Below are 52666 nucleotides of genomic sequence, written 5' to 3'. Positions count from 1 at the left end.
TGACCCGCGGAGAGAGTGGATATTTGTATGTTTGCCATGTGTGCTTTAGATAACAACTAGCATTGGGTGTTTCAACTAGTGTATTTGTGAATTTAATAGCATTAAGATTTACCTTCAATGAAAAACATCTCAAAATTCCTATTTGGTTTTTGTGCATTTTCTTTAAAAATGTATTTCAGATATGATTTAGTGTTAACCTTGCTAAGAGTCCTAGCTGTTCAGAAAATACACATTTACTTTGGTCACATTTGAACTGCTGCCATAACTTTATTTGAGTGTAACTGTCTGCTGCCCCCTGCTTAAATTCTGGAATGGGAGAGTGGTTTGTTTTTTTACCCCGTTCTTCTTTAAAAACCATTCTTAAATAAACTTTAAAGTAAAAGACCAAGAAGACTGCTGTACTCAAGCCCATTAGTGGCTATCTCTTTAAAAAAAACCACAACAACATTCTTTTTGAAGCACAAATGGTATAACAGATCTTCAGTTTTTCCCCTTAGTTTAATTTTTTTCTAAAACTGACATAAGCTCACAGAGCAAGAGAATAAAAATCATGCATTGTTGAACCCCCAAAAAATAAAGTCAATTTTATTCAAAATTAATATTGGCTTCCTAGCCCCCACACTACTATGACCCAGTTCTACCTTACAAATCCAGCTAGACGGAATACACGTTGGTAAGAGCACTGGACATATGGAATTCATGACAGATAAAACCCTCAGGAATAGTAGTGGGAGTAGTGATATGAGGATTGGGGGATGGTAGGGGCAGGAGGGAGGGGGAGAAGGGGAACCCATCACAAGGTTGGATATATAGCCCATCCCTCAGGGGGATGAATAACAGAAATGTGGGTGAAAGGAGACAACAGGCAGTGTAAGACAAATAACTAGATAGATAGATAGATAGATAGATAGATAGATAGATAGATAGATAGATCAAGGATTCATGCAGGTGGGGAAGAGGAGCTATATACCAAAGGCTCAATCTGAAAGAAAATGTTTTGGAAATGTTAATGTACACATAGTGCTTAATTCAATTGAATGATGGATTGTCATAAGATTTGTAAGATTCCCCCCAATAAAATGATTAATAAAATAATAAAATGAGTTGTGTGAGTGAACTAAGAAGGGAGCATAACAGATCAGCAACAGGAGCAAAGCCAAGCCACAAAGCCCCTGAAGAGCCCCCAAAATAGACTTCAGGCTAGGAGGGGCAGTTCCCAGAACCCACTGGGACCAGTGGGGAGATAGTCATAAAGGTCAGTGAACAGATCTGGAATTCAGTAATGTATTTATTCAATCTTGTTTTTTTAATTTTCTCTCACTGTTGTTTTGCTTAGCTATATAAGATAGGCATGGAAGCAAGCCCAAGGAGAAAGCAACGGGACTGATGGTTCCAGAGGGACTTGAGGGGAGGAGGAGGGGAGGGAAGGGAGTGGTGAGCAGACAATGCCATAGACAGGGGAACAACTAGGGAATTAAAAGCAACAATGAGGTGGGTGTAGAGATCCCAGTGGTGTTGGAGCAGCAGCAATCTAGCTGAGAGGAATTACTATGAGGCAGAAGAAGGGCAAGCATGGTGGTGGAGCATGAGGAAGGTAAAAAGAAACAGGAATGATCTAGGAGGCAAAGCTATGGATAGAGGTATAAGCATAGATGTGTACATATGTAAATATATTCATTGAAATAGAGGTATTGGCCTATGTACATATATGGGAATACATTGAGAAAGTAGATGGACTTTGAGCCTCTGCTCAAACCCTCCCTCAATGCAAGAACACTTTGTTATAACAACCTGGCATTCTGTGATACTCACCCACCTTGCACAATTGCTGAAGACAAAACAGGTGCATAAGAAAATGTATTCAAAAAAAGCTGATGATGCCCAGTTATCAAAAGATATAGCATCTGGGGTCTAAATGGGCGACCATCTAACAGAAGCAACAAGTCCACATGGAAGAAGCATGCCAGCCTGTGTGATCATGAGGTGTTGGCGGGATCTGGTAACAGGCATCAGAAAACCCAAAATAAACAAAAACACATGTTGTTGAGAAAGGAGGCTTGGAGCAGAAACCCAAAACCCATCTGAAGACAGTAGGACATCCCCTCACAGAAAGGTCACAAGGAAGGAATGAGTCAATCAGGGCTCATTATAGCACCCATGAAACACAACATTCCTCTGGTCCTTGAGGCTTTCTTACCCCCCACTATCATGACCCCAGTCCTGCCTTTCAGTTCTAGCTAGACCAAAGCATGTACACTGGTACAGATACAAGCTCGTGACACATGGAATCCAGTCAGAGAAACACCTCAGGAACAGAAACAGGAGTAGCGATACAAGGAGGGTAGGGGAGAGGTGGGGGAGGAGACAAAAAATCAGAAACCAATCACAATGATGGAAGCATAATTGCAACTCCCCATCCAACCCCCGGGATGAACAACAGAAATGTGGGTGAATAGAGACAGTGTACAATATGAAAATAATAATAAACATAATTTATCAAGGGGTCATGAGGGGGTGGAGGGAAAAAAGAGCTGATAGCAAGGGCTCACATAGGAAGTAAATGTTTAGAAAATGATGATGGCAGCATATATACAAAACAATTGATGTATGGAATGTTAGAGCTGTAAGGACATCCCCCCCCAATAAAATGATTTTTAAAAAATAGAAGAAAGTAACTGTTTAGAAAATGATGGCAACATGTACAAATGTACTCGATACAATTGATATATGGATTGTTATAAAAGCTGTAAGAATCCCCAATAAAATGATCTTTAAGAAAACGAAAACAAAATGTTCATTAAAAGTTTTTTAAATGAAAAATAAATAAAATGAATTGTGTAAGAACAAAAAATCCTATCATTGTGTGCTCACCTCCCCAATACGATTACTGAAGACATATGGGTGCATAAGCAAATGTGGTGAAGAACGCTGATAGTGCCTGACTATCAAAAGATATAGCATCTGGGGTCTTACAGGCTTGAGAGTAAACAAGCGGCCATCTAGCTCAGAAGCAACAAAGCCCACATGGAAGAAGCACACCAGCCTGCGTGATCACAAGGTGTCGAAGGGATCAGGTATCAGGCATTATCAGAACAGAAATTCACATCATCGTGAATGAAGGGGAGTGCAGAGTGGAAACCCAAAGCCCATCTGGATATCCCCTTAGTAGGCAACTGGATATCCCCTTACAGAAGGGTCTGGGGAGGAGACGAGCCAGTCATGGTGCAGTGTAGCAACGATAAAACATACAACTTTCCTCTAGTTCCTAAATGCTTCCTCCCCCACACCACTATCATGATCCCAATTCTACCTTACAGATCTGTCTAGACCAGAGGATGTACACTGGTACAGATAGGAACTAGAAACAGGGAATCCAGGGCAGATGATCCTTTCAGGACCAATGGTGACTGGCGATACCGGGAGGGTGGGGTGGAAAGGGGGAACCAATTACAAGGACCTTCATATAACCTCTTCTCTGGGGGACAGACAACAGAAAAGTGGGTGAAGGGAGACGTCGGACTATAAGATATGACAAAATAATTTATAAATTATCAAGGGTTCATGAGGGAGGGGGGAACAGGGAGGGAGGGGCAAAAATGAGGACTTGATGCCAGGGACTTAAGTGGAGAGCAAATGTTTTGAGAATGATGAGGGCAATGAATGTACAAATGTGCTTTACACAACTGATGTATGTATGGATGGTGATGAGTTGTATGTTTCCCTAATAAAATGATTTGTTAAAAATTACCTTCAATTCTAGTGCTCCCTGCTCTGCCCACCTTCACTGCTTCCTCCTGAAATTCCTTCACCCTCCCCATCTTCCCCCACGCCACACCCCCTGCAAACCCTTGTATCAGTTTTCTCTGCATCCACTCCTGTGCTTCACAAACTGGGAAACCAGACAGAAACAATGAGGGACAAAATCGAAATGAAGTGGTAAGGATAAAACAATAGTAATATAAAGATAAAAATACAGAGTAAGAAAAAGGACCACCATCAATATTTTAAAATCCAGGGAATTTTTGTCATGGAACAAGAATAGATCCTTGCGCCTAGAACAAATTCAGTTTGGGTCTAGAGTAGTGGTTCTCAACCTGTTGAATGACCCTTTCACAGGGGCTGCCTGATTCATAACAGTAGCAAAATTACAGATCTGAAGTAACAACGAAGATAATTTTATGGCTGGGGGTAACCACAACATGAACTGTATTAAAAGGATTGTGGCATTAGGAAGGTTGAGAACCGCTGAGATAGATGTCTGCAGATGTGCAGATGAATTTTGGGCTCCCACTGTCCTCCACAGCCTTCCACAAATTGGGTGTTCACAATTTTAGCTCCAATACTTTTCCCTTCATATTTGAGTTTTGTTATTGTCATCTTTGGATCACACAGGTTGGTGTGGTTCTTCCATGTGGGTTTAGTTGACTCCTGGCTTATATGATTGCTTGTTTGAATACGAGCCTTTAAGACCCCAGATACTATTCCAATTCATAGCCAGGCACCATCAGTGTTCTTCACCACACTTTGCTGTAGCACCCTTCAGTGATCATTTCGTGGAGGTGAGTATCAAGCAGGGCCATGTTATCAAAAGTAACTTCTTGGATTGAGGATGGAGTTAAGTGGAGGCCCAGATCCATCTGCTTGTCCCTGGTACATGCGCGACTCAGGTTTACTGTGGCGGTCATATAACAAATTAAAAACCCCATGAGACCAGTTAGCAGACAACAAAAGACAGACAAAAACAAGCAAACTAAAGGCAGGAAAACAAAATCTTGTCAATCACCCCCTTGGGGTATAAGTCGATTGCACTTGTAACATCAGTTTTTCCAATGACATCACTGGTCACTAGGTATGATAAGTCTATAAAAATACAGTTCCCCTGTGAGCTTCAACCTATGAGTTGTTGCCCTACAGTGGTTCTCAAACTCAACCGTTTAATACAGTTACTCCTGTTGTGATGACCCCCAACCATAAAATTATTTCCGTTGCTATGTAACTAATTTTCCTAGTTATGAACCGGGCGACCCCTGTGAAAGGGTCGTTCGACCCCCAAAGGGGTTGCAACCCACAGGTTGAGAACCACTGCCCTACACAGCTGTGTTAGGTAGCAGGATAGGGATAGTGGGGGTTGTCTCTCCCATGCCTGCACAAGGTCGCTACAGGAGGTTGGGAAGGAATCAGGCAAGCAGTAGCCACCTATGAAGACTTTAACTGGGCATGCTTAAAGTCAGGCCATAAGCCAGAGGGGCCTTACACCTAGGTGGCCAAAACTAGGCTCAGGCTCATGACCCCACACAAGTGGACTTAATTCAGCCAATGGGGTCTACCAATACCGTCAACCACGCCTCCCCAGCAAGAGTCTTTAAATATCCTGGCCCTGAGCAGGCTGCTCTCTTTACTCTGCATCTGGTTAGAGGTGATGCATCCTGGGTGGGCCCCCTCAGCGCCTGCTCCCGGCCAGAGGCCGGTTGGAAAGGACTCTCCTTTCCTTTACCCTGCTCCTGCACCCTCTCTGCTGTGCCACGGGCTCTGATCTCAGTTCACTACGTGAGGGCACGCGGTCCCATGATGGTAAGCTTCCCTGAAATAACGTGTACTCCTTTGAGACTGTAAAACCTGAAACTTCTCTCGTCCTTTATAAAAACCCACTTGCATTACAAACCAGGCTTCAGGGTGAATTCTTTCTCAGTGAAGTACCGAACTGAGGTATTCCCCACCCGAGAAACCTAACAATTGTACTGTTTACCCAAGGCGTTGAGGTCGGTGCTAGGGGAAGACTTCCTGGATCAGATCTTCCAAGTTCAAATCCTTACCCAACAGCTCAAACCCTGTCATGTTGCTGCATTGAGGTGCTAAATATATGGTGATTCTGGAGCCCTTCCCTGTGGACGCCCACCACACTGGAGGTTGCCCCCAAAGTCCATTGACTGCCACTTCCACAGGTCCAGCAGGGCTGCTCTGTTTGCCCTCCCATCCAAGTGCCAGCCCACCGGTGGAGGCAGCTTTGAGACAAGACTCAGTTCATTTTGCTGGGCCTCTGTTAAATCCTGGTGTAGTCACTGGGTTATGCCATGCTGCCCTCAAGGTCAGCATCCAAGGTCATCGTGGTGTTTAGCCCACTGAAGCTTGGGTAGAAACGTATTTGTCGTGCCTACCCAAGCGCATAACATCTGGACCATTGCCTCCTAGGTTCCTTATTAGTTTTTTAGGTTACTTTGTAATCTATTGATTTCTTCCCAGAGTTAAAATAAATCTTTCATATCTTGAAATTGACTTGACATCTTCATTCGGAACTGTTAGTAGCAAGGAGCACACTCCAAACTCAGGCCTGTGAGCCAGGGAGGTGGTACACCTGGATGGGCCCAAACTAGGCCAGGTGGGCTTAATTCAGCCAATGGGATCAACCAGTACTGTTGACCAGCCTCCCAGCTGAAGACCCTAAAGGCTGGAACCAGAGACCACGGCCCTTTTATTCCTTGGCTGTGCTGCTCTCTCTGGCCTCAGGCCATCACATGTGGGTGTGCAGTCCCATGAGGGCGCCCGTATTCAGTGACTTTCAAACCTGAAACTTCTGCCGTCCTTTATAAAAACTCACTTGGATCGCAAACCAGGCTTCAGCGTGAATTCTTTCTCGTGTGAAGTCAAGAACCAGGTATTGCCCACTCAAGAAACCTAATCGAACTTTGTAACTACACTATCTTTTCCTACTGTATACTTTTTAAATTGTCTTCATCTGCATAGCTTAGGGACTGGGGCATCCATTACGCATGCTCAGAGGTTTGAGCTTCTGGCCCTGAAGGGGTGGTACACCTGGATTGGCCCCTCTAAGCCAGGTGAATTTGATTCGGCCAACAGCGTCCTTGAAAAGCCAGAGGTTTTGCTCTGGGCTCTCTCCCAGCGGCTGCTACACGATGGAGCGCAGCCGGGCTGTGGTCCAGAGCTGCCAGGCCACAGTCCTGCAACTGTGCAGTGGACTCTGCCTGACTTGTGTTCCTGAAACTGCAACTATTCTCTATAAACCCGCTGGGATCACAAACCAGGCTTCGGCGTGAATTCTTTATCACACTGAGCCAAGGACCGAGGTACAACTCTCCCCCGAGTGAGCTAACAGTTCCCTCTTTTCAGGCTAGTGGGTTCGCTTTAATTCAGATGCTTGAATATCGGAGCTGATTTCTGGGCTGCGGTGTCATGTATGCTAATCTCAGATTGTTGTTGGCCATTGTTTTTTATCCAAAAGCTCTGTTTAATATTTCTTGAAATTTGGCTTTTTTTTACAAATGTCTTCAATTTCTGTTTGTCTAGAGATAGCCACATTTCATTATTGACTTTGAGGGACAGTGTTTTTTAGTATATACGTCTTGGTTAACAGGTGTTTTTTCTTTCAAAGTTTTATTTATATCATCTCATTACCTGATTGCCTGCATGGTTTGTGCAAGAAATCAGAACCTTGTTTTATTGGGCTCCTTTGTAGGTAATTTTCATTTTTCAGGATTTTTTCTTTGTCTTTGGTATTGAAAACTTTGATTATGGTATGTCTTGATCTTTTGAGGTCTGACCTGTTTGGGGTTTGTTGAGCTTCTTGACTGCACATCTTCTCATCTGTCAGCTATTGGGGGTATTTTCTTCAAGCAGCCTATTTACAGCTCTTTCTGTAATTAAAAAATGTTGTCTCTGGAATTCCATTCACATATAAGTTACTAGTTACTTTGCTGGATAGTGTCCCACATAATTCTTTTAAAATTTAATTTATTTTGCTCTTTTCAGATTGTTCCTTTCAGAGTAGTAGTTAGAGATTGCGGGGGGGGGGGGGGCACTAGAACTGATTGTGATGATGTAGATACAGCTCTTGTAAGCGATTTAACCATGGAAGCATATGATATGTGAATACTATATCAAGAAAACTAAAAAGACTAAACAAAAACTAAAGAAAACAAACCTGACCAAAGGTTTCCGTGCATTAAGGAGAAAGAGTTGTTGCTTAGGGGCACTGAGTGTATGTTAATGGTGGTGGATGATTTGGGAAAGAATTTCAGTAACGGTTGTACTACACGGAGAGCATAATCACTGGCACTCAGTGATACATGTAGAAGTTGTTGAACGGGAGAATGTTGTGTTGTGTATATTTTTGCCACAATTAGAAAAAAAAGTACATGCTTAACGACGAGTATGAGAGAAGAAAATGTTCTAGAATTGAGAGTGGTCATTTGTACGCTTCTTGATATAATTATTGAGGTGCGTGGCATGTGGATGAAGCGCTCACAAAACTGTTTCATAAAAGGTTTGGATTCCAGTTCACCAGTTCTGTCTCCATTGATTCAACTCTGCTCCTTCACCCTTTGAATGCATTGTCCCTCCCTGACATTTTAGTTAATCTTCTAGATTTCTATTTGCTGGTTTCTAATTTTTGTTCATTTTCCTGACTTCTTCTGAAGTTTATTTTTCTCAGTTTTGCCAGTTAGCTTTCATCCTTTTTCTCAACCCATTGAAGATACCGCACATATCAGCCAGGGCACCTAGTTTTACCACAGAAACTGATTAAAAATATGCCGGCAAACTTCTGCTTATTCAAGAGTACATATGGTAAATCTTCTCTGTGGTTCCTTCGTAGATAATGGTGATGTCACTTCTGCCTCGGGAAGGTTTTCTGCCCCTTGAGCTCCACTGCCTTGTGTCTTCATGGGACTGTCTCTGAGCGTTGCGGTGTTACTGTGTTTCTGTTGAATTGGTCAGCGTTGGTTGGGGTGTTCTTAGGTGCTCACCACCTTCTCCTTAGCGGATCCGTGCTCACATCTCTGCCCCGTCTGTGTGGCTCCGTTGAGGGCAAGTGGCTGACATCTCTCCTTGATCACACGGTATCAGCATGAGTGGTGGTCCTTGCTTTGTGGGTGAGGCGACCGGAGGTGCAACCTCATCAATAAAGAAAATTAAAAGAGGGAACCATAGAGAAAAGAAAAAAAGTTTTTTTGTTTTCTTAAGAAAAAGTTTTAAAGAAAATAATTAGTTAAAAGAGATAAAGGAAAGGAAGATAACATTAAGAGAAGGGAAAGGCACTGGAGGGTAAAGACAATGATAAAGATTAAGGGGGAAAGAAAGGGAGAGTGGGGATGTGACAGAAAGGAGGAGGAAGACCTGAAAAGGGAAAACAGAAATGGGCCCAAGGAAAAAGAGAACAGAGAAAGGAAGAAGAAAACCGTGGGGTGGAGGGTGGAGGCCCGTTTCTCTGATATGGGTTGGTGTCCAATGCCAGTCAAAGATGTCAAGGGGGCATGGCACCTTATTTTAGAAGAAGGACCTCGTAGCCTAGAGTGTGTCTTAGGTCAGGAGCCTGGATCTTGTAAAACTCTCAGGGCAACTTGGGATGCCTGTACCTGGAAGGAGTCCCTGCTTACCGTGGTGAGTGCAGGTAGGGTGCCCATGTGGCACTGTGCTCACCCAAACACATGGATGACATGCAACCAGCACCCGGTTAACTAGGGTGCATGCTTCTGATCTCTGGCAGAGCCGGCTGTGCAGTGGGGTGCCACCACCTGCTGGGTAGTTGAAGGTAGGGGCTGGCCACGCTGTTAGTTACTGGGAGAGTGAGAGAGAAGGGGAGGGCCACCCTTGTCGAATCACCAGTGTGGTGGCTTATGCTGGCCTGGGTGAGCAGAACTGACGATCAGGTCGCTGTCCTGCTCCAGGGCTGTGCACTGAAGTCCCACATGGCTGTCCGTCGCCCTTTCCTGCTACTTTCGAGAGTATCAGTCCACTGCTCTCCCTCTGCAGCTCCGGCTCCAGATTCTCATTCCGGGGGGTTGCATTTGCTCTCTGTGTCTGTGTTAGACTGGGTTTTCTAGAGAAACAAAGCCAGTGACATTCATATATGTATAAGGAAGAGCTTTATATGAAGGAAGAAATTTATGTCAAGGAAGCAACTTAGCCCAGCCTACCAAAAGTCCCCGAAACCTGTGCCTCAGGCAGTAAAAGCAGGAAGCTGGGGAGTCACGGCCAGTGGGTGCTGTTGCATGGACCCAAGGTCAGCAGGAACATGGCAGGAGAGCGACAGCCCCAAAGTCAGCAGCCACATGGGCTAGCGGCCCTAGAAGCCAGATGCAGGGTCCAAGCAAGTAGGAAAGAGATGAGGGGCAAAGGGACCAGTTCTCTGCAGCGTCTCTTATAAAAAGGTCACATTCAGAAGGAGGTGTCCTCTGGCTATGAGCTGACTGACGGGGGTACTCCGTCCACATCTTCTTACAGGGGAGACAAGTTGGCACAAAACCTAACTACCACAGGGTCTTCGTTGGAAAGGGTGCTAATGAAGGGCTCGGTCACAATTCGGGTCTGTTTGGGTACATCCTCCTCCTCCTTTGGCTAGCATAGAGGGACAAGGACACTCACGCCAGTGACTTTCAGAGTTCTGTGTGGCTTTCCAGCTGCACTCTCAGAGGGGCCACAGATGTGCCTCTTGGCATCCCCTGAAAGGTTTGTAGGAGCTCCTAGTAGGCCCCAGGCACACCAAGCCCTGCTTCCCTAGGTGCGTGACCCCTCGCCTTGGTCTGGCCACCTCATTGAACTTGTCTACGTCTTTGCATCAGATACCCTATCCCTGAGCCCTGGAGGGTTCTCCGAGCGCCCTCGTCTCCTCTCGGTAACTTGCGGAAACGAGTGAATAGCTGTTCATACCAAACTGCCTGGAGCCTGACTGATGGATGCTCCTGGCAGTGCTTTGGATTGTGTTTAATTGGATACTGGACATTGTGAATTCTACCTTGTTGGTTGATGGGTTTGGTTATTCCTTTAAATAGTTTGGAATGTAGTCTGGCACAGAGTGAAGTTACTTGAACTGAGGATCCTTTAGAACAGTGGTTCTCAACCTTCCTGATGCCACGACCCTTTTTAAAAAATCATTTTATTGGCACAAAAACAAGACAGAGCAAAACCAAGCAACAAAAGAAAACAAAACAGCAACAACAAAAAGCCAATGACAAAACAAACAAAAAAACACAACAACAAAGAAAAGCTTGTAGTTAGCTCAAGGACTGTTTGTTGGCCTTTAGGAGTGTTTTCCAGATGAGTCTGTTGGGGCGCCAAGACCTGGTCCCAAAGTCTATTTTTGGCATTCCCTGGGGACTTGGTTGCTCTGTTCCCCTTGCTGTTCTGTTGCATGCCCTTAGTGTTTTGCTGCGGTGTGGTGGGATCTGGTGTGGGGGGGATCAGATTGGGCGCAATTCCTACACTGTCTCTCCAGTGTTATCCCCTGTAATTTCTGTGACCCTTTAATACAGTTCCTCATGTTGTGGTGACCCACCAACCATAAAATTATTTTTGTTGTTACTTCATCACTGTAGTTTTGCTACTGTTATGAATTGGGGAACCCGTGTGAAAGGGTTGTTGAACCCCCAAAGGGGTCGTGACCCACAGGTTGAGAACCACTGCTCTAGAAGCTATCCTCCCAGCTCTGTTGGGTGAACTCAGCTGCCCTTAGTCATTACTGGGGAGACTGCCCACAACGCTGAGTCGGGGGCAGAGGTTCTTTTTCTGTGGCTGTGGAGTCGCCATGAGCCCTGGGAGATGCTTGTGCCAGCCCTGGAGGGGCCCTTGTGAGTCCCAAGGGTGCTTTTGAGAGCCCTGAGGGGTCCTTGCTTGAACTCCAGGAGTGCCCCTGTGAACTCTGGGAGAGGGTTCATGCTTGTGTCTCGGTGTCCCCCTGGGATCCCTGAGGGAGGCTCCTTGTTTGATCCACAGGGATGGCCCTGGGGTCCCTGTGTTCTGGCCTCTCGTTTTGGGTGGCTCTGCCCTTGTCTCCTTGGTAACTCCTGTACAGCCCAGTTCTCCACGGGAGACTCACGGCCCTCTTTACCTCCCTCCCAATTTCCAGCCAGATGGGTCCTGTTAGCGCTCCTACCTGTGCCACCCTCAGGTGTGCAGTTGTGGGTGTAACTCTTCTCAGGTCCCTCCTCGGGGCAGTGCCACGCTGTGACTGGACCCCCGCGTGCCCTGGCTTTGGTCCACTCTGCTGCCCATTCAGAGGTCTGTGTTACGCAGTCAGACAGCAGAGCATTCGGCACTCAGCTATTGCCCTAACCATGGGCGTCAAACACCCCAGCCACTCTGTAGAGCAGCGGCTCGCAACCCCTTTGGGGGTCGGATGACCCTTTCACAGTGGTCGCCTATGACCATCAGAAAACACATACTTCCAATGGTCTTAGGAACTGAGACACCACTCCTCTATCATCTCCAGGCGGGTCCGCCCTCATGCAGATACGCCCACATATGAGTACCCGCTGGGAAGACCGTTACCCATGCTACACCATGCTTCCAGACAAAATCTCATTGATGTGTCATTAGAAATAAATATTTCACAATATATATTTACATATTGTCCTTGTGATTCATCACTATGCTTTAATTATGTTCTATTTGTAACAATGAAAATACATTCTGCATGTCAGATATTTTCATGACGATTCATAACAGTAGCAAAATGACAGTGATGAAGTAGCAATGAATATCATGTTATGGTTGGGGGCCACCACCACATGAGGACCTGTGTGCAAGGGTCATGGCATGAGGAAGGCTGGGAACCACTGCTTTAGAAGAAAGATGAAGTATCTGACCCATAAAGATTGGAGCCGATAAGGCCTCCTGGGCAGATCTACCCTGTCCGATAGGCTGCTCCGAGCAAAGTCAACTCAGCGGCAGGGTCGGGAAGGGCTACGTGGTTGTAGGTGCGTGGATGAGTGTTAAGAGCGTGATGACGTTTCTGGAAGCTAGGGGTGCTAGTGAAAGCAGTCTGATGTCATCAACTTCCCCTTTTCTCTTTTCTTGACCAGTATGGCGAGAATAGGACCAAGCAGGATGCCACCCGTTATGAGGAGGACGTGGGGGCAGCCTGGCTCTGAGCCCCTGCGTGGCTGTGTCATTGGTGGTCAGCTGAGGCACTTCTAGGGGTCAGGTGAAGAGGAAGCCAAGGAAGACCTTGATGGACAATACCACCTTCTGGCCCCAGAGTCCAGGTCAGCAGAGGACAGGTCTGACAAGGCCACTTACCACTGACCCCTCTGGCTCTGAGTCCACAGAGGACGAGGACGGAAGGAGCGGAACAGGACCGACGTTCTGCACTGGGTCCCGCTGTGGGGGACGGCTGCAGCACACAGGGTAAGTGGCCCAGGCTTCTTGGGGAGTGACTGTGGGGCAGGCCTGGTCTGACCCCTCAGTTCTGACGGAAGCCCCTGACACCACTGAGCTCCCCCACCCCCAGTGAGCACCGGAGACAGCAGTGTCCATGTGAAACCGACGGTAGTGCCCAAGGTGGCCCGGTGGCCAGGCCCAGGCAGTGACTCCCATGCAGGTCTGGCCAGAATCCAGAATGCACACATGGCCCAGTGGGCAGAGTCCCCACAAAGAAAGTGACCTTGGGGCTAGCCACCTGCAGGTCCCCAAGCCCCCAGGAGTGCCGAGGACAGACACGGCTGCTGTGTCTCAGGAACAACAAAGTGGGCTTCCGAGGGAGAATGCCACCTCCTGGCATGTTCACTTTCAGAGCGAAGTGACAAGGACATTGGCCCTTGGCTGGGCACCTCGGCAGGGGGCCCTAGAGGAGGTAGGCAAGCCAGAGGCAGCCTGGCCTGGAAAGGATAGCAAACCAGCAGGTCACAGCTCCACCCCTGGCCGTGGGCAGACCTGGGGCACAGTGAAGCTTCTGTGTAGGGAGCTGGCAAAAGTTCGTGGCAAAATGGGATTTAAAAGATAATGGATTTTCCCCAGAGCTTTTTGAAGCCCTCTTGTATTCAGAAACCCTGGTGGCATAGTGGTTTGGTCAGTGGTTCGAACACACTAGCCATGCCTGGGGAGAAAGACGAGGCTGCCTGTGCCTGTCTTTCAAGATGAATAGCCCCACAAGTGCCCAGGGGCAGCTCTCCTCTGTCCTCTAGGGTGGCTGAGTCTCCACCAACTGTCAGCTCTGTGGAAAGGAAGGGACGACAATGAAGATTTCACAGAAGACTAGAATTCACAGACAAGAAAGTGGATGCTCTAAAGCAGAATCACAGTAGCTGGAATGAAAATGCAAGTAAGTAGCTTTTCATACCGGATTAGAGGCAGCTGGAGAAAGGGTTAGAGGCTTAGAGGAGCACTGTGTTTAGGATCATGAGCGCACGTCTCGCAGACCCTGTGTCTTGTGTGCACCCCCAGCCTGGGATACGGCGGGGGGGGGGGGGCTGCCAGGAAGGCTCTGTGCTTGGCAGAGATGCCTGCAGCTTTAGGAGGAGGTGTGGGACACCCGTGGACACTGGTGAAGGGGCGCACCAGCACTTAGGAGGCCGTTTTCAGGCCCTGGGCAGTAGGATTTTGTGAGGAGGGTCTTTCAGGGCCTCCGTGCACCCTTGGGAGCCCAAATCTCACGTGTCCCCCATCTAGAATGCCCGAGACTTCGTTTCATCTGCTCCTCTCCCAGCAGCAGTGTGCAGAGGAGGAATTTTAGGGGTGGGGAGCAGGGCCAGCCAAAATAACAGGCAGAGGCCTCACTCAGTGCTCGCCGCTTCGTGGGCAGAGCTCTCAGGGGTTGGATTGAGTTTGGAATGAGGGATCTGCTCCGAGTCTGTAGCTCAGGCGCATGTTACGCTGAGGAATTTTCCATCCTGGTTAATGGTTTCATGAGGCCAAGTCACGGGCTAGCTCCAGCACACTGAACTGGATGCTGACTGACAGGTCCCTCCTGGCCAGGCCAGGTCAACTCAAAGACATGGCCTTTTGCCTGGAGAGGCCCTGTCTGTGGGGTAGGAAGCCCCGGCCCCTTTGGGGTTTTGGCTAGAGTGTCCTCTATGCCTCAGAGCGGCAATTTGGGGAGCAGGAGGGGCTGCTGGATTGCTCCCTGCTCTGCTAATTGGGGTGGGGTGTTTTCCTGAACAAGCTGGGGGTGATTTCTAGTCTCTAGGGGCTCTTGTGGCCCAGAGGGCATGGTGAATGACCTGGGGCCTGCAGGTGGGCAGAGGAGGCCTCTGCAGCCCTGACGAGGCCAGCTTCCAAGCAGCAGGCGCCCAGCCAGCCCCGCCAGGTGCGCCCTGGCCTTTGTCAGAAGGACGAGGAGGAACTGGTGACACATTGTGAGCAGGGCAACAGTTTGATTTCATAAATTCTTGTGGTGTCTCATGGGAATTTGGCTTTCTGGAAGCAGGGGCACTGGGGGTCCCAGTGGGAGCTGCCCAGTGGAAACTCGGCGTTGGTGACTACAGGCAGTGATGCCCCAGGGCTTGCCTTCCTGCCTCACTTCAGTCCCAGGACCCCAGACCTCGCACCTGCCTCCTCTGCTCCTGCCAGCCAAGCCAGAGGGTACCACGTGGCTGTCCACGTACTCGTCCCAGAGGCCCCACGCTGCCCAAGGGTCTAACAATCCACTTAGTAACGAGCCAAGTCACAAACGCTTGGTACGAATTTCTCTCGCAGTCACTCTGCAGGCACTTGTGAAAAATGTTGCACACATACTGAAGGTTACAGACATGAGTTCCTCCCTAAGTAACCACTGGCCAACAGGGTGCCTGTCGGGGCACTGCCTGGTTCTCAGTCCTCGGAGTCAGATTGGTCCCAGCCCGGGTGGGCTCCACCACCTTGATTCAGAGGGGGCGTTTCAGCAGCTGGTGGAAACCCAGCTCTCTGTGGCGGGATCGAGGAGGTAAGCACAGCACCCACATCACTGTTTCCCGTAAAGCTACACTACATGCATCACCCCCACCCCCCCTCGTATGGGTGCACGGTCAGGGTCCACAGCACCCAGTTTGGGGCGATGCTGAATGTGACGCAGGCACCCTGCTAGAGACAGAGACAGTTCTGTGAGGGCTCCTGAGGTCATCCGTCCCGCCCCTCCCTATAACCGGGACTCACGGAAGCTTGTTGTTGTCCTTTAACAAAACCCTTCATGGTTGATTTTAAGCCCCTCCCACCCCACCACTGCTGTAAAGGAGAGCAGCAGCCATTTCCCGGTTGACTTTGAACACTGCCGGGTTCCCTTCTCCTCCCCCACCCCTTATCTGCCTCTCCCATGTGGACATGGAGGGGCTCCCCAAACACCCAGCTTCCTGGCCACTTGTGTCACGTAAACGGGTAAATGAAGTCTAGCCATGCTCTCCACTTGCTGGTGGATTGGTTCCGATGCCTGATCCAATACGCAGCAGAAGAAAACACCACCCGGGCCGGGCCCTCCTAGCTAATTTACCACAGACACAAATCTTGATGAGACAGAGCGCTCAGATGTGAAGCTCGTCTCCCACACATCAGCTCGCCTGGGCGGGTACACTTCCCAGGATAGTGCGTCCATCTCTCAGCCTTCCCACAAAGCAGTCCGTGTGCATCGATTCACACTACGTCCAAGTCCAAGGACTGCTCTAGTTTCCTCTGGGGACTCAGCCCTGCTTCCCTCTTGAGGCTCTTTGAGTCTTAGGGACAAAAAGCCGTCTGAAAGGGTGAGGTCAGGCTTGTACTGCAGAGGGGACCAGGTTTCTCCGTGAAATTTGCCTTTGTGCCCTTGTAATGCACGAAGAACAAGCAGGCACATTACCATGATGGGAAGACGGCTCAGTTCAACTTCCCAGTGCGAACTTCAGTTTTTGGAAACCTTTCTCCAAATTAACACCTGTGATTATTCTCTGTCCTTAGAGAAAAATCTGTCAAGATGCCCTTCCTGGGATCCCATAACCTTCGGAGCTAATGAATACCTCTGCCTTGAATTTAAGTGGTCCAACAGGTCTCATTGGAAGCACCTGTTTTGATTGGACCTTTCAAAAAAAGTCTCGAAGGCACCGAACTGAGACCAGGGTATTCCTGAGAGCTTGTCTGCAGCCGTCTACCAAGGGTGCACACGTTTCAACACGTTTTGCTTGTGACAAACTCACGCCCGGCAGACCCCCGTAGCAGTACTTGCTGCCTTACCCTCACATACACGCCCCGTGTGCCAGACCGCTGCTGTGCTGTTGGAAGCTGTGCCGCCAGTATTTTAAGAATGGTGATGGCCACAAGTCCAAGGACCCTCGAGGCTGGCATGCTGAGGGGAGGGGGCAGCCCTGGCCAACCCTATGGGGCCTCCAGTTGTGTTTGTATTCAGGTTGGGGTTTTGACTTGATGGAGTCAATCCACCTACGAGGATTTGGAAGTGGAGATGACAGCTCAGGGACTGATCTGTGACCTTGCTGTATGGGCGATGGGCGCTGGGAACCCGTCAGCAAGTTCTTCTGCATCATGGGGCTTTACAGCCAATGGCCACGGCCCCTCCCACTCGGAGGCCCTGATACCCAGTCCTGCCCTCCCTCTGGGAGGTCCAGCAGCACCCCTTCCATGGGGGATAGCCCCCTGAGCTTGGGAGACTTAGCTAATGTGAGAGAGGCAGCAGCATGGTGGTGGAGAGATTGCAGAAACAGGCCCCAAGCCAGGGAGCACGTAGGCCCGAGAGGCTGGAAGAATTGAGGATGGACCCTGAAATCTTCGGTGTGAAACTGGCCCTGCCCTGTCCACTCCTTGATCGGGACTCCACCTCCAGAGCTGTCAGAGGGGTCTGTGTGGCTCTGAGGTGCCCACTCCGGGCCACCCTAGCACAGGCACCGAGGGAAGGAAGGTCAGGAATATTCCAGAGGGCACGGCTCTGACTGCTCAGTTACCTGGCCTGTCTGTCTCCAGAAGAGGTGGGTCACTGACCGCCACTGCAGGTGAACCACAAGTCCAGGGACCAGCGGCTAGTGAGAGGAGGGTTAGAAGTCCCCAAGTGAGCCACAGGCCTTGACCCCGCCAGGTTCTTGTGACCCTGGATGCTGTGGGAACACATGCATATGTGAAGGTCACAGTGCTGCCCTGTCACTGGCCATGTCCCAGCCAGGGCAGATTTGATTGTCAGGTGCTGTTTTCACAGCAGCAGGGACGCCTGCCAGCACCTCCCACCTCATGAGCTGGCGCAGGTGAGGTCATGGCCACCTGGGTCTTTATAGGGGTGGCACTTGTGCCATTGAGTGTGAGACCCAGGTCCAGTTACCAGCTCTGATCTCAGCCTGAAGCTGCGTCTCAGGTGAGAGGGTCTGCTGTCCCAGGGCAACAGAGCCAGGGCCTGCCTAGAGTGTTAGGGGTGGGGACACAGGGCTCGTCCTGACACGGAGAAACCCCTGCATGCTCTGGTCTGTGTCTGCTGTGGTGAAGGGTCTGGGGGGGGGGGGTGTGGCTCTCTGGGCCTGAGCTCCAGCTGTGGGAGATGAGACAGAGTTGGCTTAATCTTATCCACCCTAGCTGGACATGGGGTGAGGCACACCTGCTGCTGTGGTCCTCATGCCAGTGCACTGGAACTCAGGTGGACAGTGTTCCCCATGCAGGATGAGTGCTCCCTGGCTGCTGGGGGCACTGTGGGCCTTGGCCGGGGTGCTGCAGTGTGCTGAGACAACCCCACACTTGCGGATAGCAGCCTTCAACATCCAGACTTTCGGGGAGACCAAGATGTCCAATGACACCCTCTCCCACTACATTGTGCAGGTGAGTGGGTGGCAGGCATGTCACAAGGAGTCACTGCCTGCAGTAGGTGCAGGGGCACGGCCACGCTGCACATCTTGTCCCAGCCCCTCAGTCAGAAGTGGTGGGGCAGGGCTGTGGCCACTGCAGGGTTCTCAATCACTGCACGGTGGAGTCCCAAGGCCCCGCGTAGTGATGCCCTGCCTGTCCCACTCCAGGTGGTGAGTCGCTATGACCTCGTCCTGGTGCAGGAGGTCAGGGACAGCCACCTGACAGCTGTGGGGAAGCTGCTGGATCTCCTGAATGAGTGAGTGAGGAGGACCCAGGGAGTGAGGAGGGCGAGTTCTCTGGGAGCCTGACAAGGGTGTCTCAACTCCTGCCTGCAGATTCGAGCCGGACAACTACCACTTTGTGGTGAGCGAGCCGCTGGGGCGCAGCACTTATAAGGAGCGTTATCTCTTCTTGTTCCGGTGAGGCTGGGCCGAATGCACCTGCTTGTGGCTGTGCTGAGACCCAGGCGGGGGCAGGGGCGGGCCAACCTCTGCCAAAAGTGATCAATCCTCTTTGCTGCCTGCAGGCCGTCAGAAGTGTCTGTGCTGGACAGCTACCAGTATGACGATGGCTGCGAGCCCTGTGGGAATGACACCTTTGCCCGGGAGCCCACTGTGGTCAGGGTCTCTGTGCCCAACTCAAGTGAGTATCTTCCCTCTTCCGTCCTCCTGCACTGTCCCGCAGCTCCCTGAGGGTCGGTCCCCGTCAGTGTCATGTGTTCCTTCAGAGGCCAGGGAGTTTGCCATCGTCCCTCTGCACTCGGCTCCGCTGGATGCTGTGACTGAGATTGACGCACTCTATGACGTCTACCTGGATGTCCAGAGGAGGTGGGGCCTAGAGGTGAGCCCCAACTACCCTGCAGCCCCGCACCCCCTACTGGCTGACCTGCCCGGGGTAACCAGCCCTACCTACCTTCACAGAATGTCATCCTGATGGGTGACTTCAATGCCGGCTGCAGCTATGTGAGCCCCTTCCAGTGGGGGAGCATCCGCCTGCGCACCAGCCCCATTTTCCAGTGGCTGATCCCTGACTCTGCGGACACCACAGTCAAGTCCACGCATTGTCCCTATGACAGGTGAGCTGGCCTCCAACAGCCAGGACATCCCACAGCAATGTGTGCTGTTGACGGTGGGAAACAGGCACCCAGCACCCACTAGCTCCGGGAGGCCTCCGTCGACACCCTTCCCCCAGTTAACCTAGTAGCCTAAGGGAGGCCACACAGTACTTGTCCTGCTATTTCCCTCAGCATCAGGACCTCATTTCTGGTTGGAGTCTGGTGTTCCCATTCGGCCCCTCGGGTGCCGAAGTGTCGCAATGAACAGTGGGTCACACCTTGTGTTTAGCTTGGCTTCTCTGAGGAGTGGTTCTGTATTCCGTTCCTACAGCAGCTACACCATTCTTCATTGCTACCAACACCCCGTTTTGTTTTTGACCATTGCCATCGGAATGGAGGCAAGATGGGAGTTCATGGTGGTTTTGATTCGCACCTTCCTAATGGCTGGCTGAGGAGTCCTAGTAGCATAGTGGTTCTGCTTTGGGCTAACCTCTTGGTCCGCAGTTCAAAACCACCAGCTGCTCCACGGAAGGCAGATGAGAGTTCTTCTCTCCTTTTTGGCTGTCCAAGTCTTGCCTGAATGACAGCTTTATATGCTTTGTATACTAGATCCAATCTAAGTTCTTTTTACTTTGATAAGCGAAAATGTGTCGTTGAAAAATAAGTCTCCCCCCCCCCCAAAAAAAAGCCTGTAGACCTGAGGCATATGCCCCCTACATTCTGTGAATTTGTAGGTTTGTTTTTTTCCACATTCAGTTCCTTGTGTGAAGCGATGATCCTGCTTTGTGTTTTGAAATTAGAAGTGAGTTGCCCTTCTTTCCACACACAGCCGAGGCTGGCTTGTCGTCTTCACTGTATCAATGTCGGGAATGGTTTTGTACACCAGTTTCTCACCCGATTTCTGGGTATTATACAATAGCAGTGAACAAAAGGAAATGTCCTGAGACCTCTGAAGACTTCAGGGCATTATGAATTGAGCTGCTAACCACAGGGGCTCCTCAGAACAAGGGAGCTTCCTACCCTGCTTTAGAGCGTCCTCACTGCCTTCTCCAAGGCACTGGTGCCTTGTCACCTGCAACTGACGTGTGCTGTACATTGCAGGATTGTGGTTGCGGGAGAAGAGCTGCAGGAAGCTATTGTCCCCAGCTCGGCCCAGCCCTTTAACTTCCAAGCTGCATACGGCCTCAGTGATCAGTTGGTAGGTTGCCTGCCTTTTGTGCTCTCACGGAGGGGCCCAGCACTAGCTGGTGGCTGTCCTGTCACACCCTGTTCATATCCTGACTGCATGTTTCCCCTCAGGCCCAAGCCATCAGTGACCACTATCCTGTTGAGATACAGCTGCTGCGGCCAAACTGATGGATCACTCCCATCCCACAGGACATTTAGACTGAAAAATCACTTTAATGTAGGTAAATAAACTGCTTTGGGCTCTCCACACTGCTTGCCACTTGGCACACACAGGCTGGTCCTCTCTCAGTGCTTCTCCAGGGCCTTGGTGAGGAGCTCGTTCAGGCGGCCCACCATCGGTCTGGGGTCGTCCACAAGGCCTGCTGCGATCATGGCGTTCTCGTAGATCTGCAAAGTGGAGGTGCTCAGTCCCCCGCCCCACCCGGAGCAGGGAAATGGTGCTGTGGGTTGGGCCCCAGCTCACCTGGTCCACGAGCAGCAGGGCCAGGTCGGGCTCGCTTGAACGCAGCTCACTCAGCTTTTTGATTAGTGCATGCCTGCAATACGAGAGGTGCACAGACTAGAACAGACGAAGGAGTAGCTATTGCTAAACCAGGAGCTTCAACCACCACCAAAGGGCCCCCTGAAGTAAACTGCTTATTTTACACCTACGCAAGCTAATAAAACCCAGGGCAGAAACAGACCCCAGGACTTGGCATTTCACATCAGCCAAGCTGGGCCCCGACCCAAATGAAGTCCACGTGCATCAAACAAAGTCAGGTCTTTCCCCTTCCAAGAACAGGAACCACTTCTCTGAGCTAACCAGAATCAAGTAGCCACAATGAAGGCTAAACTGACTACAGTGTCAACCTTTCTCTAGAAACTGGAGTCCTGACGAGGGAGCAGAGCCCACACAACTGTGAGAGCCAAGTGCACACCGTTGGTGGTCCTTGTATAGGACACCTCACCATCTAGAAAGGGGTTGACTACCTGCATCACTGGCCATGAGTCAGTACAGAAGTATTTAAAAGGCCCCAAAAGCAAGGGAATGTGAGAACTCACCTGAAGTTCAAGTTCCACCTTATTATACCAATCCTGACAGGTAGACCTCAATTTGCCCGACAAGGTTTCCAAGAGCATATCGTTGGGTCAGGCCAGCAGGGGGCCTCTTCTGGCATCCACGTAAGGCTGAACAGGTCCTGGTGCGCCCGTTCAGACTTCCCTACAGTGGGCGGGGCCCTGTTTGTGCCTCAAGGACTGCCAGCAGAACCCAAGTCCAGAGCTGTTACCTTGGCAAGCCCACAGGTTATCTTGGTGCTAATCCTCATAGCAACAGCTCACCTGGCCATTTTGTGCCACCCAGGGCCACAGTGGGGACCTACCAGCTCCTCTGAAGGAAAAGAGCTAGAGCAGTGATTCTCTACCTTCCTAATGCCGCGACCCTTGAATACAGTTCACGTTGTGGTGACCCCAACCATAACATTATTTTCATTGCTACTTCATGCATGATTCTGATACTGTAATGAATCGGGTGACTCCCGTGAAAGGGACATTCAACCCCCAAAGGGGTCGTGACCCACACGTTAAGCGCTGCTCTCTAGCCTTGGAACCTGCCCTACATAGGCAGAGTCGGGATGGACTTGGTGGCTGGCTTCATTTCAAGGCCCATAGAGTGGTTAGGGCCTCCAAGCCACAGCAGGACAGAGCCCAAATGGGGCAAAGTTGGGCCCGCCATCAGAATGACTTTACTGATGGATAGGTCGTTCTCCAAGCAGGCTGTGGTGCTGCACAAGCAGACACACTTCATCCCAAAGGGGTGGGGGAGGCCAAGCAAGTGCAGGGATTTGTGGTGATGGGTTAAAAGGCAGAATGAGAGGCCCAAAACGTCTGGAACTCAAAGGTAGAGAACAGTGCCACAGTTTCAGGGTTTGTTGGGAAAGACTTAATTCTCCAAAATGTCATTTAACACTTTTCCAATCTGATTATGGTGAAATCAAGACTTGCAGCCCCTGTCTGGAGCTGAAAATAACTCTAAAGTCAGCCAGTGCTTACCTGCGAAGAGGGATGGAGCGGCAGCGGACATACCTGATGGGCACCACTCTGACCCAGGTCTCCCAACAACCATTCATCCACCTGTTCAGGTTTGAAGTGTCAAAAGTTGCCGAAAGCGAGCACTCACCTAGGGTTGATCTCCAGGGTGGGCTGCAGGAGCTGAGCACGCTCCTCGTGAGTCTTGGCCAGCTGCTGCATGCGCAGGAAGTGCCGGGCAGCCCCCATCTCCAGCACAGTGACCATGGCCGGGTGGGTGTCCAGTCGCAGGGTCACCTGCAATGAGGGCTAGGGTGAAGGCATGCCGCTCCCCCAGACAACTTGACAGAGTAGGTCTCCCATGGGAGAGGCCTTGTGCAGACTGAACTATGCCTCCTCAGGAAGAACCCCCAGTTGCAAACAGGCCCCTTAAGTGTGGACTCGGACTTGAACCAGTCACTTCTGAGACAGAAAAGCTCCAGCTAAGACGAGCACAGAGGACACCCGGGTTCCGAAAGGGCCCTGTTCTAAATGCGCACACAGATGACACAGCAGGAAGGCCGGCCTCGCCTTCCTCTTCCCAGAGGCACCAGGGTCTAACCGGTCAGTACCACTGAAGGCCTCTGGCACTTGTACCACCGTGAACCCGTCAGTGTGGGCTGGAACATACAGAGGAGGGCATGGTCTGACCAGGCTTGCCAGCAGGAACCAGGGAAGCCCCTGCCCTCATCTACACAGCATTGGGCACTGTTTAAGGGTCAGGCAAGCTGTGCTCGGTCTGCCCTGGTACACATGCTGGTAAGGTGCTAAACAAGGGGACCTGTCTGAACGGTTATTTCCTGACACTCCCTGACAAGTCTGCCCGCCTGCTGCTCTCCCACCCTTCAGGACACAGCAGCTCTGCCCCAGGATGCCCCCACCAGGCCTTTGTCTGCTGTGCCCCTAAGATCTCCATGAAGACCCCTCCTGGATAGCCAAGCAACAGTGTCTCCCATCCACGCCCTCACCTTCACGTTGGTGACGCGAGACCCCAGTGCGTTTCTCACCCAGGCCATCAGCTCCTCCGTCTCCTTCTCTGACAGACGCTCGTCCGCTGCAGAGAAGTGAGTCAGCCCAAAGCAGCCCCAACCCCCGGGCCATAACCACTTCCAAAACCAGAGGGACCTGGGCCCAACACTCACACATGTGGTCAGCACCCCCGGGGAAGCTTCAGGACTACCGTCAGGAAACTTGGCCCCGTAACTGGGGGAGTTAATGGAGAGTCCTGGGGTCTACAATTTTCTATGAAGATGTACCCAAATAGCCTCCTGTCTCTTCCCAGCAGGAGGCTACAAATAAACTGCAAGGACCTTGTATTAATAAGCTGGGGCAGGTCAGGGGCGCAGGAAGGACAACACTGACCTGAGGCCCCATCCTCGAACTTCTCCTCCTTATAGTGATCAACCACAATGTCAGTCTCCACGGAGATCAGCTTCTTCTTATCAAATTCCCGCAGGTGGAGCAGGGTGAGCTCATCAAACTGCTCATAGCAGAAGAGCACCTGGGGGCAGTCGGCAGGTCAGGGGCATGTGTGGCACGCTCACTGTCCTGACTTGGAGAGCTCACAGAACTGTCCGTAAACCCTGCCCCGTCCCAGAGAGAAACACTATCGACATCAGACTTGGCACTGGGCCCTGTGGGCTCAGTCTTGGTGCCCCCATTACGAACCTCCGTGTTTTTCTGCTTCATGGCCTCGTAATAGGGCGAGTGCTCAGCTAGGTACCGGTTGGGTGCACACAGGTAATAGATATTGCGGGTGCCGGCCTGCATGCGGCCACCGTAGTCCACCAGGCTGGTCATCTGCCCAGCAGGCAGGGCCGAGGACTCGTAGCGCAGCAGCTTGGCGATGTCCTCCTGCAGGAAGACAGCACGTGACTGCGCTAGCTGTGGGAGGCCAGGACCACATCTGTACCCCGTTCCAAGGACCCGATCCTTTCCAAACACTTGGTCCCAGACCACATGCCACCACCCAACTCCTCTTCACCCTTCTCTTTAACTAAGACTCAAGTCCAGGTGCTCTTGGCCTGGCCTGCTGGTGGCATCACCAAATAATGAAATGCCAGCTCTCAGCCTCTGACCAGGGTTGACCACTCCCCATGGGGCAGTGCAGAGCCCGGCTGTCACCCTTCACCCTCGGGCCCCTGAGTCTGTTCCACACCAGCTATAGCAGTTGTACTTGCTGCCCTGTGAGAAGTAGAAAAGATGGGCATTGGGGGTGGATTTTGAATCCAAACTCAAATGAAAAATTGATGTAGGTCACTGGGAATAAAACTTCCATACAATTCATCAATCCTCCGCTGGGGCTATACCCCACAGTACACAAAACATCCTTGTTCATCGCAGCACTGTTCACAACCGCAAGAAGTTGAAAACCGCCCAAAAGCCTATCAGCAGAAGGACGGGCTAATGGAGCAGAATGCTGTGCACTGCTAACGAAGCATCTCCTGACACAGCCAGACCTGGAGCCCCTTCTACTGAGTGAAGTGAAGCGAGCCAATCCCAAAAGGAGAAACTCAGACCACTACTTGGAAGACAGACGGGTACACCTAAAGGAACAGACTTTGGAGGCTCCCAAGGGAGGGGCGGGAAGGAGGTATAGACTGATGTAGAGGAGGACGGAGGCCCATAGACAGGAGATGAGAAAAGGGGTGTGTGTGTAAGGTAATGTTTGATGTAACACCACTCCCTATATTTAAGGAATGTGGAAAGTAATTTAGTCACTCCTCACATATATCACTAAACATATAAGAACTCACAATGGAAGGAGGATTTATGAATGTAAGGTATTTAATAACGGTAAATCCTCAAATCTCACTGTGCACATGAGATCTAGTGCTGAGAAACGTAAGAAATTATAAAAAAGCTATAAAACTCTTAACTAGTGTACTACGATCTTTGATTTCCACTCAATTTTCTGATAAGAAATTTAATTTTACTACCTCATCAATAGATAGGAATTTTGAAATGTTTATCCATTTCCTAAAAAAAAGATTAACTAAAAAAAATTTTTTAATTTGAATATTGTTAATTAACTGCTGGCAATTTTTTTTTTTTTTTTTAACATTTAGCTACTGGCTATCCCCCAGGCATAGGATGACAGTTTCTACACAGGCCCCTCCCTCGACAGCCCCTTCCTGCGCCAGGGTCTGGGAGCAGAGCACAAAGGGTCAGTGCTGCAGGTGGTAGGACACGAAGAAGCCAAACATTCCGCTTGGTCAAGCCTGGGAGCAGCGCCAGGACCGATGGCAGACAGGTTGAGGGCCAGCCCTACCTTGACCTCCTGGTCAGCACTGGTCACGATGCCCTCCCTCATGAACAGGCCGTAGTCGTCAAAGAACTTGGCATACTTCTCGGGGTCCTTTTTACTCTGTTCCAGGAAGAATTTTATCAGCCTCTGCTGCAGCACATCCCGAAGTTTCCTACAAAATCAACATGCGTGAGTGGGTGACAGGTTTTACCTCACCTGTGACCAGGCACACGAGAAAGCAAGCTGCTTTTGTCAAACTGTAGACGACTTCAAATCAAAAGGACCCCCGGCAAACACAGCGTAGGAGGGGCCGGCAGCACTGAGTGTACCCCCTCTCTGTACCCTGCCTGTGGGAGACAGGCAGGAATGCTAACGACACCTGCTCCTGGAGGTCACTGGCCAAGGTACAACCAGTGACAGGAGCTTGGGAAGTGAGCATGTGTCTGCAAAGCTTCTCGGAGCAGCTCTCGCCACCTACCACAACACAACCAGAGAAGCCCAGGCTCCACAGGAGAGAATGGGATCGAAGGGAGTGGGCCTGGCAAGACAAAGGGCCCATGCTGATCTGGGGAAACGTGCTGCAGTGCTGCTGCACCAGCCCTGCCGGTGCGTGATGGCGGCGGCATTCCCGGGGGAGAGGAGCTTCTGCTGCTGGCTCTATGGGAAGACCCCGTGGGTCAAGATGCTCCTGGCAGCACAACAGAAAACCACAGTCTATCTGGGGGATTATGGCTATTTTTCTCCCCTCAAAATAACTTTTTAAAAAGCTATACTTCAGTGCATTTCCTTAATAATCCAGTAAGGGCACTGCTTTTCTAATTCCCTGTGGTAAGCAAGTCAGGCCTTCAGTCTGGGTAGGGTGTTTGAGAGCCCCTACCATTGACAGGAGACTGGGCCGAGAACCTGGACACTGCCCCCAGATGGGGGACGAGACTGCTCTGGAGCTGGGCTGAACCTTCCAGCCAGACACATGGCATTCCACTAAGGGAGGAAGAAGCAAAAGTGTCTCTCTGCAGACAGCACAACCCTGCACGAAGAAAATCCCAGCGTATTCACAAGAAAGGCCCTACAGAGAAGTAGCTGTAAAGTGACAGGAAGCAGAGCAATATCCTCAAATCAGTTGTGAGTCTATTCATCGGCCACGAGCAACCTGAAAGGTCCTGTTGATAATCACCTGAAGAACAAGATGCCCGGGAGCAGTACATTCAGCACTGCTGAGAGACAGGAAAGGCAGGCAAAGTAAGTGCCCACCACCCATCCGTTAGAGCGCTGGTGGCGTGGTGGGGTTTACATGTCGGATCTGCAGTTTGAATCTACCAGCCACTCCATGGAAGCAAGAGGCGGCTTTCTGCTCACTGCTGTACAGGTCTACTGCTTCAGAAATGGGAAGGGGTAGTTTCGCCGGCCCTACAGGCCACTCTGAATGACAACATAATGGAGGGGAGTAGGACCTGCCCGCCTGTCAGTTTGTCGTCCTATGGTGATGCGTGTGGCTGTGATGCTGTATTCTAAATGCCAACAGGGTCACCTAAGGAAGACAGGTTTCTGGAGAGCTTCCAGAGCCTCACACACTAGTAAGAAAAACCTGGCTCTACCATTTTCTGTCTGTCCCACACTTAAGAATCTTCCCCACAAAGCTGACACCCTAAAAGAACCCGTGGGAGGCATGGGGTTGGGGTCACTGATCAGGGAAAAAGCGAGCTGACTGGCAAACCTGTACGATGACTACTTGGTGAACCCTCGCTGCAGCAGCAGATCCCACCATAATGACCATCTGCAGCCTGGCTCAGGTGGGCAGAGCCTCACAGAAAAGACTGATCCACCCCAGATTGTTCTGACCACAGTAAGCTACTAAGGGACGTATGTGCCTCAGGGTCCCTGGCAGGCCACCCTCTCCAGGTCCCACTGCTGTCCCCCCACCAGCATACCTGATGAGAACACTCTCCTGAAGAAGCTCCCGGCTAAGGTTCAGGGGGATATCCTCACTGTCCACCACACCTAGTGAGACAGGGACTGTCAGGAGCCCAGGCCAGCCTGCTACCACCCACCAGCTGCCCATTCCAAATTATGGTCTTCCCCCTTGGTTCCAGGGACACAGGGGCCTGCACACTGTCTCCCAGGAAACGTATGGACAGCCAGAGCACCCGGGCAACACGCCTGAATTGAAACTGGTGGGCTTCATGATCAGCCTGATATCCAAAGTGATGTCCTGGATTTTATGATAAAAATCACAGGTGTATCATGGAAACTTGCATTTCTGTTAGCAAGTGGAAGGTTTAAACATGGGGCTATTAATACAGGATATAGCGCTGCTACCAGTTCTGCATCCACGCTGACCTGTGTCAGCTTCTGCATTACTGGACTTTCAGTGGCTGCTATTTTGGAAGTAGATCACCAGCTCTTTCTTCCAAGACACATCCCAGTGGGCTTGAACCTCCACACTTGGTTAGTAGCTGAGTGTTAACCACTCAGGGACCCCTATATAAACTACGGTCTCACTCGTGACTGTTTATGTAGAAAACGCCTAGGCAGAGAACTGCTGAACCAGCCTCTAGAGCAGTGGTTCTCGACCTTCCTCATGCCTCGGCCCTTTCATACAGTTCCTCATGTTGTGGTGACCCCCCAACTATAAATTATTTCCACTGCTACTTCGTTAACTGCCATTTTGCTACTGTTATGAATCGGGCAACCCGTTAAAGGGTCGTTTGACCCCCAGAGGGGTCGCAACCCACAGGTCAAGAACTGCTGCTCTAGAGGGCACCCATCCTGACCTCAGCAGACCTCTGAACCCAGGGCCAGCAGGATGCTGCTCAACTACAGCCAGCAGGCCCGGGCTGGCCCTAGCACATACCGCGGACGAAGCGCAGCCACTTGGGCAAGATGTCAGCAGCCTTGGTCTGGATGAGGACTTTGCGGCTGTAGAGGGCGACACTGGCACCCAGCTCCCGACTCACGTCAAACATGGATGGTTTCTGTAGACACAGGTCGCTCAGCCCTGGGCGGGGAGGGCAGTGACCCTGGCCAGCCACCCACACCCAGTAGGACACCTCGCAGGGCCCAGGTTGCTTCTCTGGCGGCGGCAGCCCTCCTGACCCAAGGCCCAAGCTCACTGTGGGTTAGATGTCAGCAGACCACTCCCTCAGGCCAACTCCACCTGAGCTAAGAATGATGTTTACAGTTTTAAAAGAGGTAAGGGAAAAAAATTATCCAAAAACCAACACTGCACAAAACAGTGCCCAAAAGAAACATGGTGTAGTGGTTATGTGTTGGGCTGCAATGTGCATGGTCGGCAGTTTGAAACCACCAGCAGCTCCTTGGGAGATAGACTGGGCTTTTCACACCCATAAGCAGCTCCAGTCTTGGCAACCCACAGCACTGATTCAATGGCCGTGAGAGGAGAACACACTGGTGCCCCCATCCCAAGGTCGGCTGCTAGAAGCCACGGGTTCCTGGCCCAGGAGGATATCGGCATGTCCTCTGAAGCTGCTCCAGAGATAGGGGCAGCATGGCGACCAGCATCTGCACCGGGTCAGGATTTAGACTCTGGCTCAGGAGGCTGGTGAGGCCTGAGACCCTGTTTCTACCACAGAGAAGCTAGTTGCCTGAGCAGCTGTTTCCTACAGTGACATGTTCGAGGGTTCTGACCACTTCACGTCACAGGACCCCGGCGTGCGCACTAGCCCTCAGCTTCTGCTGAGCCCGTGAACCACCCACTGAGGCCCCAGTGCCCAGGCGTCACTCATGGCTGGAAACTGCGTATGATGACAGCGTGGGCCCACCAAAGGAAGACGTGTATGTGTGTGTGTGTACGGAGGTTATGAAGGGCACACGAGGTGCATGCATGTAGAAGACGTGTGTGGGGGTGGGGGTGGAAATGAGGGGTCCTTACAGTCTTGGGTGCATATAAGATGCTGTGCATCTGTACAGGAGGGAGAGGGAAGAGAAGGGGCCCTCACCATCTCTGGCACGTAGAAGATGCTGCGGATGTTGAGGGGTGCATCAGTACGGTAGTGCAGTGTGTAGCGGGGTCTGTCATGGGCCTGGGCCACGTAGCGGTAGAACTCCTCATGCTGTGATTCGTCCACATCCTTGGCCTCCATGGTCCAGATGGCCTGCCATGAGTACCCGAGGGGGACACACTCAAGCACCTCCTCCCATAGGCATTGGGTGCTGACAGCTGCACCCCCAACAGTGGTATAGGCTGGCCCCTGTCAGCATGACCCCGGGGCCCATGCAAGCCAAGCTGTTCCAGCTCCTGTAGCCACCAGGCCAGCCCCCAGGAAGCCACCCTCTGGTGGGGCTCCCGAGAGAAGGGGAAAGTGCCCTAACGCCTGCTGAGCACCTGGCTGGGCTGCTGCCTGGACCCTCAGCTCTCATCCCTCCACAAGGAGCACCGGGCCCTGAAATTCTTGGAGGAAGCCCCTTTCCCACCACCTGGCCCAGATTTCTACCCTGTCAAAGCTCACCTGCAGAGTGTTCATGCGCCTGCCATTGAGGAACAGGGGGAAGCTGACGAAGTTACTGTACTTTGTTACCACATCTGGAAGAGACAGCACAGTGAATGAGGGGCTGTGGAGGTCTCCGAGGTCAGCTCTGGGGAAAGGAATCAAGAAGGGGACCCCAAAACAGGCAAGTCTGTCTCTACCCCATGGTGGTGGGGGGAATGCATGGGAGGGGAAGGATGAGATTTAACAACACAAGTTTATGAACACAGGAATTTATAAATGAAGTTAATCAAGAAGACCACCACCCCTGTGCCTATCCACAGGGACCTCTGGATGTTCCTTCCCTGGCCTGACACACAGAGCCCAAGCCTTTGGGCCATGTATGCTGTTTAAAGCCAGAACCCAATAAAAGACCCACTCACCCACCCAGATCCAGCCCACAGGAACCCTCACCTCGCACTCGGGCCTCGTTGGCGAACTCTCTGCAGTCTGCCTTGAGATGGATGATGATCTTGGTCCCGGGCCTGACTCCGGAAGCCTCGGCGATTTCAAACACTCCTGAGCTGAGTCATAAGAGGGGGAAGGCTGGCTGCCATACACAGGCCTCCATGGTGGCTGAGCCCCAAGTCCCCGAGACAGCTGACAGTGCCCTCATGAAAGTGCCCTGGCCCAGGGGACACCAGCGCACTGTGGGTGCAGCTGTGCTGGGTGGTGGAAAGTGCTCTGGGCCACCCTACGGGACTGAGGGGCAGGCAGCCACATCAGGGAAGGTGTGACTCAGAGCACGTTTGGGGCCTAAAGAAATAAAAACACTTGAATTTGGCTAAGGCATCATTCTCCTTAAATGTGAACAAGAGTGTTTTGGGGAGCCCCCACGTGATCAACATGCCTGTTAGAGAATTAAACTGGCCCAGGCACTCTCTGTCCCATTCTCTATGAGAGCAGGGAGTACAGGGGTTCAAGTGGAACGAGAACACCCACAAAGGACCCAGCCCCAGGAGACCCGACATGTGCAAGGCCAGGGCAGCCTCGAGGCCCACAGGGACAAGGTGAGGGGCAGCATTTGCACGCACTCACCCATCTGAAAGCCACTGGTAGCTGGGGCTGCCTGGCACTGCCGCCTGTGTGAAAACCTCCACCCTGTCGGCCACCATGAAGGCGGAGTAGAAGCCCACGCCAAACTGGCCGATGATCTTGCTGCTGGCCTCGGCCTGGCTCTGCAGTGCGTCCAGGAAGGCCTGAAGTGGACACCAGACTGGTCAGGGTGCCTGCAGCCTGCCCTCATGGCCTCACAGTGAGGAGCTCTGTTAGACGGCTCACGGTGGAGTCACAGGTTCTGGGGCTGGCATGAGGCACTCGGGATGCAACAGAGCAGAACTGAGTGGGGCCTTGTAGACCCCCATAGGCCCCCTCCCGCTCCAGGGCCATCATGAGATTCTGGCAGAGTCATGAATTCTAGAACAGTTCCTGGGGAGAGAGGGATGTGCTCACAACTCCAACCAGCAGAAGAGGACCCCAGGAGATGAAGGCAGACCTGCCCGGCAGCTCACACAGCTACCCACCCAGGGCACTGCCCCACAAGATCACCCCACTGAGCAAGAAAGGGTTGACTCCGAGTGGCAAACTGTGAAGTGAGGGGCTGCTTGGTCCCACTCAGCCTGGAGTCCAGGCCTGCTGGGAACGCACCTGGCCACCCCAGAGAGAGGAGCAGCCAAGAAAAGGAACCGGAGAGGGACCTGGGTGGGAGAGTCCTGTGGTATGTGTTAGGGGGTGCCAGCCCCCCTCCACTAATCACGGGTTCAGTAAGCACATATATTGAAGTCATCGAGAGCATGAGAGATAAAGGAGATGTTGCAATAAGGAGTCAGACACATTTCATAGTAGCATGCTCACCTCAGCCCTACTTGGTGGTCCACGTGGAGAGAGGGGGGAAGGGAAGGAGAGCAAGGGGAAAGGGAGACAGGGGAGAGAAAGGGGGAGAGAGACCAGTTTGAGCCTTCTCTTGCTAACCCAGGTCTATATACCTTGGGGGGGGGGTGCAAGCCCACTAATTACAGGAAGGGCTTATACTATAGGTTATACAGCAATGAGGGGGTGGTCTAGGGACATACCAGCAATAGGAAGAGGAGGGATTGGGGGTATACATGTGACAAGATGGGTGGATCCTAGATTTAGGATGGCAGCTGGGTCTCCATAGGAACCATTAGCAGTAGGGTGTGAACCCACCTACAGGAACCAAGCTAATGGCTGCAAGCTTCAGGGAGAAATAGTCCACTGTCCCCTAGCAGCAGGGAGTAGGCCCACCCCTGTGGTGGGGGACAGCAGTCTGGCAGCTTTCAGGGTGTCTGATTGCCTTTAGGGAGGATGTCTGTAAGCATCTGACCTCCCCCCAGAGTCCTGAGGAGTGGCTGTCCCCCCATGTTTACAGACTGGAAGATGGTGTAGACAGCAAATTACCTCAAATCATCTACATAGTGAATGCAATGCCAGCAAGGTTTTAAAAAATGCTGTAGCTATCAGCAGTCAGTCCACCGCTCACATGGAAAGGCAAAGGAACTAGAACAACCAGCGCCAACTGTGGACTAGAGGGGGAAATGCAGACGTCCCGCGACTAGTTGAAGACGGCCTACAGACAGAAAGGAGGGTTGTGTGGTGGTGGCAGAGGGAGGGGCGGATCTACTAGTGGAAGAGAAGCCCCAGAACAGGCCAGACACCCGGCCCATCGGGCTTTAGACCAAGGTGCCCAACAAGTGAACAGAGTCAGACGGGCACCAGAGGCAGAGGGGAGCTCAGCCACTCTCATGTCACTTCTTGAGTGAGAACAAACTCAGCAGACCAGGGACTTAAAGGTAGAATGCGAAACGACACCACTTCCGGAGAACATTAGGAACGGGACTTCCTGGCAGAGAGTCACTAATACAGTTCATTGTAGAAAAAAAAAAATTGGTTATACAAGTGTTGGTTTCTCATTGTCCTTACATAGCAGCTGGGGCCCCCCAAATCTCCAAACTCACTGCCATCAAATCAGTTCTGATTCACAGTGACTCTAATACGGTCGAGCAGAGCTAAAGACCTTTATGGGAGCAGAAAGCCTCACCTCTCTTCTGAGGAGCGGCTGGTGGTTTTGAACTGCTCACCTTGCAGTTAGCAGGCAAACATGTAACTCACTAAACTACCAGGGCTCATTACAACTACAATGTGCCTTGGGGCCAGCTTCCAGTCCCACTACCTGTCCCTTGTTCCCGCCTCAGCAGGACAGGAGAGGAGACTAAGCTTGGTGGGGAGATGGTTAGTGCTCTGCCACTGAAGATCACGGCCCCCAGGCTTTACTATACCATGTCGCCAATGCCCCTGTGCCGGCAGATGAAATCAAGCACCACTCTCCACTCAGAGGCGGGCACCACCCTAGGGTGCTCTTCGCCAACGAACATGTTCTCTGCCAATGCACCCGGCACGGCCAACTATGTGTGGTCATCAGGCAGGCACAACCTAGGAGCTACCTTTGAAACGTCAGTTCATTTTCATGATCTCACATTTAAACAGCTTCGTGTGGCTGCTCGTGGCTATCCTCGCTGGGAATGCAACATAATCTAATGAGAAACAATAAAAGTGAGTCCAAACCAGTTGGCATAAAGTGCCATGTTAGGTACCACTCCAGCCCACAGAAAAGCATGTGGGCCCCAAGGCAGGGGTCAGGTGCCACTGGCTCATCCTGGGCTCACAGTCAGTGTGGTGAGGACACTTCAGCTACCACAAGTCCCTACCACGGCTTCTTCAAAGTCACACGCTGGGAGGGAGGATAAAACACAAGAGCCCCGTGAGGCATTCTCATGACACCGGCAAGTAGCACGGACCTTGCTTCTGCACCGAGAGCTGGCCCTGGCCCCACAGGAGGAGCTGCCGCACAGCATACTGTAGGAAGTGGGGTGGGAGGTGCTCACCTTTGACCCCGATCTGGCAATTGTTCCCAGGTTGGACACTAGCTCCTCTTGTGTCATCCCGATGCCCGTGTCCTGAAAAGAGAGGCTCTCTAAGTGGCAGGACCAGGGCCCAATGGGTCTCCAGTCAGTGGCCCAGTTGTGCCAGCAAAGCCAGAGGCAGCCGAGCAGTTTTCTTCACTGACAACCATCCTGAGAGGAAAACTTGGTCACTCATACCACCCCCACCAAGAGGATACTCTGAGGGAAGACCGGACAGAGGATGGGAACAGATGGACAGAAGGAGAGGGGCCTCACACACTGCTGTGGGAGAGAGCACTATTAGAAGAGAAACATGCAAAGGCTATCCACCAAGACAAAGTCTACTGATGGTCACCAGGGTGGGTGGGGAAGGGAGCAACAGGAAGTCACAGGGTAGAGGATAGCGAGGGGCTAACTCAGTGACCCAAAACCAGACTCACTGCCACTGAGTCGATTCCAACTCACAGCGATCCTCTGGGACAAGGCAGAACTGTCTTTGGTTTGGTTCTTTATGGAAGCCGAAAGCGGGCTTTATCTTTCTCCCAGGCGGCTCCTGCTGACCTTTCAGCTAGGAGGCCACCAGGGCGCCTTTTCACTTTGTGACAGGAAGACAAGATCCTACTAGAAGGGGATTGGGGGGGTGGATAGATGGGGGGGGACTTGGGGACGTGGGGGGGGGATGGCAACACAAGTTGTTAGGAGAAGGGCTGATAAATTGTCTAAGTTGTAGAATATAAAAACGATGATCTGATATGTAAAGCTCCAGCTAATTCAGAAGTTAAAAAGGGAGGGGGGGTTGTAATTGTAACCGTGCACCAACAAAGAAATGCCCTAAATCCAAGTTGGATGCAGAAGAGGCCAAGGAAAATGCCATATCATTGCCGGTGTCAAGATGGATGTTGGCAGAAAGCAGAGAATGCGAGCAACACGTTTTCCTGCGTTTCAGTGACCATGCAAAAGGCACTCGACCATGTGGATCACAGCAGATCCTATACAACACGAGTGGGAATTTCAGAGCACTTAATTGTGTTTATGTGGAACCCGAACATAGACCAAGAGGCAACTGTCTGAATAAAACAAAGGACTATTGCTTGGTCTTTAATCAGCTCAGGTGCGCTCCAGGGTGGTCTCCATACTCAGTGCTCAATCTGCATGTAAATAAGGGAGAAGGTGGGCGAGATGGAGAAACACTGCATGAAGATCAGAGGACGGCCTGTGACGTCTAGACACTACCACTGTGCCTGCTGAGAGCTAAAGACTTCGGACTGACGGGAAAAATGCAAGACTGCAGCCAGCAGTATGAAACTGCACCTCAACAGGAAGAGAACTCAAAAAGCACCACCCAGATAAATGGAAAACAAAACCAGACAAACCAGAGCAAAGGGTCACACGGAGGACCACAGTGAGCCTGACCTAAGCCATGGCATTTTCAACTTCCACTGTGCATGTGAAAACTGGACGAGGCGCACGGGTGACTGGAGAACTGGTGCTCTGCACTGAACTGTACTGCTCCTGGCGAAGCAGACCAGCAGTACCATGAACTGCGAACAGAACACACGTGTTGGAGGAAGGACAGCCAGAATGCTCACACACTTTGGATTTGTTGTCCCTGGAGAAGGACTTGTGCTTTGTCAAGGCCCTGGACAAGATGGACCGACACAGTGGCTGCAGCCCTGGGCTCAAACATATGCAGCAGCGACTGTAAGGCTGGCGTGGGGCGGGGTCGGGCTTCCTTCTGCTGTGCGTGGGGTCAATCTGGGCTGGAACCACGCCTACAGGCAGCACTTAAACAGATCCTGCCAAACAGCCAGGTGTGTGAGCGGACCACCACCACCAGGAGTCCAACCCTGGAGTCCAAAGGGCAGCATCTGCCCAAAGATGAAGTTCAGAAGGGTTAGGAAAGGAGGAATGAAAATGGGAGACACGTGGAAAAGGTAAGAAAAGCGATGTCACCTTGGCTTAAAAGGTACATGAACAGAAAAGCTGATCTGCTCTGAACACCTCCACCCACTTTGTGACAAGAGTTAAACAGCAACAACAAACTCGCTCCTTAAAGGAAATATCCTAGAATGTCAAGTGGTTAACCTTCTGAAGTGATGATTTTTAAAATACATATTTTTAATATTTTTCAGTATTATTGGTATATAATTCACATAGTATACAATTCAATGTATTTTATTTTGAAAAGTTGCGCATGGTATTGATGTTGGCTGGTATTGATGATTTCGTAGGCCTTAGATGGTCCTAGGGCCCAGACATTCCCAACTCTTGCTATATAGAATTCTTGAGTCTGAATCAAGTCAATGGGTGGTGCTGTTTTTTAATGCTGAGCTGAACTCCATACTGAAGTTTTTGATCTTCAATGATATAACCCTGGCACACACCATTCCTGATTTTAAACAATGCAGATCCTCTCATTCTGTTGAATGACTGAGTCTTGGTTTCATAAGCATAATGAAGTGTTCTGGAACTTCCTATTACCTCTAGTTTGTTATGATTTACACTTTTGAATCACTCTGCATATTTAATAAAACACACACACAAGCAAAATCACTTTCAGAAGCAGCAGTTATTTTTGATTTCTTCCTTTTGTGCTTACCTGTGATTCCCAAATCATCTACAATGAATGAACCTCATTTTTGGGGAAAGATGAAAATCATTATAAAAATAAAGACAGTGGCCGTGATATGTGGGGACTGTGCTTGTGCAGGGCGCTGGGTCGATGGTCCGAGCTGTGCTCACACCATTAAGGAGGGAGGGAGGCAGGCAGGCAGGCACTCAGGAAAGGGAAGCTACCTGTATGGTGATGGTGCCCTTCTCAGTGTCGGTCTGCAGGTGGATCTCCATCTCAGGCAGCGCCTGGCCCTCACAGACCAACTTGTGCCGCAGCTTCTCCAGAGCATCGCTGCTGTTAGAGATCAGTTCTCGGATAAACACCTGCAGGAAAGGAGGTGTGAGAAAAGTGTTGCAGAATTCCTGGCTGTAAACTCACTAACAGTGGCCAGACTCTTTTATAGAGTCATCGTGATTCCTGATCTTTCCAGAAAAAATAATAAATCAGGCCTTCCAGTGCAAGTTTTAATCTGCTAAATGAACCCAAACCTTAATAGGAACTTTGTGGGAAACCACCCCACACACAGCAAACCCCTGGAACAGAGCAGAATTGCCCTACGGGGTTTCTGAGGTGGGTCATCTTCACGGCCACTCCTTTGCTTAGCAGTCAGGCAGTTAACCCACTGCACCACTCTCCAGTTGCTGCGCCGACTGTGACCTTACAGGCACAGTGCAGTGGCCTCAGAGGGTCCCCAAGGCTGGCATCTTGATGGGGACAGACAGTGGCATCTTTCTGCATTAGCAGCTGGGTGCTTTAGCCACTGTGTCACCAGGGCCTTTTTGTCTAGCTAGCATTGCCATTAAAATGTAATGTGTGCAGATGGAATTTGGTTTATCGGTAATTCCAGGGTTTTCTAGACTCTCAAGCTTTTCCTGAGTTTGGCAGTAAGTCTGAAAATAAGGCAGGTCCAGCCATTTGTAAGGAAAAACTCTGGATGGAAACGCTGACAGGGTTAACTGGAGGGGGTTGCTGCTTACTCAGTGAGTCTCTGCCAAGCCTGGCTGCTTCAGGACCTGCTGTGAGGAGCCCTGGTAGCTCAGTGGGTTGTGTCAGCTATCCTCAAGGTCAGTGGTTTGAGCCCACCATGGGAGAAAGAGGAGGCTGTCTGCTCCTGTAAAGATGTCCAGCCTCGGAAACCCTATGGAGCAGGGCTACTCCGTCCCAGAGCGTTGCTGTGAATTACAATCTACAGCACTGGTTTGAGTGGGGTTTTTGGAGGGAGATGGTTGCTCCGCGGGCCATCTATGCCTCTGCCTGGACTCTCACATCTGTAAACAAATGTGCTCTTGAGCTCCCTGCTTTGTCTTGTGTGGTCTTCTTCATCCTGACTTCTGGGTGGGGCTTTGCCACCGCCTGAGGAGGAAGCAATGTGGATCGCTGGCAGCTTCCGCTGACCTGTCTCTGGCCCAGAAACAACATGCCTGCTTCTCCTGTGCCACCAAAAATAACCACTGGCTACATCCAACCTCACGGACACCTCCAGCACCAGCCTCACACTCAGGAGAGAGGGCCAGAAGGTGAGCTATCTCATCACAGCTTAGCAGGCCATCTGCCTCCGAGTCAGCTCCAGTCTGAGGGGGCTTTGGAAAGTGAGCGGGAAGATAACAGAAGACACTGGCACACGGCACTAACAGTCCCAGGCCGGGCCAGCCTCCTGAGCAGTGTGTCCCGCCTCACAGGGCTTGGTCCCTGCTGCCCTGCAATGATTGGCCTGAGGCAACGCTGGCTGGCCTCTTCTCTGGGCATGTTCTGTGACGTGGCCTGATTGTGAATCTCCTCAGCACCTTCCTTCCTTTGTGCACACACAGGATGGGGCTTCTTCCTGCAGCCCCCAAAGTCCTGCAAAGTCCTGGGGCGTGAACACGGGGCTTCAGAACATGCTTGCAATGGGGCTTTCCCACTCCACAGAAACACAGCTCAGGAGAGCCCCACATGGATACTGGGAGACCCAGAGGCAATCTGGTCCCAAGATTTCCTCTGCATAGATTTAACCATAAAATCAGAAACATGATAAGAGTTGTATGAGTCCCTAATAAAAATGTAAAAAAAGAAAAGAGGAGAAAAAAAATGATTAGGGCAAAGAATGTACGGATGTGCTTTATACAATTGATGTATGTATATGTATGAACTGTGATAAGAGTTGTATGAGCCCCTAATAAATTGTTAAAAAAAAATCAGAAACATGTTTGGTTAACGATCCCTTGCTGGCATGAGATTGGGACCTGTCCAATGGTGAGCGCATTCTCACAGCTAATGCCCCATCTGGCATTTCCTCAGAAAACCACAAGCACAGCTTCGCCCAGAAGCCCTGCTGGCACTGGACAGGCTTGGCAGGCGCCATACCTCTTTTTCCGAGTACAAGGAACGTGCCACGATGTCCAGCAGCTTCTTTGTTTCCGCCTGGAACTCGTGCTTGGAAGTGGAACCTGGGGGTGAGTCACAGACACTGCGGCCATTTCTTATTTCCAGTTGTGTGAGAGGCTATGCCACACAACACCCGAAAGCACCCTCGAGGCTTGAAACCCTTTGTTAAGAAGCGAGTACAAAGTAGGATGTGCGCAGAAACAAGGTTACCAGAGTCCCCGAGGGACACGGGGGGCGGGGCGCACAGACATCACCAGTAGAAAATGGGTGAGGGGGACCAATAAGATGGAGGCTAGAACCGACCTACACCAGCCTCCCCAACATGAGGAGACTCTGATGACCTGACCTGGCCAGCTCCAACCATCAAACCAGGATTACATTCTTTCCAAAGAGCTCCCCAAATGTGAATTCAAAAAGGAAAACCAAAAGCCACGCTGGCTTTTGTTCTTAAGCCAGAAGTCAAAGGTTGTGCTGTGGCCATCTAGGGACGAGCCCAGAGTGGAGCAGTTTCTGGCGGGGCCGAGGGTCCTCCTGTCCCCTCCAGAACAGGAACCTCGCCTGATGGTTAGCAGATGTGTTCCCAATCGCACTGTGGTCTCTCTGGCAACCACCAGGGGGTGTGAGATGCATGGGGATGGAAGCTCCCTGGAGTGAGGGGAAACAGTGGTCATAACTAGTTGGGAAGATCCCAACCCCCACCCCCCACGAGCAACCTGGGCTGGGCTGTGAGCAAGTGGTTAGTTACCCTGCACAGTCTCGGTGTTGCTGATGATCGAGTGTAGTGGCTCCTCCTTCTTCTCCTCTGCAGCCTGAGTGCTGAATGTCCGCCCCACCCACGCGGCTGCCGCAGCCCGTCGCCCTGGGCCCTCTAGCTGGGCCCCAGTCCTCCAAGGCCGAGTTAGTCTCCCTGAAAAAGGCAACAGGCCAACGGGCAAAACTGAGCAGGCAGCAGAAACATGGGGTCTTACGCTGTCCAAGTGCTTGGGTGCCGTACAGCCACGTCCCCGGGCCCTCAGCACAGCTACCATCAAGTCAGTCAGTGACCCGAGTGCGACAGCGGTGGCTCAGTTTGATTCTCTGCCAGTCAGCCTCTCCAAGTACAGCCCCCACCAGCCCAGCAGTGGTCGCCTGAATGTTGCTAGGAAGCCAAACAGGTTTTCAGCACAACATCCAGGAAAAGGTTAACTTCGACCATGAACCAAAGAAAACCCCACAGACTGAATTCACTGTGCCCAGGGTCCTCCCGAGTAGCAGACCACCACCACCAGCCAGCCGCCGCCAATGAGAGTGGCAGAATGTTGGAGTTCACCCCAAGACTGCGGGTGAGTCGCGGGAGGAGATGGGCCTCCTGAGAGCCTGGCCAGTGACAGTGGCTGAGGCGAGGTCTACAAGAGAAAACAAGTGCTGAGGAGTGGCTCTGCCCGTGTCAAGCAGAACTGAGCTCCGGAGGGCTTTCAAGGACTGGTTCTGCAGTAGATCACCAGTCTTTCTCCCAAGGCACCACTGGGTGGCCTCCAACCTCCAACCTTTCAGTTAGCCAAGCTCTTTACCTGCTTGTAGCACTCAAGCCCGCCTGAGCTCTAGCATGAACCCCCAAAGCAGCTGCTAGGCTGGCCTTCCTTTCTGAAGAGCTAGCTAAATGGAGAGAAAACCTCTCTCTCCCTGGACTGAGACTCAGACCGTGACACTTTCAAATATGAAAATGGTCCAGAGCGCTGCCCCATTTCTCTCCCTCTTGTTTCCTTTTTTCTCCTTTTTCTACCTTTTGGTTCTCCTTCTCTCACCCGCTTTCCTTCTTTCTTTCACATCTTTTTCTTTAATTCTACCACCTCTTCTTCATACGTGTACCCTTGCTTTCTGGTTGGATTGTTTGCTCACACTTTCTCTTTCCCCAGCTGTCTTTCTTCCTGCTCCCTCCTTTTCCTCGTGACACATGTTTTCTCTGCACCTATTAATTTCACTGTTGTTGTCAGGTGCCATCTAGTTGGTTCTGACCCCCCTTTAGGTAGTCTCCACCTCCCACCACTCTTACCCACAAACACCAAGGGAGGGTACTTGGTCAAAGGGCTCTCTCAGCTTTCCACACACTTAACTTAAAGAAAGATGCTAATTTCCATAGCACTCACCACTGCACTGGACACCCTCAGACTTAGCTAGGGGCAGTAAAAAAAAAAAAAAAAAGTAAAGAAAATGGTCCAGGTGTCCTGGAAAAGCTGATTCCTTTCCTCTCTTGTTCCAAAAGTAAGAAAAAAATTTTTAAACCTGAGTGTATTTGGGGAGTTACCAACAGCTTTAGGGAACAGCCAGCTCACAATGTGGGCCCATGACACTGGACCAGGACCTCTACAGCAGCCACCACCTACTGCTCCCACCTGCAAGAAATGCTTCTGGGTAGGACAGAGGGCTTGGGCATGGGGGGAGGGGGCGGGGGCCACTCGAGGCAGCTGGGGACTGCAACCTGAACAATGTGTAGGCATCATTGAGTGGAAAGCTGATGACCTGCTCTCTATATAGTCACCCAATTCACAAGTTAGAAAGGAAAATGGACAACAGAAAACTGGGTGAAGGGAGACAGAGGACGGTATAAGGTAAGAAAATCATCTATAATTTATCAAGGGTTCATTAGGGAGGGAGGGTGGAAGAGGGAGAGGAAAAATGAAGAGCTGATACTAAGGGCTCAAGTAGAAAGAAAATGCTTTGAAAATGATGATGGCAACATACGTACAAATGTGCTTGACACAATGGATGAATGTACGGAATGTGATAAGAGCTGTATAAGCCCCCAAGTATTTAATAAAAAAAGAAAAGAAAAATGGGAGGTTTTATAACCAAACACCAAAATTTCCACATTCCTACACAATATAGAAGTCCAGTTATTCTTTGACCTGATCCTGGGTTTATAAACCCAGAGCCTGGCCTGCACCTCTACGCAGAACACCTGCACCATCACCTTCCGGTTCCAAGACAGCTTTCACTTCACCACACAGGTAAAAGCAGGCTCGACTCTGGCCTCCTGGGATGAGTGGTGTTGGCCACACAGGTGTCCCTGCACCCCAGGAAACCACAGTCTGTCCTGTGTGTGTAATCAATCTGTGTAATCAGTTGATACCAGTCAAAACACACACACACAGGAGGGAGGCAGGCAGGCAGGCAGCTTGTTCCTTCCTGGCCATGTGGGTCTATGGCTCACCTAGACTCAGCCCTCACGTCCATTCCCAACCCTCACTGGGTCATGTGCTCACAGCTGCTGTCTGCTTTTAGTGCTGTGCTCTGCAGCCTGCCCTGCAGTGACTGCAGGCTTCTCCTCATAGAACTCTCAGCCAGCTCCAACCCAGGACTCCTTCTTGACCACACACAGCTAGCAACTGAGGCCTCCTAAAAAAAAAACCCCAACTTCCAGAATCTTTTCCTTACACCCAACCCAGCCAGCTGCTGACTGTCCTCTGTGCCCCACTGCCCTTTCATGCCGTACATACACCATATGCTGTACACCTGTACCCCACAAACTTGCACACTACATCCCCGCTGTGCCCTGCAAGTTGTACACCTCTACAGCACACTCCTGCACATTGTATGCCTGTTTATTGTGTACCTATATATGGCACGCAGTGAGCAGGGACAGGATGAGGCAGTATTCCCCCACCCTCTTTTTTTTAAACATTTTATTAGAGGGTCATAAAAATTATCACAATCCATACATACATCAATTGTACAGCACATCTGTACATTCTTTGCTCTCATCATTTTCAAAGCATTTGCTCTCCACTTAAGCCCTTGGCATCAGGTCCTCTTTTTTCCCCTTCTCTCCCCGCCACCCCCTCCTTCATGAGCCCTTGATAATTTATAAATTATTTAATCATATATAGCCCTGTCCGACGTCTCCCTTCACCCACTTTTCTGTTGTCCATCCCCCAGGGAGGAGGTCACATGTAGATCCTTGTAATCGATTCCCTCTTTCCAACCCACTCTCCCTCTACCCTCCCAGTATCACCCCTCACACCCCTGAAGGTATCATCCGCCCTGGATTCCCTGTGTTTCCAGCTCCTATCTGTACCAGTGTACATCCTCTGGTCTAGCCAGACTTGCAAGGTAGAATTCGGATCATGATAGTGGGGGGTGCGGGGAGGAGGCATTTAGGAACTAGAGGAAATTTGTATTTTTCATCGGCGTTATATCGCACCTTGACTGGCTCATCTCCTCCCCTAGACCCCTCTGCAAGGGGATCTCCAGTGGCCAACAAATGGGCTTTGGGTCTCCACTCTTCACTCCCCACCTCATTCACTATGGTTAGGATTTTTTTTTTCTGATGATGCCTTATACCTGATCCCTTGGACACCTCGTGATTGCACAGGCTGGTGTGCTTCTTCCATGTGGGCTTTGTTGCTTCTGAGCTAGATGGTCGCTTGTTCACCTTCAAGCCTTTAAGACCCCAGATGCTATACCTTTGATAGCCGGGCACCATCAGCTTTCTTTGCCACATTTGCTTATGCACCCGTTTGTCCTCAGCGATCGTATCATGGAGGTGAGCACACAATGATATGATTTTTTTGTTCAGTGATGCCTGATAACTGATCCTTTCGGAACCTCGTGATCACACAGGCTGGTGTGTTCTTCCATGTGGGCTTTGTTGCTTCTGAGCTAGATGACCGCTTGTTTATCTTCAAGCCTTTAAGACCCCAGATGCTATATCTTTTGATAGCCGGGCACCATCAGCTTTCTTCACATTTGCTTATGCACCCGCTTTGTCTTCGCGGTTGTGTCGGGAGGGTGAGCATAATAGAATACCAATTTAATAGAAGAAAGTATTCTTGTATTGAGGGAGTACTTGAGTGGAGGCCCAATGTCCGTCTGCTACCTTAATACTAAACCTATAAATATAGGCACATAGATCTATTTCCCCATCCTCATTTATAAATATATTTACATATGTACATGTCTTTATTTAGACCTCTATAAATGCCCTTTGCCTCCCAGCTCTTTCCTCTATTTCCCTAGACTTTCCTCCTGTCCCACTATCATGCTCCATCCCCAGCCCCGCAAGCTCTTACCCGGGCTGTGCATGGACACAAAAGGAGACCTGTGTAGGGGCAGAGGCACTTTGCACTGGGAAGAGCAGACCCTCCTGGAGGGGCGGGGAAGAAGAGGGCTGACCTGGGGACACTGGGACCCGGCTGTGACTCTGCTTCATGGCCCGTGCTGGAAGGCTCTCCCGTGAAGGGCCCCACAGGCGGATCCTGGTGAGTAAATCTATGTTACAAAGGGTACAAGCTAGTCATCTGGAAATGGCTGTGTGGGGATGTTTTAAACATCAAACCACTGCCGTCTAGTTGGCTTGGACTCATGGGGCCTCTCGGGGCAGAACAGAACTGCTCCAGGGGGTTTCTGAGCAGAAACTCTCAGTGACAAGACTGTCATCTTTCTCCTGCAGAAACCACCCATTTAGTTAGCCACCGAACACTTAACCACTACACCACATAGATATGTCTGCTGACAGCACCCGTAGCACACACATGCCAAGAATTGTGGACACCTCTAACCTCACGGTGAGCGACAGTTCTACTATCACCTGACAGCCCCGTTCTGGGAAACACCTTAGTCCAAAACTCACTGGGAGGCTAGCCACCCTCGCAGCATCCAGATCTGGTTTTTAAACCTCCTTCTCCAATGAGCGGGCTCTTTGAGGCATATACACGCTGAGCTGGAGCATTTTACAGCCACAAGGTAAGGTAGTGTCAGAAACAAGGGACCACGCAAGAGAGGGCCACAGTGACCACACTTCTCAGAGCAACTTGAACAGCAAAATGAGTAACGCTAGTGGTGGGTGAGTACAACAGAAAGCTACCCATCTAAACAGGTGTCAATAATGGATAACGGAATGAACCTGCGCAGGGAGGACTCGTCCTCGTCGTAGAGCTGCAACTAGGAAACCGAAGAACCGACAGAAAGAGAAGACCCTGCAGGAGGCACCCACCACGGTGCATCAGGAGCTAGTGAGGGATACAACTCGTGCACCATCTCCCAGCACCTGCCCTCCCCAAGACAGTTATTAACTTCAGAGGGAAGCATAGCAGCCTTCCCGGGGTGGGGGTGAGGGGCTCAGTTGTCCCTTAACTCTGTGTTCAGGAGCAAGGTCAACAGGATGAAGACTAAGACCTGTGAAAGCCAGAACCTGCGTGAGGTGGAAGCCCGATAGAAAAGGAACCTTCCAACCATCTCCACGACCAGCCTCAATGAGAGGGAAATAGCAAAGTGGTTGCAACCGACTCCTGTGTAGCAGTGACTGCGAGGATGGCACAGGACCAGGCTGTTTCACTGTGTTATGTAAGGTCACTTTGAGTCAGACCCAACTGGACACCAGCACCGGCCACCATACATGGACCTAGAAGTAGCACCACAGGACCCAAGGGTGACTCCACTTGTGACGGTGGCTGTTATTGTTAGCTGCCAGCGAACCAGCTCTGAGTTACAGCAACCCCAAGTGACAGTGTAGAACTGGCCTAGAGCAGTTCTCAACCTGGGGGTCGAATGACCCTTTCATAGGGGTCTCCAGATTCATAACAGAAGCACAATGACAGTGATGAAGTAGCAATGAAAATAATTTTTATGGTTGGGGGTCACACCATGAGGAAGTGCATGAAAGGGCCACAGCATGAGGAAGGTTGAGAACCACAGGACTAGAGGGTTTTCTAGGCTGTAAACACCACAGGGTAAGGGAGGGGGTCTGTGAAAAAAAGGAAAAAGGATGACCCTCCATGAGAGGGGTCGATTCACTGGCTGTGCCAATGGCTTCCAACATACGCAAGGATGACACGAAAGCCCAGCCAGGTGCCAGCGTCTCCCTCCTCCTGTTGTGCATGGGGCCACTAGGAGTCGACCCAGCGACATGGCATCTAACAATACCACCACAGTAACCTTTCGGGAAACAGATCCCTAGGCCTTCCTGACATCCCTCTCACTTAGACACACACACACACACACACACACACACACACACACACACACACGCACGCACGCACACTCCCCCACCCCCAAGTCTGGCAATTCACATTCCCAACTCGAAGGTATGAATGAGAGCACATTCTGCCAAGGCAGGATGACTGTTCTCAGGCAGGATTCTCAGACTACTCTTGAAGGACGTGTAATATGCTGTGTGTGATGACCACATACACAAATCCTCAGCCTTGAAAAGTATGCGAATTCATATTCCCAACCAAAACATCAACAATTCCAAGGCAGCATTACTCCACTGAACAGATCTGACTGAGTGAACACAACTCCAAAGAACCAACCAACCATGCAGAACTGCCTGGACCGGGGACCAGACGTGCTATCGACACAGTATCTATCTTCGTGCTTCCCCCACACCCTAAAGGAGAAACCACAAACCTCAATGTCAGACAGCGATGTCTTCATGTCAAGTGATTCAGTGGTTTGGGGTCCCACAATATGGGAAGCAACTGACACACACACACACACACACCCCTTCTTGCAGCTCCCCCCCCCCCCACGTCCATCTGAACTGCTCAGCACCCAGCTGGTGGTCTCTCTCCCAGGTCCCTGCAGTCCAGTCATCTCCCTGCGGTGAGCGCCAACACGGATTTCCTAGGCGCTGCTGCTTAATGCTGAAGGAGCCCTGGTGGTCCAGTGGTTTAACCCCACTTAGTGGTTCTGAGAAAGGCCTGGCGATCTGCTCCCACAGAGACGACACCCTAGGAACCCCTGTGGGGCAGTCTCTCACAAAAGCAGTTGTCTACTCATGAGTTGGAACTGTCTTGACAACATCCAACAACAAAAGCAACACACCTTATTCTCACCAAATTAGGGCTGTGTTTCTTAGTATTAAACTTTTTGAGAACAAGATTCCCACGTGTTTGTGTGCAAGCACTTAGTAAGTACTCAAAACTCAAACCAAACCCGCTGCCATCAAGTCAATGCCAACTCACAGCAGCTGTACAGACAGAGCAGAACTGCCCCTTGTGAGTTTCTGAGACAGTAACTCTTTATGGGAGAAGAAAATCCAATCTTTCCCTGAGGAGCAGCAGCTGGTGGTCTCAAACACCTGACCATATGGATCACAGCCCAGCTCATAATCCACCAGGACTGAAGCACCTAGTACAGAAGCAACCAAAGTGAAATGTTCCATGAACGTCAATGCTACTCTGCTCACTGAAGCTCTCCATCCACAGGCAGCCTCAGCAGTTCTGCAGGTCCACCTTTCACAAAGGCATCTTCACCACAAGATTTACTCGTGTGACGCAGACATCTAGTATTTAAGCTGTGAGAATGTGCTTATTGTTTATACTCCTGCCAAACAATATTTTGTTGTACCCCAAGTATGCAGGAATAAGACACATTTTAAGGTTCTGACTTAAAGTTACTATATAAGATGCAACTTCCAACATGGCTGAGTAGTATCCTACCCCTCTCCAGGTCTCTCCCCTGGTCCAGCCTTGAACTAGGACCTGAAGGTTCCAGAGAATAAAGAGACAGAGGAGGGACTAATACAGGCGGAGCCCAAGATGACAGTGGGTAAGTGAAGAGTGACTGACAAACACTCCAAGAGAAAACGAGCACTTGTGAAGGGGCCTGAGAATGGGGCAGCAGCTGAGGCTGGTTAATGATGGGGGAACCCCAGGAAGGAGAAAAGCGGAACCCCAAATTCTATGCCTAAAATCTCCCAAAGTCTTTGACACCTGAATCACAGGAGCGGGGCAAACTGCAAGCTGAGGATAAAAGAACTGAACTGTTAACCAAAAGAAATGTCCAACAGAGTAAATAACTCACTTTAAAGCAGAAATGCAAAAGAGAAATTCAAATTCTCTATAGAATCCAGACAGACTTTCTGGATTCAGGGAAGCTGGATGAATCTGGAAAACTAGAAAATCTTTAAACCTTACACCACAGACACCACATGAAGTCTATTTAAAACCAAAAAAATTGTCAATTTGATCTCTGGCTTGTCCAGAGAGACGTCTACTTTGTTCTTGGTTGTATTGCTTTACCATCTTCAGTTCCTTTTCAATGTAATACTCACTGTGGCTACCAAAAACAACCATTCTCTACCCCAATGACACTTTTTGACTAGAGGATTGCTACAGACCCGAGTAACTCTTTTAGAACTACTCCCAGCCATGACTCAGCTACAGCTGTCGTCCATCACCTAACCTACGAGTGTTCGCAAGAAGTCCTGGTGGCTCAGTGGTTAAGCATTCCCTGCAGCACTAACCAAAAGGTCAGCAGTTAAACTCATCAACTGCTCCTGAGAAAAACTGTAACAGGTTGCTTCCTGAAAGATTACAACCTTGGAAACCTTGATCTGACTATGAGTCAGAAACAATTTGACAGCAGTGACGGGACAGGCATTAAAGAGCAGGTGACAATAATACCTCCCAAATAGACAGTGCTTTCTGAGATAAAGCATTCTCGCCTGTAAAATCTCATGGCTTTAGCAGAAATAACCCTCCTGAAATTTACCCCATCCTCCACAGTTACAGGGACAAGCGTGAGCGCACAGTAGCTTCCACATCAGGACAAGCCTTCCATAGCAACACCCATAGGACGGTGCTCAGGAAATGCTCCAGCTGGCTCCATCTCCCACCAAGATTGCAATCCAAGAACATTCTCTGCTACACATTTCACTTGATCGTGTACTGGATCCGTTTCATTCCCTTTAAAGATTCCCTGTGTGTCTGTCTCTTATTTGGATACAAAGGAATGACCATCAGGTACATTACTCAGTTTGTTGTGTTATGGCCTGATAATTCCTGACAAAGAAACGTTCACCATCTGCAGCTGTTTCTTCTATGTGACTTTCTCCTCCCCTCCCTCAAGCTGCACTCTTCAAGCCAGAGAGCAAAATGCAAAACACCTGGGGGGGGCGGGGTGAGTGAAATGGAGAGATATATGGAGAGCTACTGGGTTCCGGTGACTACTCAGCCAGCAGCTGGGAAGGCCGTTCGTTCCTAATCTGTAACATTTGAGTTGGCTTGTCCTTTTTCAGATTACTCAGACAACTCAGTCCCCTGGGCTCCTCCAAAGCTGAAGGCCCCATCACCCTTTGTTTACTTGTTTACATATGGTCTTAAGTCCCAGACTATGGCTCACAGTGGAATGGCTGCCTAGGGCTTCGAAGACTGTAAATCTATATGGGAGCAGACCGCCTTATCGTTCTCCAGAGCAGCAGCTGATGAGTTTGAACTGCTAATCTTGTGGCAAGCAGCTCAACACTTAACCCACCGCACCACCTAGGCTCCTTAAAGACGCAGTGGGGTTTAGAAATGTACAACCCAGACTTGGGAACACAAGGTAAACTCTGGGGAAACAAACAAAAACAGAAGACTTTGGATACAAATGAAAGTAATAAACGCTTATCAGCTGTCTATTACTACACACGGTTATTTCAAAACCCCCATTAAAAAAAACACACCAAACTTTAAGAAAATCAAGTGGACAACAGAAACGTAGGTGAAGGGAGACATCGGGACAATGTAAGACATGACAAAATAATAATTTATAAATTATCAAGGCTTCATGGGGGAGGATGAGGAGCTGATACCAAGGGCTCAAGTAGAAAGCAAATGTTTTGAGACTGATGGCAACAAATATACTTAACACAATGGATGGATGGATTGTGATAAGAGTTGTATGAGCCCCCAATAAAATGACTTTAAAAATTTATCAAATCAAAAAAAAGAAAAAATGCTGTGACATTAAACGAATCTTATCCTCTTCAGTAACCATGCAAACACAATGACAGTACAGAGCATTCTGAGACCCCATAATGTGGGGGAAAACCCCCTTAGTATTTGCTGTTGGAGAAGATGCCTTGAACTAGTCCTCTCACTCCCAGCCAACCGGAATATTGGGAAGCAATATTAAGCGTAGCATCTATACCACAGGCTCAGAAACAACCGCTCTGACTCTGGAATGCCACGACACAGACACACGTAGGTCCAAAGATTTAGGCACCTGCCTTTTCTATGTAACATTTTAATTACAAAAGCCCATAAATAATCTCTTTCACCCGTCAACAGGGCACCGTGAAGTGGGGATTTGTCCACACTACAGAATCCTGTGCGGAGAGCAGACACGGATACTGACAAGAAAGCTAAGGTGTGCTGTAACTTTAAAAACCCTAAAACTCTGCAGCACGAGTGACTTTATTGCAACAGGAGTCAAAATGCCCAGTTTCCCAGATTGTAACCTTGACGGACACATCGCCAAGTCCTGGGCCCTCCAAGAGGATGAGTTTGAACCAGGGTTTCTTTAAAACCAGCATAACGGTGACACTTAAATTTGTGTGTGAGGAAGAGTTGGAATTGAGGAGTCAACTAACTCAACAGCAAACAACAAGTGCTGTAAGACTCAAAGCCGCCAGCCGTCTGGAAGTTAAAAGACAGACTCGGAAACCCGTCAGAGGCACTTCGGTCCTGCAGGGTCCCTCTGAGTCGCAATGGAATCGGATGCAATGGGTTGGGGTTTGGCCAATCCCAGGACCTGTGGACACAGAGGTCAACAAGCCAGAGTCCGCCAGCTCCACAGCGCAGCGTGACCCTTGTAGGTTTCCCTCACGGTCCAGTCTCCAAAACCAGAACCCTTCCAGTGCACGGTGTAAGCACGACAAAACTGGCCAAATTAATGAGTGCCACGAATATGAAGCCGCTTGGAGAGGGGAGGACGGGAATCACAATTAAAGGGACCTTAACGCCCACCCAGAGGCATCTCGGAGGTAAGGCCTGGCGATCTGCTTCCAAAAAGTGCTATGGAGCACACCTGCAGGGCACACGTGGGGTCGCCGCGTGTGGCAATCCACCGGACAACTGGCGGCGGCACCACCACCGCCCGCAGCCGTGTGGCCAGCGCACATGCGTCCCCCGCCCGCCTCTCTGGAGACCAGGCCGCGGTGTCCGGGGCCGCCTGGACGGAGTCTGGGAGCGGGGCGAGCTCCTCCTTGGGGAGCTGGGGGCGCTGACTTGCGGGAAGGGGAGCCGCAGCGCCAGGGCCCGACAAGCAGACGGCGCCCAGGTGCGGAGCGCTCACCTCACCTCAGCGCCCACGCTTCGCACCCTTCCTGGACTCCGCCCGCCCAGCCCGTCGCCCTCTGCACTGGGCCCCGCGCCGCTCCTCACCTGCCCCGGTGGCCGCCCGCAGGGGCGCCGGCAGCGGAGCCCGGAGGCGGCGGCCCCACAGCAGCAGCGCCCGCACCTCACGCGCCATGGCCGTCCTCTCCGAGCAGCGCGCGCAGCCTCACGCGAAGGGGCGGGGTTGGAGGGGCGGGCCTTCATCCGGCGCGGCGACGTGACGTCACGACGCGCGCCGGGCTGTCCGGCCGGCCGCCTGCGCGGGTGGAGGCCGATTTCCCGCGGGGCTTTCACGGCACCTCTGTGACCTTGTGTCGCGTTGTCAAGGGCGACGGGCCCCGCTCTCCGGGCTGGGGAAAACAAGGCCGAGTGCCCCAGGGCCACGCGCGCCCGCCGTGCCTCAGTTTCTCTCTTCCTAGAGCGCGGCAGGAAGTCGTGCCCTGGGACGGACGTGAGGGAGCCGCACTCGGCTGCAGGCGCAGCCTTGGACATCTTCATAAACCCCGGGCCTCCAGACCCGGCTCCGCTCAGCTGCAAGTCGGAAAGGTGGAGTTGCACGCGTGTGCTGTCCAGAATGTGAACTCGGGAACCCACCCGCCAGCCAACCTGGCGTCTTCCTTAATTCCAGCCCTCAGGCCCACAGACTCCTCCCTGCTGAGCTCAGAGCCCAGTTGTGCGCCTCCGGCTCTCACATGCGGTTCAAGCTAATGTACAAACCGAACCCACTGCCACCGAGTTCACTCCGACTTACAGCGACACTTTATGACAAAAGGGAACTGCCTTTGTTAGTTTCTGAGGCTGTAAATCTTTCTGGGGGCCCCATCTTTCTCCCCCGTAGCGGTTTGTGGGTTGGAACAGCTGGTCTTGCGCTTAGCAGTTCGGTGAAAAGTCAATGCATTATTATTGCACCAGGGCTCCTGGTCCCAGCCTTGACTCCCCCCCCCCCCCCTAGGCAAACTTGCCCCAACGACAAGAGCTGAGGCACGTAAATTTGAGATTCACCTACTCAGTCAAGGCAGTACAAAAAGGGTGTTGGGTTGCTATCAGGTGCTAACCAAAAGTTACGCTCAAGGGTTCCCAGCCTGGGCGAGTCATAATTCTTCCACACGGGTGTTAAAAATGATCCCCAAGTTCCTGGCTTAACAACCGACAAGGGGAATGT

The 52666-nt window shown here is 51.0% G+C and overlaps 2 protein-coding genes across 2 annotated transcripts; one reads left to right on the top strand and one right to left on the bottom strand.

The window, feature by feature from the left end:
* Positions 1-18303: 18303 nt before the first annotated feature.
* On the top strand, positions 18304-20917 carry DNASE1 (deoxyribonuclease 1). Its single transcript, XM_075528032.1, has 8 exons — positions 18304-18480; positions 18675-18763; positions 18843-18926; positions 19034-19149; positions 19235-19347; positions 19428-19582; positions 20663-20759; positions 20861-20917. Exons 1-8 carry the CDS (start codon positions 18325-18327, stop codon positions 20915-20917), a joined length of 867 nt encoding a protein of 288 aa, XP_075384147.1. The 5' UTR covers positions 18304-18324.
* A 25-nt stretch (positions 20918-20942) lies between these two features.
* TRAP1 (TNF receptor associated protein 1) lies at positions 20943-51708 on the bottom strand. Its single transcript, XM_075564360.1, has 18 exons — positions 51553-51708; positions 40170-40331; positions 39404-39486; positions 37243-37383; positions 34429-34500; positions 31565-31725; positions 30941-31050; positions 30509-30582; positions 29999-30154; positions 28894-29014; positions 27971-28040; positions 26067-26214; positions 24464-24649; positions 24158-24296; positions 23764-23849; positions 22908-23053; positions 21213-21285; positions 20943-21136 (listed from the first exon to the last, which is right to left on the bottom strand). The coding sequence occupies exons 1-18, from the start codon at positions 51638-51640 to the stop codon at positions 21035-21037; spliced, it is 2118 nt and encodes a 705-aa protein (XP_075420475.1). The 5' UTR covers positions 51641-51708; the 3' UTR covers positions 20943-21034.
* Between the last annotated feature and the right edge of the window lie 958 nt (positions 51709-52666).

Source organism: Tenrec ecaudatus, chromosome 12 (assembly GCF_050624435.1).
Source record: "Tenrec ecaudatus isolate mTenEca1 chromosome 12, mTenEca1.hap1, whole genome shotgun sequence".
Lineage (NCBI taxonomy): Eukaryota > Metazoa > Chordata > Mammalia > Afrosoricida > Tenrecidae > Tenrec > Tenrec ecaudatus.
The sequence above is the reverse complement of the archived record's forward strand: the minus strand, read 5'-3'. Positions and strand labels throughout refer to the sequence as shown.

What these genes read in the sequence shown, in the direction of transcription:
- DNASE1 (XM_075528032.1), top strand. Translation starts at nt 18,325, where the DNA reads ATGAGTGCTCCCTGGCTGCTGGGGGCACTGTGGGCCTTGGCCGGGGTG. An exon ending in AGAGGAGGTGGGGCCTAGAG is followed by an intron (nt 19,348 to 19,427) that starts GTGAGCCCCAAC and finishes CTACCTTCACAG; the next exon opens with AATGTCATCCTGATGGGTGA. An exon ending in ACGGCCTCAGTGATCAGTTG is followed by an intron (nt 20,760 to 20,860) that starts GTAGGTTGCCTG and finishes GTTTCCCCTCAG; the next exon opens with GCCCAAGCCATCAGTGACCA.
- TRAP1 (XM_075564360.1), bottom strand. Translation starts at nt 51,640, where the DNA reads ATGGCGCGTGAGGTGCGGGCGCTGCTGCTGTGGGGCCGCCGCCTCCGG. An exon ending in GTGGCTGCGCTTCGTCCGCG is followed by an intron (nt 28,041 to 28,893) that starts GTATGTGCTAGG and finishes CTGTCTCACTAG; the next exon opens with GTGTGGTGGACAGTGAGGAT. An exon ending in GTGCTGACCAGGAGGTCAAG is followed by an intron (nt 24,650 to 26,066) that starts GTAGGGCTGGCC and finishes GTCTTCCTGCAG; the next exon opens with GAGGACATCGCCAAGCTGCT.